We start from the raw sequence: 72,089 nt of genomic DNA on the forward strand, positions 1-72,089 counted from the left end.
TAGCATTTTCAATCTTCTTACTAAGATTGAGCTTAGTAATTACAATTTCGTTAAGCTTCCCATAGAAGGAATCAAAGGACTCATCATCTCCCATCTTAAGCTCTTCAAATTTGATGGTAAGCATCTGAAACTTTGTATCCTTCACTTTCTTTGTTCCTTCATAAGTGGTCTCTAATATCTCCCAAGCTTCCTTGGCTAATGTCATATGACAAATCCTGTGAAACTCATTTGGAGAAACACCACAAAATATTGCATTCAAACCTTTACTGTTAGCATTAGCTGCTGCAAGAGCTGCTTTATCCCAAGTGGATTTAGTGGCCTCCGGCCTAATCCAACCTATTTCTACCGCATCCCAAATAGTATCATCAATAGAACACAAGAATTCCCTCATTTGAACTTTCCAAAAAGCATAATTACTACCATCAAAATATGGTGGAACATTTAAAGATTGAGACTGGTTTATCTCAAACGGGGTCAAGGATCACACTCAGGTAGTTACACCACAACGAGTGTACCCACTTGATACCAATTGAAAGCTTGAAAATGTGTTAAAAACACAAGAGCTGTTTAGACCCTCAATTAAAAGTTACGGTTTGATTGATTTTACACTAACTTAATTCTAAGTGTGGAATAGTGTAAAAACGAGCGGATAAACAAACAAGCTACTCTAATCCATAATCAAAGCAACACAGTAGTAAAATGGAAAGTAAAAGAGTAGGGAAGAAATATGCAAACACAAGATAACACCTCGATGTGTTATCGAAGAGGAAACCGAAGAACTCGGCGAAAAACCTCTCCGCCTTCCTCCAAGCAGTAATCGATCCACTAGACAATCAGTTGGGATACATGGGTTAGCAAGAGACCCTCCAAGCCTAATCTACGCAATGTACCTAAGCCCTCTAAGCTCCTGCTCCAACAAGGCTTCTTGGAACTGTGTCTTGTCTAGCTTTCCGAATTCCGCAACAAGCTCCATGTTGCATCTGTCATCCTTGGCTTCTTCCAATACTTTCCAGTAGCACCAAAACTTCACTAGACACTCTGAAAGGGTGTGGTAAGTGTTTGGCCTATCAACCTCTCAATGGTATGGAAATGGAGAGGTAGGAGTTAAGGAAATTCCACAAGCAAGTGTGTAGAGGATTGTGGGTATAACAATCTTTAACTCTCAAGGTGTTTGGCTATGGTTTTCTCTCAGAAGCACTCCTCAACTTTTGTGGGTAATGTGGGTATAAATAGTGTAGGCACAGAAAGTGTGTATCAGAATGGATAGGCTGGCAGAACAGAATGTCTCGCGGGTGTCTCTGTCTCCATCCTGGCCTGACTCTTCGTATTCCAGCATGTGCTAGGCACATGAGTCACTTCGCGGGATGCTTAGTCGCGAGATACTTGCGAGAACACTTCAATCTTCAATTGCTTGAGTCTTCACACACTCTCTCTATCACACAACCTTTACAATCAAATTCCCCAATAAATACATGGTACAAAAGATTGAACAATAATTATAATCAAATTTGTCACGGAATAAATGTAAATAACAACTTTACACCCTTTTTGGCACGAATAGCTAAAGGTTGTCCTCCAGCTTTTGTTGAATAGCATCCAACTGTGTCTCAATGGCTGTTAGACGCATTTGAACTTGGCTGTTCGTGGAGTAGCGAACCCTTTCAAATCAAGAAATACGCTAGTACAGACCCTCAAACAAAGTGCTCAACCTATCAGATTGAGTGCTAGGTTGGGTAGGCTGAGTGCTAATCGTCTGTAATTCAAGAGTGTGAGGAGATGCAGACTCAGTATGCACATATTTAGTGTAAGTGGCTGAGCCATGGCCTGAAGAGGTAGCATGATGAAAAGATTCACTCTTAGGTGCTTTAGAGGAGTGGTTCTTACTTGCTTGAAGAGATATCATGTATATTGGTTGATGACGTGGCACTATTTTTCCATTTGTTGGTGGACGAACACCTTCAAGGACCATGATCTTCATGAGAAGACTATAGAAAGGAAGACATGTTCGTGCTGCCGATCGAGTTGTTCTTCTCCCTATTAACTGAAAGATGTGACCAAATATGTCAATTTGAACTCCAGTGATGAGATCACATAGAAATTACACTCTTCCAAGATTGATGAATGCAGTATTCGAGAGTAGATACAGGTTGAAGAATATGATCAATTTGAGAGTCGTAAGATCAGGTGCAAACTTTGCTGTTCCAATGGACGTGCCTTTGGGTGAAATCTCATGATTTGGTCCTAGAATTTGTAGAATATCTTGAACCTTAGGAAGTTTATCATCATATGGAGTGAGGTCTACATTTACTGGTTTATTGATTAGAAGAACCTTCGCAATGTAGTCTGGATTGATGTTGAACTCCTTTCCTTGTACCCAAACACTACAACTCAACTCTGGTGTATCTAGCATTTGAATAGAACTCCTTAACCAATTCCTCAATCGGGTCCTCGAAGTTCCTAAACAGGTCAGCCCAATCTTTTGCGTTAAAGATTCTAGGAATAAATGTTGTTCTCAAGGTATCAAACTTTACAACCCTTTCTAGCACAATAGGAGCATCTACAAAAAATGCTTAATTAAGTTTATGAATCAAGCAAAGTCCTAAATCTCTCAATGTTGGAAGCATGAGATGAACATCGAGTCCGTTTTGAAATAAGGGATGATGGAACATCAGTTACAGGCTCTTTTCCTTGAGAGGAACGACGAGACATCTGCAAGATAACATATAAATAGCAGAGAACTAAGTACAAAACCACAAGACACAAACATAAACTTGATTAGATTCAAGTTAGTCCATGAAATAAACACTCATTGTCATTGAGAAATAATATCACTCAATCATGGTAAATGAACCAAGTATGCAATATTTAATCATGTATTTAAGCATGAGCAACATTGATGCGTGTGGTGTGCAAATGTGATGAGTGTGCAGGCACATCAAAGCACAAAGTAATTGTCTTTTGAGACAATTTTACCATAAGCATGATTTGTGTACCACAGCACAATCATGATAAACTACTCAAAAAGGATACACAAACATGAAAACATGTATAACAAGCATCATATTATCAATGTCAACAATATCCATTCAACAAGCTCAACAAAATGAACCCAACCCATAATCGAATCATCATATGTATCAAATCTCAACAACAACTCAAAATCCAAGAAATCAAGTCTATAAACATGAAATACTTAGAGAAAGATAGAAAAACCATACCTTTTCTTGAAGATTGAAGTTGAGATGATGAAGAAAAATGGAGGCTTTTGATAAAGAAACATGGTGAGTTTAAGAGAGAGAAGAACGGATAAGACAATGAACAGTAAAAAATGTTCGAGGGAAAACTGAAAAGTTTTAAAAATTGTCCTTAAAGCGCAAAATACGCGTTTTTTACGACTGAACTGAGTCACAAACAAGTCGCCAAACACCTTAGAGACAAAAGTTTTGAAAATTTTTTCTAAGTGTTTTTCGTGACTGGAAGGTCCACCTGCGAGTAAGTCGTGACGGGAGCCGTGAAAATTTCTATATAACCTTGTGATTGGAGCTTCCACTCGCGAACAAGTCACCAAACCAAGTCGCAAGAACAGTAAAAACCCAGAATTTTGAAAAATTTTCAAAGTCGTTTCCGCAACTGGGACATTGACCCATCAGTGAGTTGTGAAAACCTTCTGTGTAAGCTTGCAACTGGGGGCATGCGACTAGATTGACCCGTGACCAAGTCACCAGTGCAAGGCAACACATTTTTTTTTTTTTTTTTTATATTTTTGCAAAAAAAAAAAAAAAAAAATTTTCAAAAACAATTAAAACACTCAATAATCATTTTTTGTTTGATCAACAAAAATTGAGTATGTGAAAAACATTTAATCAAGTACAATCACAAAAATGAATATGGCATTCATTGAACATAGACATATGTGAGTACTAAAGATGAGATAGTCCTTAGTCCAATGTGAAACTTGAATGATCAATTCAACCAAGGCATACACAATTAGCACTAGGAAAAGTGACCTATCTCAATTATAGAAATATGCATATATGACTTCCCACAAAACTTGATAACATGACATTTAAGCTCTCATTTGGCCCCATATACATCATATCATTTGATCTTTTTGAATCATTACAACTCATTTTGAAATCGATGCCTGAAATTTTTGGCATTTCAATTTGATGAGTAAGCCTTTAGCTATTTAGGCATCATACATTTTTCACAAAAGTCGCTTTGTTTTTTCCTAGTCAAATACTGTAAGGTTGAATTTAATCAACCATTCTGTTGGCTTGATTCCGTGGTAGTGTGTGAGAGAGTGTGAAGAAAAGCTCAAGAGTGTGCACTCAGTAAGGCCTCACAACTGGATCTCGCAGCTGGCAAATTGCCAAAGGAGGCACACACGTGAAGCATGTAGAGGACCTGAAGAGTCATGCTAGCTAGAGCACTACAAGACAAAACTTCCTGTCTGGCAAGCAATTAGCTCGCGACTCAAACTTACGACTCAATCAAGTCGCAAAGCCAAGTCGCCAAACCACTCTGTTTGGGAAAAACTGACCTTTCGTATTCTAAACACACCAGTATAAATACCCCTTATACCCACGTATTGTAGAGAGCTTTTAGAGAGAATTTTGAGAGAGAAACCCTAGAGAAAAAAAAGATTAACTCATCCAAAATCTTCATCCTTATTTCTCCAAATTCCTCTACTCTCACCATTTCCATTGTTACATCTTTGAAATGTACATTAGCCAAATCCTTATCTCACATACCCATATTTGTGAGAAAGTTATTTAGTGCTTGGGAAGCAGTTAGGAAGGGACCAATTGATATTGGTTGATGTTATGAGCTATAGCGGAATTTGGTAAGCTAGAGAAGACAAAGGTTTGGCGTAGCCTTGTTGGAGTAAGAAGCTTGGAGGGCTTAGGTACATTGGGTAGATTAGGGTTGGAGGGTTTTCTGCTGTTCATGTATCCCAACTTGATTCTCTAGTAGATTATTGATCACATGGAGGGCGGCGGAGAGGTTTTACGAAGAGGATTTCAGTTTCCTCTTCGATAAGACATCGCTATATTGTCTTTGTGTTTGTATTTCTCTTCCCTTAATCTTTGCTATTTAATTTCTACTATGGTTGTGATTTTATTTGGTTTAGATTGTTTTATCAATTCTGTTTTAGCTTATTTTCATATTCCTCACATACATTGTTTGATAATAAACTTGAATTGGTAATTTGTAATTTGGGGGTTGAAACGTTCATAGGTGTTTTACACACATTTTGAACATTCAATTGGTATCAGAGCAGGTGCACATGCTATGATTTAATTACCTTAGTTTGATCCTTGACCTTGTTTGAGATGGACTAGTCTCAATCTTTAAATGTTCCACCATATTTTGATGGTCTAGACTCAATCTTTAAATGTTCCACCATATTTTGATGGTAGCAACTATGCCTTTTGGAAAGTCTGGATGAGGGCATTCTTGTGTTTAATTAATGATACTCTTTAGGATGTAGTTGATGGATTAGGCCGGAGGTTGCTAAATCCACGTGGGATAAGGCGGCTCTTGCGGTAGCAAATGCAAATAGCAAAGCACTTAATGCTATTTTCTGTGGTGTTTCTCCATATGAATTTCACAGGATTTCTCACATAACAGTTGTCAAGGAGGCGTGGGAGATATTGGAGACCACCTATGAAGGCACAAAGAAGGTGAAGGATACTAAGTTGCAGATGCTAACCACTCAATTTGAAGAGCAAAAAATGAGTGAAGATGAGTCATTCGACTCATTCTATAGTAAGCTGAATGAGGTGGTTATTGGCAAGTACAACTTTGGTGAAAAGACGGAGGACTCAAAGATAATGAGGAAAATCCTTCAATCATTGCCAAAAAGTTTCCGTGCAAAAGTTACTGCAATTGAAGAGAGAAGGAATTAGATGATGTCAAAGTTCAAGAACTAATTGGCTCACTACAAACATATGAGCTGTCATGGCCATCACAAAGAAAGAGCAAATCCCTTGCTCTAAAGATAATTAATGAGAGGGTGGAAGTTCACGACTCATCGGATAAGGATAAGGTCGATAAAGATGTGGCATATCTTGTGAAGAATTTCTGAAAGTTCTTGAAGTTCAAGAAGAATGGAAAATTTGCTGAGAAGGAAAAATTCCCAAGTTTCAGAATGGAGAAAAAGGACTTCAAGAGGAAAGATGGGAAGAGTCTTAATTCTCTCAAGGAATCACGTGCTTGAATGCAACGGACATGGATATTTCAAGAAAAGTGTCCCAATTATTTGAAAGCGAAGGGCAAGGTATATGCCACCACTCATAGTGATTCTGACTCCTCTGATTCAGATTCAGATGAAAGCTATGATGGAGAGAGAAACTTCTCTGCATTCATGACCATTGCTCTAGTAGAATCTTCGGATGATTTGGGTGTGCTAGTGGAAGAGCTTGGTGAACACTCTGAATTAGAGTCGATTGGGATAGTTGAGGAACCTGATGATAGGAAGATGAAGGAACAGTGGGACTGTAAGAGACCTATAATTCCCTCCTTGAGAAGACCAGTGAATATGCAAAAGTGGCTAATGCAGCCATTAAAAAGATGAAAAGGTCAGAGGAAGATTATAGAAGTCTTCTAGTGTGATACAAGGAGACCAAATGTGAAATGGAGATGCTGAATGGAGAGCTTGGGGTGGTTCAAGATAATGCTAAAGTAGAGCAAGTCTCCTCCAAGAAGCTTGATGAAATGCTTGCTCATCAAAAACCATTCTCCGACAAAAGCGAATTGGGATACACCAGAAGAGCAGTTGGCTGCTAATATATCCAAGGAAATGAAGTTTGGAAAGCCAAAGAACCAATGGAAGCTACCCGAATGCTGAGAAAGTGAAGCAGAGAAGAAGAGAAATGTGACTGACCAACGATTTTGACTAAGCCTTCTAACCAATTAGTGGTCAAACTTATGGTAAAGGGAAATCACTCCCAAAGTAACAAAGAGGTCCTAGAACCCAACACTTCTCTATCACCATGGAATTCAAGGTCACACCAGACCAAACTATCATAAGTTTCAAGCATTGAAGAATTCAGGTGCTCAAAGGTCAAGAGGACCAAGACATGGCAAAGGGAATTGGACTGCTGAACAATCAAAAGGTCAAGAAGGTGATCCCGTAATGAGGGATGTAATGAAGATGATTGATGCTTTCACCACTTGTTTGACAAGCTTCACCAGAAGGTTCAAAATTCAGAACAATGGTACCCAATCCTCTAGGGATATCACCCCAAATGCACGTGTCGTGTGTGTGAAGAAGGGTACTCATGCATAAGCCTTACAACATATCCATACATTAATACTTCCTATGCTTTGTGACTTTGATTGGTTGTGTACCTTTTGTTTTTGTTCCAGCATGTGCTAAAAAATTGTGTTTAGTTGTTTGCATTTGTTTTAAATGTTTTTACATTTTTTTTTTGGGTCATTCTTTTCTTCTTTTATGTCAAAAATCCAAAAACACATAAAAATTAGAAAATCCAAAAAGTTTGATTGACATTATTATGTATTGTCACAAACATGTTTTGCCTTGTACTTTTGTACTACTGGCTTTGTGCATTTATCGGCGTAGCTTGTTCTCAATGCACTCATATCATTGTGGGAAAAATCTTGAAATCTATGTGACTGTTGTAAATAGATCCTCAAACTTGTCATGAATGATTAGTCAATGGTTTTGTTGATCTTGAAACTTGCATAGACTTGTGCTTATATATCGTCCCACTCTTTTATTTTTTTTTAAAGAGCTCAACAAATGTAAATCTTAAAATAAAAAGAGATAATGAGCCGTAAAAACCTTCGCACATACTAGTATTTGACTAGGAAAAAGGGAAAGCGACTTTTGTGAAAAATGTATGATGCCCAAAAAGCCAAAGGCTTACTCATCAAATTGAAATGTCAAAAATTTCAGGCATCGATCTAAAAATGAGATGTAACGATTCAAAAAGATCAAATGATATGATGTATATGGAGCCAAATGAAAAGCTTCAATGTTATGTTATCAAGTTTTGTGGGAGGTCATATATGCATATTTCTATAATTGAGATAGGTCACTTTTCCTGGTGTTAATTGTGTATGCCTTGGTTGAATTGATCATTGAAGCTTCACATTAGACTAAGGACTATCTTATCTTTGGTACTCACACACATCACACATGTCTATGTTCAATGAATGTCATATTCATTTGTGTGATTGTACTTGATTAAATGTATTTCACAGACTCAAAAATATTTTTGAGTGTTTTAATTTTTTTTTGGAAAGTCCTTTTTTTTTTTTTTTTTTTTTTTTTTTTTTTTTTTTTTTTGCAAAATTATCAAAAATTTCAAAAGCTGTGTTGCCCTGTACTGGAGACTTGGTCGCAGGTCATTCCAGTCGCATTCCCCAATCTTGAGCTTACACAAAAGGTTTTTGCGACTCACTAGCAGGTTAATGTCCCAGTCATGAAAAAGACTTAGAAAATTTTCCAAAATTCTTGGTTTCTATAGTTCACGACTTGGTTTGGCGACTTGTTCGTGAGTGGAATCTTAAGTAGGGAGGTCATACAAAAATTTTCGCGGCTCCCTTCGCGACTTACTCCAGGGTGGACCTTCCAGTCGCGAAAAATACTTAGACAAATTTTTCAAAATTTTGTCTCTAAGGTGTTTGGCAACTTGTTTGTGACTCAATCCAATCGCGAAAATTGTGTGTTTTGCACAATGAGGGTCTTTTTCAAAACTGGTTTCAAAATTTTTTCATTTTTCCCTTGCATCTCGTGACTATTCATCTTCCTGTTCTTCTTCCCCTCTTTCAAAATCACTATGTACACACACAAACTCTCCATATTTTTCCTCACTTGTTCACCAATCTTCAAGAAAAGGTATGAGTTTTGTTTCTTTCTCACTGTATTTCACATTTCTTACCTAAGATTTCTTGGATTGGGTGTTTTTGATAATCTCTGTGATTATGATGCTTAAATATGGGTATTAGATTCTTTGACAAGATTGATGTGTGGGTTGTGTTATATATGTGGTATTACACTCTATCTTTGGCCGCTCAATGTGTTATTTGTAGCATACACATATTCTGTGACATGATTGTGGCCTTAATCTTATGATTTTAGGGTTTTCCACAATATTCCTGTTTTGGGACTAACTCTGTGCTAATAGAGTTTGTTGTCTTGTGTGGTCTCTGTTGCTCTTTGGTGTAACATGATGCAGTTTGAAAATGTCTCCATTCAAAAGATCAGTTATGAAAAGAGGCAGTAGCAAAGGGAAAGAGCCCGTGATTGATGTTGATGATCTTTCTCCAAAGCCAAAGAGGACCCGATCCCCAACAGGAGTGTATAATCCTCACAAGTTCAGATCTTATGCTACTTTTCAAACCTATGTGAAATACTTTAGAGATGTCTCTTTGCTGGTTGAAAGGGCTATTGACCAACCGTCTCTCCTGGACACCAAAATCCCTATATGGTTTGCCACCAAGGATTGGAATTAACTTCTCTCCGACCTTGATGATGCATATGAGAATTTGGTGAAAAAATTCTATGCTAATGCCATTGTTGAGGGGGAGGAGCTCAAATGTTGGGTTAGAGGAAAGATTTTCTCAGTCACTCCCACTTATCTGGTAGAAATCCTACACATCAACTGGCTAATGTTTACTAATCCACCGGTATATGGATATGAGTCTGAATGAGGATTTCTTAGGGACGCTTTTGGAAGAAACTTGGAATTCTCACAAACTAGGAACTCAATTAGTGTTTCCTCCCTATCTCCAGAACTAAGGGTGCTTACAATAATCATGTTCAATAATCTGTATCCTCTATCCAGCACCGGATACATGAATCTCTAGAGAGCTTTGTTCCTCCATGATCTGATTACTGAAGAAGAGATCGACATTTGCGCTCATATCTTTCATATTTTGCACAAAACTGTTGTAAGAACTGACTCAAGTATATGTGTTCCTTTTTGCTACCTCGTTTCAAGGATCTTGAAACTTAAAGGCATTCATCCAACAGATGATGAGTCTCCCTACACGAAGCCAAGTCCAATCAACATTCATAGACTCAATGCTAGTATTGGACATAGTTGGAAGGAAATCAAAACAGAGACTTCAACATCTCATAGTGGTTCTCACTATAGCTCCTCCTCCAATGATGAGAAATTAGACAACATTATGGCATCCATCCATGAAATAAGCACTAAGATGTCCGGACTCTCCTCTCTCATGCACCATCAAACCATCTGTTGTGATACGAAGTTCACTTCTCTCCAAACCCAATTGGACTAAATTCAAAGGAAGCTAGAGGAAAATAAAGACTAGCTATTCTGAGACAAAAAGGGGGAGATGATGATGATAGGAGGAGAAAGTGCTTAATCAAAGGGGGAGCATTGATGTTGAAAAGTAGGACTATGTTGCTTTATTTTATCATATATCAGGACTTATTTTGTGTATCTTTACTTTATGCTGTCTTTGTACCCATGCTTATGTAGCTTAGTACTTGTTGTTAATGTTATGCATTTCTATAAGCACATCACTCTTGCGCCCTGTGTTGGATTTTATATCCTTAATACAATTACCTTGTGTTGTTGTATTGGTTGAGTGTTGGACATGCAAATGATACTTTGCATTGAGCTTATTAGCTTGCATGTCCGGATATTCATTCCTTATGTGAATGAGTATTGTGGTCACTATTTATAGTGATTGTTTATTTTTGGTTAAGTCATGCTTTATTGCTTTAATCTATATTGCTTGATCACATTATGCTTGCTCCATATGCATTACAAGTTTTCTGGATACAATGATCATACTATGTTGTTGTTTTTCAGGAGATACTTGTTCTTATGGTTCAAGAGCTACACAGATTCTAGAGTTAGGTGTGAGTGAGTTTTGTTCAACTGTTCTCAACTCACATGTTAAGTCTAGAGCTTTTTTTAGAGTTTTGTCATGGAATAGCCAAAGAGGGAGATTGTAAGGTTGAATTTAATCAACCATTCTGTTGGCTTGATTTCGTACCAAATTTTCTAGTAATTCATCATTTAGAAACCATGTATTTAGGTGGGAATCATGTAAGGGTAGTGTGTGAGAGAGTGTGAAGAAAAGCTCAAAAGTGTGCACTCAATAGGGCTCGCGACTGGCTCGCGGTTGGCAAGTCACCAAAGGAGGCTCACATGCGAAGCATGCAGAGGAGTTAAAGAGTCACGTCAGCTGGAGCACTACAGGATAAAACTTCCACCTCAAGCATTAGCATTAGCTCGAACCACTGATTGGTTAGAAGGCTTAGTCAAAATCCGTTGGTCAGTCACATTTCTCTTCTTCTCCGACTTCACTTTTTCAGCATTCGTGGTAGCTACCATCGGTTCTTTGGCTTTCACGAACTTCATTTCCTTGGATATATTAGTAGCCGAACTGCTTTCTATGGTGTATCCCAATCCACTTCTGTCGAAGAATGGTTTTTGATGAGCAAGCATTTCATCAAGCTTCTTGGAAGAGACTCACTCTACTTTAGCATTAGCTCGAACCGCCTTAAGCTCAAGAAAATTTATCTTTGAGTAGGCTTCGGTCAGCACTCCATTTAGCATCTCCATTTCACATTTGCTCTCCTTGTATCACACTAGAAGACTTTTATAATCTTCCTCTGCCCTCTTCATCTTTTTAATTGCTACGTTAGCCACATTTGCTTATTCACCAGTCTTCTCAAGGAGGGAATTGTAGGTCTCTTACAGTCCCACTGTTCCTTCATCTTCCTCATCATCAGATTTCTCAACTATCCCAATTGACTTAAATTTGGAGTGCTCACCAAGCTCTTCCACTAGTGCACTCAAATCATTCGAAGATTCTACTGGAGTAATGGTCATGAATGCAGAGAAGTTTCCCTCTCCATCACAGCTTTCATCTGAATCTAAATCAGAGGAGTCGAAATCACTGAAAGTGGTGGTATACACCTTGCCCTTTGCTTTCAAATAATTGGTACACTCTTTCTTCAAATGTCCATGTCCATTGCATTTGCAGCACATGATTCCTTGAGAGGATTGAGAGTCCTTCCCATCTTTCCTCTTGAAATCCCTTTTCTATTTTCTGAAATTTGGGAATTTTCCCTTCTTAGCAAACTTTCCATTCTTCTTGAACTTCAAGAAGTTTCGGAAATTCTTCATAAGATATGCCACATCTTTATCAACTTCGTCCTCATCTGATGAGTCATGAGCTTCTATCCTCTTATTAATTATCTTAAGTGCAAGGGATTGACTCTTCCTTTATGATGGCAACGACAGTTCATATGTTTGAAGTGAGTAAATTAGTTCTTGAACTTTGATATCATCTAGATCCTTACTCTCTTCAATTGCTATAACCTTTGCACGGAAGCTCTCCGGCAATGATCGAAGAATTTTCCTCACTATTTGTGAGTCCTCTGTTTTCTTTCCCAAGTTGAACTTGCCAATAACCACCTCATTCAGCTGGCTATAGAATGAGTCGAATGACTCGTCTTCACTCATTTTCAGCTCTTCAAATCAAGTAGTTAGCATTTGCAACTTAGTGTCTTTCACCTTCTTTCTTCCTTCATACGTGGTCTCCAATATTTTCCACGCTTCCTTGGCAATAGTGATGTGAGAAATCCTGTGGAATTCATTTGGAGATACACCACAAAAAATTGCATTTAGTGCTTTGTTATTTGTATTAGCTGCCGCGAGGGCTGCCTTATCCCATATGGATTTGGCAGCCTCCAGCCTAGTCCATCCAACATCAACCGCATCCTATACACTTTCATCAATTTAACACAAGAAAGCCCTCATTTGGACTTTCCAAAAGGCATAATTGCTACCATCAAAATATGTTGGAGCATTTAGAGATTGAGATCGATCCATTTCAATGGGGTCAAGGATCGCACTTAGGTAATTAAACCACAGCTAGTGTACCCGCTTTGATACCAATTGAATGTTCAAATAGTGTGTAAAACACTTTGAACGTTTAGACCCCCAAATTAAAAATTACCAATTCAAGCTTATTATTAAACAATGTATGTGCGGAATATGAAGATAAGCTACAATAGAATTGATAAAATAGTCTAAATCAAATAAAATCACAACCACAGTAGAAATTAAATAGCAAAGATTAAGGGAAGATAGATGCAAACACAAAGACAACACAGTGGTGTGTTATTGAAGAGGAAACTGAAGTCCTTGGTGTAAAACCTCTCCGCCGCCTTCCAAGCGGTTAATAATCTACTAGAGAATGAAGTTGGGATACATGAACAGCAGAAGAGGCTCCAAGCCTAATACCCAATGTACCTAAGCCCTTCAAGCTTCTTACTCCAACGAGGTTATGCTGAACCTTTGTCTTTTTTAGCTTACTGGATCCCGCTATAGCCCATAGCATCAACCAATATCAATTGGTCCCTTCCAAACAGCTTTCTAAGCACCAAATAACCTTCTCATAGATATAGGTATGGTGAGAAAAGAATTTGGCTAATGTATCTCCCAAGAATGTAATAATGGAGAGAGTAAGAGTAGAGGAATTTAGAGAAACAAAGATGAAGATTGCGGATGAGTCAATTTTATTTTTTTCTAGGGTTTCTCTCTCAAAATTCTATCTAGAAGCTCTCTACAATACGTGGGTATAAGGGGTATTTATATTGGTGTATGTTTGGAATGCGAAAGGTCAGTTATTCCCAAATAGAGCGGTTCGGTGACTTGGCCTCGTGACTTAACTGAGTCGCGAGCTAACTGCTTGGCTAGACTGGAAGTTTTGTCATGTAGTACTCCAGCTGGCGTGACTCTTCAGCTCCTTTGCATACTTCACATGTGTGCCTCTTTTGGTGAATTGCCAGCCGCGAGCTAGTTGCGAGATCCAGTCCGAGGCCTTGCTGAGTGTACTTTTGAGTTTTTCTTCACACTCTCTCACACACTACCCTTACATGATTCCCACCGAAATACAGGGTTTCTGTATACTAAATTACAAGGAAATTGGCACGGAATAAAGCCAACAAAATAGTTGATTAAATTCAACCTTACAGTATGCACTCTCTTTTCAAGCCAAACACTCTGGAAAAAAAAAAAAAGTACTCTCTTTTCTCTTTCCTTTCATTCTTCTCTCCTTTCATTTTTGAGTTCTTATAGAACTATAAATTTTGTCACAACTCAAATGTAGTAGTTTGTGAGTGACTGTCTATCACTTTCACATGAACATATTCTTTTTCTCTTAGTTCACAATTTGCCACTTTTGACTTGTAGTAAAAGTTGTGCTACTGTTAAGGACATATTTTATGTAATTGGCTAATCCTTTGACAAAACGCACTTTACTTGTAATTGGGTAGATCTATGATGAGTTTAGTACTTCAAGAAACATGTTGTTCAACTCTAGTATTAAAGTCATGAAGATTGGACCAAGAAACAAGTGAAGAGAAGCTGTTCATTAAAGCTGGACAAATAGCTTGACAACTGCTGATAGATAGCTATTTATTGAGGTTTAATGAGTCTCAACAGCTGCCGATAGATAGCTATCTATTGAGATCTCAACAACTGTTGATAGATAGCTATCTATTGAGAATTATGAAAATAAGTTTTTTAGATCTGATTTTCGGTCTATGTTTATGAATTTGTGTCGGATTTCTTTTTTCACAACCCTAAACATATATAAGGCTTATTTTAGAGGCCTTCACATATGAGAATACAATGAGAAAATATGCAAAAGGTGACCGATGACTTATTCTCTTTGAAAGAAGCTACTGCGTCTTTATGCCTTAGGGTTTTGTAATCAAGTGCTTCTTGATCTTCATTGTTGATGAAGTGAAGAACTTTGCAGCCAACAATCTTTTTCAAGTTGGTGTGTTAGTTACGTACTAGGAGTCGTGCATCTTTGGTTAGTCACATATTGGGATCCGTGCAAAAAGGGCGGTGTTCATATATTGAAGAGTTTAAAGGTTTTGAAGCAGTAGAAAGTTTTTGCTGTAAGTTCATCTACGGGAGATGTAGAGTCTAGGAACAAAAGTTTTGTATTAGATCTGAAATTTCTCTTTACTATAATAGATTGATTTTTAGGAAGGTTTCCCCCTAGATTTTTTACTGTGAAACTAGTTTGTTTTATTGGTTTTTTTGGGTCATCATATTTTGTCTTGTTTACTTTTCAGCTGTGCATGATATTGACATGATATTGATGTTAGTTTTTTTTAACAAGTTTTATTCACAATAAATCTAATTAACAACTTTGATTTAAAACTTGTTAATTCTATCAACTAGGGTCTATATTTCCCAACAAGTGGTATCAAAGCGGGTTCACTCTGATTGGATTAATTTCCTCAGTTTGATCCTTGACCCCCGTTGTCATGGATCGTGGACAATCTCTTTTGATTCCTTCTTTATTTGATGGCACTAATTATGCGTATTGGAAAGTTTATATGAACTTTTTTTGGTAGGCTCTAGGTGAACAGGTATGGCAAGCTGTTGAAGTTGGTTGGATTAAGCCAAAGGAAGTGTCGATGGATTGGGATGATGCAACAATTATAGTTGCAAATTTCAACAGTAGGGCCTTAAATGCTTTATTTTGTGGGTTGACCAATGAAAAATTCATGAAAATATCATCCACAGAAGTTGCCAAGGAAGCGTGGACCATTCTTGTGACCACCAATGAAGGTACTATAGCAGTAAAGACTGTAAAACTTCAAAGACTCACTAGTAATTTTAAATAAATTAGGATGGAGGAGGATAAAACCTTTGATGAGTTCTATGCTAAACTCAAGGATATTATGAATTCTACCTTCAACCTTGGGGAATCTATAGCAAAATCCAAAATTATTAGGAAAATCCTTTGGTCTTTACTTGAAAGATTACATGCCAAGTTCATTGTCATTAAAGAAGTAAAGGACATTGATCAAATTCTTTTGACTGAACTTGTAGGGAACCTTCAAACCTATGAGATGGGATTAGGTTTAATGGTAAAAGGTGGAAAGAGTAGAAATTTAGCTCTTAAGGGTATAGAGGAAGAGATTGAGGACTCTGAAGATGAAGATGAAAGTGACGATGAAGATGAAGACGATGATAAGGATAAGGATCTAACCTTCATAATTGATGAGATTATCAAGCTTCTTTAATTTAGGAAAAAGAATAAAGGCAAACCTCCTAGGAAATATAAATCCTCTAAGAAAGGCAAGAATGAGAAACCCCTTATTCAGTGCCATGAGTGCAAAGGTTTTGGTCATATGAGGATAAAGTGCCCAAACTACCTTATGAAAGAAAAGACCAAGAAGTCAAAAGATAAAGGGTTGGTTACTACCTAGAGTGATACTAAGGATGACTCTTCCGATGAGTATATAGATGAATGTGGTCACTTTATAGCTTTTGTTGCCATAATTGTTAAGGTGATTGTGGAGAGTGCTACTGACAGTGAGGATTCTTCTGATGATGAAGTACCTAAGAAGATGACCCTTCAGGAAGCCTATGATAAGCTATGCACTGAATTTATAAAATCTGAAAAGACTTCTTATCTTTGTAGAAAAGAGCTTAATGAGGTAAAAATTGAAAAAACTGATTTGTTAGTCAAATTAGATGAGACTACAAGGTTAGTAAAGACTCTTGTTGTGGAGAACACCTCATTAAAAGAGAAGGTCAAGAATCTTGAGGTTGAGCTTAGTCAAGTTAGAACTCAAATAGAGAGGATGTCTAGTGCAAAGCTTGATGAGGTATTGAGTGCTCAAAAGCCAAGTTTTGATATGACTGGCTTAGGATATGCTGTCTCCTTCGGCCCCTCCTTTTCCATGGCTTCTGGATCAAGGACTGTCTTTGTGCCCCAATCTAAGAAAGATAATAAAGGTATGAAATCTAAAACTAATTTGACTAATTCTAAATCCTTTGTTAGACCTCACGTTTGTCACCATTGTGGTATTTCTGGACACATTAGTCCTAATTGCTTTAAGTTGTATCCTCATAAGTAATTGTTCAAACAGTCACAGGTTTCCTCTTAAGGACCTACACCTTTGTTTGGAGAGTTATTAAAAGTCTTGAGCTTTTTAACTCAATTTCAAGAGAATTTTAATTCTTCTATGTCCTTTAGTAGACATAGTAGGACATGTGCCTTTCATCTCCACGGCCAAAGACTCGTGTTGTGTGGGTGAGAAAGGAGCCTAAGACTTAATTGTCTTTTCTGTTTGTCCTCTTCTTTAATTCTTTCTTTCTAAAGTAGGACTCTCTTTGCTTGATTTCTTATCTGCTTTTGGAATCATACTTTTATGCATTTGCATCTATCTTCACACTTTCATGTTGTTTGTCTGTTTTTGTTTGGTTATTTAGTTTTTATTTTATTTTATTTTCCAAAATAAAAATAAAAAGAAAAATTAGAAAAATACAAAAATAGTGTGTGTATGTGCACATTGATACTTGTGTACTTTGTATGGTCATTAAAACAAATTTTTCTAAACTTTGTATCTTTTGTAGCTTAGATGAGCATCTCTATGTACAACTAAGTAAGTGAGCTTTGTGGCTCGTGTTTGTGATGAGTAAGATTAAGTAATCTCTTGTACTTAATACTCATATCACTCTTTTTCGTGGGAATGACTTGAAAATTCTAAGAGAAATGTATAAATAATCATCTCAACACTATTGCCTGCTAATCATGAAATGACATTTGTATACTTCGGCATAGCAAAAGTGCAATGTCTAATGCTTAACATCATTGGGTATTTCTTTTCTTTCTCTTATATGCTCATGCATGATATGCTTATCAAAAGAAAAAATATGCAAAGAAAAATAAAGAGCAAAAAGATCAAAATGTTTTATATGATTGTAAGTGTGTATTCTAAGAAATGTGGGAGTTATAGGATGTACCTCGAAGGTGATAGTCTCCATCAAATAGTTATGATTATGTGTAAGTTAAGGTGATTTTCTCATATCCCAAATCGTCATAACATGTATACACTTATGCAATCTTGCGATTTTTTTTTACACACAACATGCAATATTCTTTGCTATTTTTTATACATCTGCAATTACAATGTGATTTGGCCATCACAAAGAATACATGTGTTAATGTATGCTCACTAAATTGTCTTAACTTGTTTTTGAAATATAAAATTGGTTAGACTTGTTTAGTGTGTGTGTGTTTTGAGATTTATGTGCTTAACATTTTTTTGTTGAGAGATGATTTTGGAAGTTTAAAATGTTGATTGGATCTTTGGTTGAGTAGCATGTTTGATTGCATTCATGTCTATGTTTTCCTCTTCTTTGAAAAACTATTTTTAAGCAATCTCGACAGCTCCTTGACACCTCTCAACACCTAGCTTTTCTATTGAGCTCTTCAGTTGCTTTTTATTGCAATCTCGACACCTCTCGATAGCTAGGTCGATTGATTGAGAAACTTTCTATCCCCTCGATAGCTCCTCGACAGATCCTCGATCCATCAAGCTTCTTTTTGCCTTGGACACTTGCTCGATAGTTGTTCAATCTATCGAGATACTCTTGCATGCATTGTTTTTCACATGTTTTGCATCTTTCTTTTATCTTGTCATCTATAGCATCTTGTTTCATCACATTCATGCATTTATATGGATTCTTTGTACCCCCTTAATCATCTTTATATTTTTTGGGTGAAGCTTTCTAGTTTCTTGTACCCTTTGTCAATCATGATAAAAAGGGGGAGAATTTGTGGTTTCTTCTTTTAAGATTCTACATGTTAGGGGTAGAAATATATGCCTCTGTAAGGGGGAGATGTGTTTCATCTTGTTAGGGGAGTGCTTACCTCCTTCTTCTTGTACATGGGTCTTCTTGTAACCATTTTGACATACATTGTACTTATATTCTTTATATATTGGTGTATGTTTTTCACCTACCCCTACATGTGTTGTTTCTTTTCTCTCTTTATACACATGTTTCTAATATCTTATATGCAATCTATTATTTCTGTTTTACACAAAGATGCCTTGATGAGTTTTGTTTAAAGTGTTTCAGAAATACAGGTTGTCAAATGTTGAGATTAGTGCCCTTAAATCCTATTGTATGATGCTATGTATGATATTATGTATAACTTAATATTGTAATTAATAAAGTTGTTTTATTATTACCTAAAATAATGGTAACATGAATATTCGAACATTATCATTTAGTCCATGAGATGCATAGTATGTGATTTATGTGATTTAGTCACAGAAGATATAAGTCACAAGTACTTTGTAAACTCAGAATTTTAGTTCATAGTTGGTGATGAAATTGGGCATTTCATCTGCGAAAACTATAACATATCAACTAAGATGATTTGTCTTGATCATGGAAGTGGAGACTTCTAATTGATGTATTAATATGTTTTAAGAGTTAAGACATATTGAACTGGACTGCTGTGAGATTTATTATTCTCCTAATGACTGTCAATTGAATAATAAATCTCACAACTTATATTTGCATGAACTCTTAATCCTGAGAGAATAATGGACCTGATCATGAAGTGTAGGTTGCTTTGATATATCAGGAGTGACATCTAAAGTAACGGTCAAAACCTCAGTATGTTGAGCAGCCACATTTAGTATTGATGGAACAAATATTTTCAAGATGGAATTCATAGTCTCTTAAAGAAGATATAAAATATTCCCTTGAGATAAGTTTAATGGGTTCAGTTATTCAGAGAGTTAGGCCTAACCACTTTGGTAAGAAATTATTAAGTATATATTTATGAAATTAGATTTCATAGATATATAATGAATAACTTAAAATGATTAAACCGGGTACTCAAGGATTAAGATGTAGTAATTTACAGTGGCAGTCTACATTCATGACTTTGTATTACTACGAATATTTTATGAAGGGGTTGCATGTATAATAAAGTCTTGGGATATAATTAATTAATAAGGCCTAGAGTGCAATTATATTTATATAGTGGTATTAAATATAATTAATGGTAACTTTGGACTTGTCAAAAGTTGACAGAAAAGCCCAAGGCCCATTAGAGCTAGTGTCTTATTGGTCCCTTTTGGTCCCACTCCAAGCCACACACTAAAGCCCAATTGGAAATGCCCAATAAGGCAGCCCAATTAGATAATCAGTTAGTTATAAAAGGGAGAAACATATAGAATTTATATATATATATATATTAGAGAAAAAAGTGAGACACCATTGTGAAGTGGTGTGTAAGTGCGAGTGAAACCACTCAATTATTCTCCCTTGGAAACTGATTGAGATACCACACTTCTTGGGCATAAAGTGGAATTGGAGTGAAGATTAAAAGTGTTCTCAAGTACTTATAATCTTTTGTTTTGAATTTCACCGCACCAAGGTACGCTATCTTGTTCTTAAATTCTGAAATTTATATAGTGCAAGTTATCGATCATGAATGAAATAGATCTTTGTTTGTTGCTTCCGCTATGTGTTTTGTATGAGATACAAAACCAGATTTACCAACAATTGGTATCAGAGCCAGGTTTTCATATCATGATTGTATAGCATGTAATTGGATTTTAGAATAAAAGAAAAATGGTTTCTTGATGTTCAATGTTGTTTCAAGTATAGTCATTGAAAGTTATTGAGATAACCGTTCATGATGATGACAATTGTATTGCATTGATTTGTTCGAAGTGGCTTTTAACAATTAAGTATTGGTGCCGTGTCTTGTCAATTGCCTGGATATGGTTATATGAATCTAATTGTAATAGCCATCATGTGTGTGAAGCAGTTATTGTCAATGGTAGTTATTGAAATGAAGGGTAGTTATTCTAATGCTCTGACCGATATATCCAAACCATCTTGAAGTTTATGTTTTGGATATAGTTATTCAAATAACTATCATTTGCATGTATCTATTGATTGTACAACTTGGATTCTTCATTGCATGGCTTGGATGTTAATGCACCGGTTGGATTTGGATGTATATATTGGCTTGATTTGTTGCATGATTTCGTGGACCCATGTGGCAAATTCCATCTGCCATTAACATGCTTTCATTTATATATTGCATCAAATGCCGTGTCATGCTATTATATGTATCAAGAATTCGCATGCATTAAGGATTCAAGTTCTTCATTTCATATTGAATCCGTATATTATATATAATGTAATAATCATATATTACTTGTAATAATCCATATATTATATTATATATAATGCAATATGGGTTTATAGTGTAATATGGGTTTATTTTACATTATATATATTTATATATATATATATATATTAATGCTAGGATTAAAGTATTCATTTAATGAAATTTATTCCTAATGAGATTAGGATTATGTTTTCAAGGGTTTCTAGCAATAATATGGTTCTTGATCATAAAAACCTTTAATTAAAAATATCTAGTGGGAGAGAGATACAAGAGTTGCATTATTAGTTTATAGTAGTGTGGGTAAGCACCTTGTCTTGGCGTATATGCCTTGCGATCCCAAAGGAGGGTGTTTACTTCATAGTACTACAAGATTGAACTAACCTGTTTAAAGTAGTGTGGACAAGCACCTCGTTTTGGCGTATATGCCTCACGATCCCAAAGGAGGGTATTTTGTTCCATGGTACTACAAGTTTAAACATTATAAGAAAGATGAAATGTGGCTACACATGATTCTAGATAATGGTGTACACTAGACTAAGTGTAATGTTAACCTCCCAAAGGAGCTATGTCATTATTACTTAGAGGCTAAAGCTAATACGACATATTATTAGTGTATGATAAGAGTTATCATGATAGCACTAATAATGAGAATAGTTCTCAATCAATTAATGTGTTTATAATAAACTTGCTACCAAGGAATTATAGACATGGATTGATTTGTCGTTGCATATATTATTTTATGGTTTTATAAGATTCCATATTATATGATTATATGCTAAATTGATAGTGTCTAGTTTACTTATTATATTCATGTTTGTTATTTTCAAATTTAAAATCATGGCTTCATTTAGCCCACTTGTTGCTATACTTAATCAAAACAAATTGATTGGATCCAACTATGTTGACTGGAAAAGAAACTTGGACATTGTTCTTACTGCTGAAGAGCACAAATATGTGCTTACTCAACCATGTCCTAGCTTTCCATCATTAGATGCTCCTCTTGAGGAAAAATAGCGATATGATCGTTGGCAGAAATCTAATAAGATGGCTAAGTGCTATATCCTAGTATCTATTTCAAATGTTCTACAGCATCAAATGCAGGATATAGAACTAGTTTCGGACATAATGTTAAGTCTGAATGAGATGTTTGGTGAGCAAGGCTGTTCTGTAAGGCAAGAATCTATGAGGCAGATTTATAATACCAAAATAGCTGAAGATACTTCAGTGAGGGAGCATTGTCATAGAATGATCTCTAATCTGAATACATTGGAAGTTTTAGGTGCCGATATTGATGGAGAATCCCAAGTGGATATGATACTCCAGTCACTACCAGAATCATTCAAGGAATTCAGACTTAACTATAATATGAACAAAAAGATTTATACATTGTCTGAATTGATAAATGAGTTGGTAACGGCAAAAGGCATCCTTGGTACTTCTAGTGTTGAAGCCAATGTTGGTGAAGCTTCTACTTCTCAACCTAAGTCGAAAGGGAAGGGTAAGAAGAAGAAGAAGAAGAAGAAGAAGAAGAACTTCACTAAGCAAGATGGTAAACAAGTTGCCTTAGGAGTTGCCAACAAAGGAAAGAAAACCAAAGGAAAGTGTTTCTGTTAGGTTCTAAGGTCTTAGGATTTTATGTATTTAGAACTCTAATTTGTAATGTTGGCAAACCATGATCAAAACATTGTATGGTGTCTTCTTTAGATTTGCTCAAAGTTGGTTTAATATTGTAAAGTTGGAATCGAGTGGCTGCAGAAGTACTTGGGACTCTCGGCCTGGCTCGATCGATCGAATAATAGACTCGATCGATCGAAAATCGCACAGGTTGAATTTTCTGCAGAATTTCCAACTCAGCCCTACTTCATTAAACGTTTAGGGTTTTATATTTTTACCCTAGGTATATAAATAAAACCCTAGCCACGTTTTTGAAGGTTGTCCATATTGTATTGTTGCTCATACATTGCTGTTTTGTGTGAATCTCGTGTGAGATCTTTGAGGAGCTTTCCTTTACACAAAACTTAGGGTTTTCATGGTGGAGATGATTTCAACATCTTGAAGATCATTACTGTTGCAACCATTGGAACTTAAAAGAAAAGCAAGCGGGGAGCTTGTAGCTGATTGAAGAATTCAAGAAAGAAGTAGTCCGTGGATTCGGAGCCTGCGCGTGGTCGTGTCAGGAAGTTCTACTGGTGGGTAGCATTAGGAAGTCGAGCGGGGAGCTTGTAGTCCTTTTGTACGAACTTCAATTCTTTCATAGTGAATTCAGGTTAGCCTTGAGGATCGGTGGGTCAAATCCTCCCCAGGTTTTTACCGTGTGGTTTCCTGGGTGATCATATCTTGTGTTATTTATTTTCCGCTGCATTATTATTCTTGATATGATTGTTTGATTGTTTTAACCTAGAATTGATTAATTTGACTAAGTAACAACTTGGCTAATTAATCTAGGCTACGCAATCTGTGTGTTTTAAGGGGTCTAAAACCGTTCAGTTTCCATTGTGGTGAGAAAGGACATTGGAAGAGGAATTGTCCAATATTTAAGGCTGCCAAGAATAGAGGTATGAAAAGTACATTCCTTCTTGAAACATGTTTGGTACAGAATCCCACAGATTCCTGGTGTATGGATTCAGGTTGTACTAATCATATCTACAAATCCTTGCAGGGGTTTCAGGAGACCAGAAAGCTGAATGAAGGGGAAATGTTTCTTACCTTGGCTGATAGGAGCAGGATTCTAGTTGTAGCTATTAGAGTGTTTAATTTATGTTTTGAATCTAGAGTTTTAATATTAGAAGATTGTTTGTATGTACCTAATGTTCGTAGGAATATAATTTCTGCAACTTATTTAGGTAAACATGGATATTATGTTATTCTAAAAGACAATGTTGTAATAAAGAAGGATAAAGTGTTTATCTGTTCTGGCAATATTGTGGATGGTCTTTATATTTTAACTCCTGATAAGCATGAATTATATAATTTTGAATTAGATCATAACTCTCATGTAAAATCATTAAAGAGAAAGTTTCCTTCTACTAATGAAGCATATCTTTGGCACTTGCGTTTGGGTCATATTAATCCAAACAGAATTCAAAGATTGATCAAAGATGGACTTTTAGAGCCATTGGACTTTGACGAATTTCCAATTTGTGAATCTTGTTTGGAAGGCAAAATGACCAAACGACCTTTTAATGCAAACAGTATGTTAGGACATATGTGATTCACTTGTTAGGAACATATATCACTATTTTATGTAGTTGGCTAATCCTTTGACAAAACGTACTTTATTTGTATTTGAGTAGATCTAGGATGTGTTTAATACTTTAAGAAACTCTGTTTCAAGTTCAAGTGTTAAAGTCATGCAAGTCTGTCCAAGAATCAAGTGAGAAAGTGCTGAATTTTAAAGCTCGATAGCTTCTTGACACCTCCTCAACACCTGGCTATTTGTCGAGCTCTTCAGCTGAGTCTTATCGCAATTTCGATAGCTGGTCGATCGATCTAGAAAGTTTCTGTCCCCTCGACACCTTCTCGATAGCTGTATTTGTTGAGATTCATTAAACCTCGATACCTTCTCGACACCTCCTCGATAGCTGCTATTTGTCTAGGTTACGGGAATTCAGATTTCTATTTTTGGGCCAGGCTTATGTATTTGAGTAGGATTTCTTTTCTCACAACCCTAGACCTATATAAGGCTTATTTTAGAGGCCGTCACTTAAGAGAATACAAGGAGAAAAAAAATTCAAAAGGTGACCAATGACTTATTCTCTCTAAAAGAAGCTACTGCGTCTTTTGCGCCTTAGGGTTTTGTAACCAAGTGCTTCTTGATCTTCATTGTTAATGAAGTGAAGAACTTTGCAGCCAACATTCTTCTTCCTCAAGTTGGTGAGTGAGTCACGTACTAAGATTCGTGCAAAAGGAGTTAGTCACGTATTGGGATCCGTGCAACAAAAAGGGTGGCGTTCATATATTGAAGAGTTCAGAGGTTCTGAAGCGGTAGAAGGTTTCTGCTGTGAGTTCATCTACGGGGATTGTAGAGTCTAGGGACAAAGGTTTTGTACTAGATCTGAAACTTCTCTTTACTATAGTAAATTGCTTTTCGGGAAGGTTTTCCCCCAGGTTTTTTACTGTGAAACTGGTTAGTTTCATTAGTTTTCCTGGGTCATCATATCTTGTCTTATTTATTTTTCCGCTGCATGATTTTGACATGATATTGATATTTTTTTGTTTTAACAAGTTTTATTCGTAATAAATCTAATTAACAACTTGGATTTAAAACTTGTTAATTCTATCAACCGGGGTCTAAATTTCCCAACAAGTGGTATTAGAGCGGGTTCACTCTGATTGGATTAATTTCCTGAGTGTGATCCTTGAACCCCGTTGTCATGGATCGTGGACAATCTCTTTTGATTCCTCCTTTATTTGATGGAACTAATTATGCGTACTAGAAAGTTCGTATGAAAGTGTTTTTGCAGGCTTTAGGTGAACAGGTATGGCAAGCCGTTGAAGTTGGTTGGATTAAGCCAAAGGAATCCCTGGTGGATTGGGATGATGCAACAATCATTGCGGCAAATTTCAACAGTGGGGCTTTGAATGCTTTGTTCTGTGGGGTGACCAATGAGGAATTCAAGAAAATATCATCCACGGAAGTTGCTAAGGAAACATGGACCATTCTTGAGACCACCTATAAAGGTACCAAGGCAGTAAAGACTGTGAAGTTTCAACAACCCACTAGTAGTTTTGAAGAAATAAGGATGGAAGAGGATGAGACATTTGATGAGTTTTATGCGAAACTCAAGGATATTGTGAATTATACTTTTAACCTTGGAGAATTTATAGCAGAATCCAAAATTGTTAGAAAAATCCTTAGGTCCTTACCTGAAAGATTTCATGCCAAGATTACTGCCATTGAAGAAGCAAAGGACATTGATGAAATTCCTTTAACTGAGCTTGTAGGGAACCTTTAAACCTATGAGATGGGATTAGGCTCAATGGGAAAATGTGGAAAGAATAAAAAGTTGGCTTTTAAAGGTATAGAGGAAGAGACTGAGGACTCTGAAGATAAAGATCAAAGTGAAGATGAGGATGAGGATGAGGATCTAACCTTCATAACTGATGAGATTATCAAGCTTCTTCAGTTTAGGAAAAAGGATAAGGGTAAATCTCCTAGGAAACCTAAATTCTCTAGGAAGGACAAGAATGAGGAACCGCTCATCAAATGCCATGAATGTAAAGGTTTTGGTCATATGAGGATAGAGTGTCCAAGCTACCTCATGAAGGAAAAGACCAAGAAGTTAGAAGATAAAGGGTTGGTTGCTACTTGGAGTGACACTGAGGATAACTCTTCTGATGAGTTTGTGGATGAATGTCGTCACGTTATGGCCTTTGCTGCCACAACCGATAAGGTGATTGTGGAGAGTGCTAGTGATAATGAGGATTCTTCTGATGATGAAGTACCTAAGAAGATGACCATTCAGGAAGCCTATGATAAGCTATGCACTGAATTTATAAAATCTGAGAAGACTTCTCATCTTGGTAGAAAAGAGCTTAATGAGGTAAAAATTGAAAAAACTGATCTGTTAGTCAAACTGGATGAGACTACAAGGTTAGTTGAGACTCTTGTTGTGGAGAACGCCTTATTAGAAGAGAAGGTCAAGAATCTTAAGGTTGAACTTAGTCAAGCTAGAACTCAAATAGAAAGGATGTCTAGTGCAAAGCTTGATAAAGTATTGAGTGCTCAAAAGTCTAGTTCTGATAAGACTGGCTTAGGATATGCTGTTTCCTCCAGCCCCTCCTCTTTCACGGCTTCTGGATCAAGGACTGTCTTTGTGCCACAATCTGAGAAAGGTAATAAAGGTATGAAATCCAAAACTGATTTGGCTAATTCTAAATCCTTTGTTAAACCTAATGTTTGTCACCAATGTGGTGTTGCTGGACACATTCGTCCTAATTGCTTTAAGTTGTATCCTCATAAGCAATTGTCCAAACGGTCACAGGTTTCCTTTCAAGGACCTACACTTTTGTTTGGAGAGTTATTAAAAGTCTTGAACTTTTTAACTCAATTTCAGGAGAATTCTAATTCTTCTATGTCCTTTAGTAGACATACTAGGACACGTGCCTTTTCATCTTCATGACCAAAGACTCATGTTGTGTGGGTGAGAAAGGAGCCTAAGACTTAATTGTCTTTTCTGTTTGTCCTCTGCTTTAATTCTTTCTATCTAAAGTAGTACTCTCTTTGCTTGATTTCTTATCTGATTTGGAATTATGTTTTCATGCATCTGCACATTTCTATCATACCTTCATGCATATGCATTTTTCTTTCATGCATTCATGTTGTTTATCTGTTTTTGTTTGGTTGTTTAGTTTTTATTTTTTTTTTTGTTTTCAAAATAAAAATATAAAGGAAACATTAGAAAAATACAAAAACAGTGTGTGTTTTGTGTACTTTGGTACTTGTGTACCTTGGATGGCCATTGAAACAAAGTTTCTAAACTTTGTATCACTTGTAGCTTAGATGAGCATCTTTATGCACAACAAAGCAAGTGAGCTTTGTGGCTCTTGATTGTGATGAGTAAGATTAAGTTATCTCTTAAACTTAACACTCATATCACTCTTTTTGATGGATAGGACTAGAAAATCCTAAGAGAAAGGCATAAATAACCATCTCACCACTGTTGCCCGCCAATCACAAAAGTGCAGTGTCAAAGACATTCGTATGCTTCGGCATAGCAAAAGTGTGATGTCAAATGCTTAACATTTTAGGTATTTCTTTCTTTCTTTTATATGCCCATGTATGGTATGCTAAAATAAAAGAAAATATGCAAAGAAAGTAAAAAGCAAAAAGATTAAAAATGATTTAAATATGGTTGCAAGCGTGTATTCTAGGAGATGTGGGAGTTACAGGATGTACCTCGAAGGTGATAGTCCCTATCAAACAGTTATGATTGTGTGTGAGTTAAAGTTATTTTCTCATATCTCAAATCGTCATAACATGTATACACATATGCAATCTTGCGATATTTTCCACACACAACACGCAATATTCTTTGCTACTTTTGATACATGTGCAGGTACAATGTGATTTGGCCATCACAAAGGTTTTACATGTGCTAATGTATGCTCACTAAACTGTCTTGACTTATTTTTGAAACATAAAATTGGTTAGACTTGTTTAGTGTGTGTGTGTGTGTTTTGGAATCTATATGTTTAACATTTTTCTTGTTAAGAGGTGTTTTTTTAAAATGTTTTGCATCCTTCTTTTATCTTGTCATTCATAGCATCTTGTTTCATTACATTCATGCATTTATATGGATTCCTTGTACCCCCTTGATCATCCTTGATCATCTTTATGTCTCTTGGGTGAAGTTTTCTAACTTCTTGTACCTTTTGTCAATCATAACAAAAAGGGGGAGATAATTTGTGGAGATATGTGGTTTCTTTTTAAAAATTCTACATGTTAGGGGGAGAAATACATTCCTTTGTTAGGGGGAGATGTGTTCATCTTGTTAGGGGGAGTGCTTACTTCCTTCTTCTTGTACCTTGGGTCTTGTGACCATTGTTTACATACATTGTGCTTATCTTCTTTATATGCTTATGTATGTTTCTTTCACCTACCTTTACATGTGTTGTTTCTTTTCTATCTTCATACACATGTTTCTTATACTTGTATGCAATCTATTATTTTTGTTTTACACAAAGATGCCTTGATGAGTTTTGTTTAAGTGTTTCAAAAATATAGGTTGTCAAAGTCTTCCACGCTATGAACTCTCTTCTTGCAAAGTTTTTCAAGAGTTTGTGTTAGGATAGATTTTATTGTATTCAACAAGTGAATATGAGTTGAGTGTTTTATGACTTCTCTCATATGTTCATTTGTTTGTTGTGATTTTGTCTCGGATTGCCAAAGGGGGAGATTGTTAGGACATATATGATTCACTTGTTAAGAACGTATGTCACTATTTTATGTAGTTGGCTAATCTTTTGACAAAACGCACTTTACTTGTATTTGGATAGATCTAGGATGTGTTTAATACTTCAAGAAACCTTGTTTCAAGTTCAAGTGTTAAAGTCATGCAAGTTTGTCCAAGAATCAAGTGTGAAAGTGCTGAATTTTAGAGCTCGATAGCTTCTCGACACCTCCTCAACACCTGGCTATCTGTCGAGGTTACGGGAATTCAGATTTCTGTTTTTAGGCCAGGCTTATGTATTTGAGTAGGGTTTCTTTTCTCATAACCCTAGACCTATATAAAGCTTATTTTAGAGGCCGTCACATAAGAGAATACAAGGAGAAAAAAAATTCAAAAGGTGACCAATGCCTTATTCTCTCTAAAAGAAGCTACTACGTCTTTTGCGCCTTAGGGTTTTGTAACCAAGTGCTTCTTGATCTTCATTGTTGATGAAGTGAAGAACTTTGCAGCCAACATTCTTCTTCCTCAAGTTGGTGAGTGAGTCACGTACTAGGATTCGTGCAAAAGGAGTTAGTCACGTATTGGGATCCGTGCAACAAAAAGGGTGGCGTTCATATATTGAAGAGTTCAGAGATTCTAAAGTGGTAGAAGGTTTCTGCTGTGAGTTCATCTACGGGGATTGTAGAGTCTAGGGACAAAGGTTTTGTACTAGATCTAAAACTTCTCTTTACTATAGTGAATTGCTTTTCGGGAAGGTTTCCCCCCAGGTTTTTTACTGTGAAACTGGTTAGTTTCATTGGTTTTCCTGGATCATCATATCTTGTCTTATTTATTTTTCCGTTGCATGATTTTCACATGATATTGATATTTGTTTGTTTTAACAAGTTTTATTCGTAATAAATCTAATTAACAACTTGGATTTAAAACTTGTTAATTCTATCAACCGGGGTCTAAATTTCCCAACAAGGTAGAAGAGCCTAAGAGTTGCTTAAATTAATTCATACAGATGTATGTGGTCCTATGTCAACCCAAGCAAAAGGAGGTTATGAGTACTTCATCACTTTTACCGATGATTACTCAAGATATGGTTATATGTACCTAATAAGACGGAAGTTCGAAACATTTGAAAAGTTTAAAAAGTTTAGGGCTGAAGTTGAGAATCAATTAGGTAAACGCATAAAAGCTATTCAATCTGATCGTGGTGGCAAATACCTTTTTGGGGATTTCAAGGATTATTTAACTCAAAATGGGATTATATCCCAGTTGACTGCACCTAGAACTCCCTAACAGAATGGTGTAGCAAAAAGAAGGAATAGGACTCTTTTGGAAATGGTTAGGTCCATGATGAGTTACTCAACTTTACCAGTTTCTTTTTGGGGATATGCACTAAAAACTGCAATGCATATTTTGAATTTACTTCCATCAAAATCTGTTCCCAACACACCTATGGAATTGTGGAGTGGGCGTAAGCCTAGTATGAAATATCTCCACATTTGGGGATGTCCAGCACATGTGTTGAAAAGGAAGTCTGATAAGTTGGAATCTAAAACCGAAGAATGCATATTTTTAGAGTATTCAAAAGAAACAAAGGGTTATTTATTCTATAATCATAAAGATAACAAAGTGTTTGTTAGCACACATGCCAAATTTTTGGAAGATGATTATATGAATAATTTTGATCCTAGAAATAAAGTTGTTTTGGCTGAAATGAATGAACTTTTAGTTGAACAACCAATAGATGAAACTAGGAATGATGTGGTTGTATTGGATACACCACAAGATACTACTCATAAGATGTCTAGTACACAGGTGCCTCATCGTAGTTGGAGAATTGTTCGGCCTCTTATAAGATACATAGGTTTGGGAGAAACTTATGAAGCTATCTCAGAAGAGGCTGAATCAGATCTATACTTATGAAGAGGCAATGAATGATATATATGCACATCATTGGATCAAAGCTATGAAATCTGAACTAGATTCCATGTATTCCAATCAAGTTTGGGATCTTATAAAGGTGCCTAATGGCATTATACCTGTTAGTTGCAAATGGGTTTAAAAGAGGAAGAGAGGGGTAGATGGAAAGGTTGAAACCTTTAAAGCAAGACTAGTGGCGAAAGGGTATACACAAAAAGAAGGTATTGACTATGATGAAACCTTTTTGCCAATAGCCATGCTTAAATCTATCAGAATTCTCTTATCCATTGCTGCTCATTATGATTATAAGATTTGGTAAATGGATGTCAAGATTGCATTTCTTAATGGCAATCTTGAAGAAGAAATCTATATGGTTTCATAGCAAAGAACTAAGAGCATAAGGTATGCAAGTTAAAAAGGTCCATTTATGAACTTAAACAAGCATCTAGGTCATGGAACATTAGATTTGATCAAGCAATCAAGTCATTTGGTTTTGAACAAAATCTTGATGAACCATGTGTGTACAAAAGACATCGAGATACAGTAGTAATGTTCCTAGTGCTTTATGTTGATGACATTCTACTCATTGGAAATGATGTAGGGGTAATGTTATCGGTAAAGGTTTGGTTGTCAAACCAATTTGATATGAAGGACTTGGGTGAGGCTAACTTTATTCTGGGGATCAAGCTTTGGCGAGATCGCAAGAATAAGATGTTAGGCTTATCACAAGCTGGATATATAGATAAGGTTCTAGAACAGTTTAGCATGCAAAACTCCAAGAAGTGATTACTTCCTTTCAGACATGGAATTCCTCTGTCTGATGACCAAAGGCCTAAGAATTAAGAGGAAGAAGATATGATGAGACAAGTTCCTTATGCTTCTGCAGTAGGAAGTCTCATGTATGCCATGCTTTGTACTAGACCAGATATTTGTTATTCAGTTGGCATGGTCAGCTGATATCAATCAAATCTAGGACCAAAACATTGGCAAGCAGTAAAGCATATTCTCAAGTATCTACAGAGAACGAGAGATTATATGCTTGTTTATCGATGTGAGGATTTGATACCCATTGGCTATACAGATTCAAATTTTCAGTCGGATCTAGATTTCAGAAAGTCCACATTAGGATGTGTAGTCACCTTGGGAGGTAGAGCCATAACATAGAGGAGTGTCAAACAATCTTGTATTGCGGACTCCACCATGGAAGCAGAATATGTTGCTGCTTGTGAAGCAGCAAAAGAAGCTGTATGGCTCAAGAAATTCCTTTCTGACCTTGTTGTAATAAGAATGGAACAAGTTCCCATCACATTATTTTGCGACAATAGTGGTGCAGTTGCACAATCAAAAGATCCAAGGAATCACAAGAAAGGAAAGCACATTGAGAGAAAGTATCACATCATTAGAGATATTATAACTCGTGGAGATGTGATGGTAGCAAAGATTGAAAGTGCAAATAATCTACCAGATCCCTTTACCAAAGCCTTGCCTCAAAGGACCTTCGAGTCGCATTTGGAGGGAATGGGAGTGAAATTAGTGCACAATAGTCTTTAGGGCAAGTGGGAGATATGTTGGGATTAGTGTCCTTAAATCCTATTGTATGGTGCTATGTATAATATTATGTATGACATTATGTATGATTTAATATTGTAATTAATAAAGTTGTTTTATTATTACCTAAAATTATGGTAACATGAATATTCGGACATTATCATTTAGTCCATGAGATGCATAGCATGTGATTTATGTGATTTAGTCACAGAAGATATAAGTCACGAGTTCTTTGTAAACTCAAAATTCTAGTTCATAGTCGGTGATGAAATTGGGCATTTCATCTACGAAGAGTATAACATATCAACTAAGATGATTTGTCTTAATCATGGAAGTGGAGACTTCTAGTTGATGTGTTAATATGTTTTAAGAGTTAAGACATATTGAACTAGACCGCTGTGAGATTTATTATTCTCCTAACGACTGTCAATTGAATAACAAATCTCACGACTTATATTTTCATGAACTCTTAATCCTGAGAGAATAATGGACCTAATCATGAAGTATAAGTTGCTTTGATATATCAGGAGTGAGATCTAAAGTAACGGTCAAAACCTCAGTATGTTGAGCAGCCACATTTAGTATTGATGGAACAAATATTTTCAAGATGGAATTCATAGTCTCTTAAAGAAGATATAAAATATTCGCTTGAGATAAGTTTAATGGGTTCAGTTATTTAGAGAGTTAGGCCTAACCACTTTGGTAAGAAATTACTAAAGTATATATTTATGAAATTGGATTTCATAGATATATAATGAATAACTTAAAAGGATTAAACCGAGTACTCAAGGATTAAGATGTAGTAATTTACAAAGTGGCAGTCTACATTTATGATTTTGTATTACTACGAATATTTTATGAAGGGGTTGCATGTATAATAAAGTCTTGGGATACAATTAATTAATAAGGCCTAGAGTGCAATTATATTTATATAGTAGTATTAAATATAATTAACGGTAACTTTGGACTTGTCAAAAGTTGACAGAAAAGGCCAAGGCCCATTGGAGCTAGTGTCTTATTGGTCCCTTTTGGTCCCACTCCAAGCCACACACTAAAGCCCAATTGGGAAGGCCCAATAAGCCAGCCCAAATAGATAATCAGTTAGTTATAAAAGGGAGAAACATACAGAATTTATATATATATATATATATATTAGAGGAAAAAGTGAGACACCATTGTGAAGTGGTCTGTATGTGCGAGTGAAACCACTCAATTATTCTCCCTTGGAAACTGATTGAGAGACCACACTTCTTGGGCGTAAAGTGGAATTGGAGTGAAGACTAAAAGTGTTCTCAAGTACTTATAATCTTTTGTTTTGAATTTCACCGCGCCAAGGTACGCTATCTTGTTCTTAAATTTTGAAATTTATATAGTGTAAGTTATCAATCATGAATGAAATAGATCTTTGTTTGTTTCTTCCGCTATGTGTTTTGTATGAGATATAAAACCAGATTTACCAACAGTCAAAGTCTTCCTTGCCATGAATTCTCTTCTTACAACGTTTTTCAAGAGTTTGTGCTAGGATATATTTTATTGTATTCAACAAGTGAATATGAGTTGAGTAGTTTATGACTTCTCTCATATCTCATTTGTTTGTTGTGGTTTTGTCACGGATTGCCGAAAAGGGAGACTATTAAGGACATATTTTATATAATTGGCTAATTCTTTGAAAAAATGCACTTTACTTGTTATTGGGTAGATCTAGGATGGATTTAGTACTTCAAGAAACATGTTGTTCAAGTCTATTATTAAAGCCATGAAGATTGGACCAAGAAACAAGTGAAGAGAAGCTATTCATTAAAGCTGGACAAATAGCTCGACAACTGCAGACAGATACCTATCTATTGAGATCTCGACAGTTGTTGACAGATAGCTATCTATCGAGAATTACAAAAATCAATTTTTCAAATATGATTTTCGGCCCATGCTTATGTATTTGTGTATGGCTTCTTTTCTCACAACCCTAGACATATTTAAGGCTTATTTTAGAGGTCGTCACATATAAGAATACAAGGAGAAAATATGCAAAAGGTGATCAATGCCTTATTCTCTTTGAAAGAAGCTACTGCATCTTTGCACCTTAGGGTTTTGTAACTAAGTGCTTCTTGATCTTCATTGTTAATGAAGTGAAGAACTTTGTAGCCAACAATCTTCTTCAAGTTGGTATGTTAGTCACGTATTGGGAGCCATGCATATTTGGTTAGTCATGTACTGAGATCCGTGCAAAAAGTGTAGTGTTCATATATTGAAGAGTTCAGAGGTTTTGAAGCGGTGAAGGTATCTGTTGTAAGTTCATCTACGGGGATTATAGAGTCTAGGGACAAAGGTTTTGTACTAGATCTGAAACTCCTCTTTACTATAGTGGATTGCTTTTTAGGAAGGTTTCCCCCCAAGTTTTTTACTGTGAAACTAGTTTGTTTCATTGATTTTCTTAGGTCATTATATCTTGTCTTGTTTACTTTTCTGCTGTGCATGATATTGATGTTAGTTTGTTTTAACAAGTTTTATTCATAATAAATCTAATTAACAACTTGGGTTTAAAACTTGTTACTCTATCAATCAGAGTCTATATTTCCCAATAGGTACAAAATTTTTGTCCACCAATTTTCTCTGCCTCCTTCATTTTGTTAAACACAATGTAAATTCAATAAAGACCTAGTGCAAAAGTGCTTGCTTACACTCTCCAATAATATTATCCCATGTTAGATTTTTGAAAATAAAGGTTAGGGACTAAAATACTAAATCAAACTCTCATTAAAATGTTATTTTATAAATATTAAAATCTAAGCCACTAAAACACACTCTCATTCTCATACACTCGAAGACACCACTAGAGTCTGGAAAAAGATGAAGGAGATGTCACTAAGCTGAGAAGCCACCAGAGCTGCTATTTGTGTGGTGGTGTAGGTCGAATCATCAACCTTTGGCATTAATTTATTTGTCCTGTTTTTAAGCCGCCATCGCAACCTTAAGCTTGAATAAATGTAAAAGATTAGAGTCCTAAATTTTCTTGAAATTTTTGGTCTAATCTTCATATTACCATATAGTTTCTTCATGTTATTCTCTTAAATTGCTATGAATTTTGTTGTATTTTGGTTTTGATTTTTTATTATTAAAGTCCTCAGTTTTGGGAAAATTGATATTTCTTTGTTACTGTTAGGGCTATCCAACATCTGATTGGACTTGATAAACTTGTTTGACTCAAAGCCACTAGACTCTAAATTTTTTTGATCCAAGTGATGGTTTAGTTGACGATGGGTGTTGATTTTCAAGAACCAATATTATCGGTTTGAGTGGTAGGTTATCCAACCAAAGAATCAATTTCTTCTTATTCTTCTTATGCAACCATCACAAGTCATTCATAGTTGTCTTCCATAGTCCTCATCTACTTTGTTGCTCTTCTCTGTTCAAGTTCTCACCAAATATGTGGATGATATCACCATATTTGTGAACAATATCATCAAAAGTTGCAGAAAACTACTAGATCTGACGAGATCTCCACCAAATCAGGTAAGATCTTCGTTGGATCTAGCAAGATCTTCACCAATCTAGTGAGATCTCCATTAAGTCTTGTAAGATCTCATTATGATCTAACGAAGATACAAACAATTCTACAACAAGCCACTATCATTCAAGGAGATAATGAATTCGACCAATCTGATCTCCCCAAATAGGTTTTCTTGTTAGTTGGCCACTTGTATTCCGTCAATTGACAACGAATGATTGTCTATCAAACTTTGAAACAATTTGGTTGAATGCGAGTTTATGGGGTATCCAATCAAACTTGATCTGTTGACAACCCTAATTGCTATTGTTAGGTTTCAATTTCATATGCTGGAGCAAGAATTAGTCTATACATGATAAAAAACAAAAGGAAAAGAAAAAGGTGCAAGCAAGAGCCAAGGGATTCAATCAAAGTGAGAAGCTAAATTTGAAATTATGAACAAATATAGAACCAACACATGTAAGGGGTTTCATTTCACATATTACTAATTTAATCTTGAGGTTATGATTGTAGCTAGGGGTGTTTACCGAACCACACAAATTGCAAAAAAGGCACCAAAATCACCTGCAAAATGGCATAAATGTACAACATCACATCGCACTGCACCACATGGTGCAATGTAATTTGCGGTTTTATAATAAGAAAACCGCACAAACCACACCGAAGCCTCTCTATATATTAATATATTTATTTTTTTTAATATTAAATATATTATTGATGGTTTAATAACCATAGTTTTCAAAAAACAAAAGTTTAATAACCATAGCAAGTGTTGATTAGAAAAGGCAGCTCAAAATAAAGAAAAACTAGTTTAATAATTTAAAACTTTGCCCAACATAAAGGGAAAAAATAGTTTTGGGCTGGGCAGGAAAAGCCCAAAATTTGAAAAATATACTGACTTCAAACCACATCTTTTACACTACACCGCACATATGACTACAAAAATGAGGTGCGATGCGGTTATGGTTTTGGCTAAACTCTAAATCGCATTGCACTGCACATATGACCACAAAAATGAGACGTGGTACAATTATGATTTTGGCTAAACTGCACCATAAAGTGCAGTGCTAAAAATGGCCCAAAACCTCATCACACCGAACTGCAAACACCCTTAATTGTAGCTCAAGGATGCTCTAGTGACGACTTAGGAAAAATCAATCAAGTAATACCAACTAGGTCACAATGCAAACGGTGGATTAGATGTCTTCTTCTAGACTTTGACAACATCTCAAGGTTTATGGCATGAGAGCACGTTGTAGTGGTTTTGTTCTTAATAATTTACTTGTTGTGGCCTTGCGTGTTGCTCATGATAATTTTTTTTAGAGTGGTCTTATTATTATTAATATTTGTCATGTTATTGTGACTCAAGCTGTGTTATATATGTATCACCAATATGTAGTAGGATTCATGCTAACAGGAGTTTTTGCTTCTGGAACTATATATTTTTTTATTAGAAATTATTATTTGGAACAAAATGTGCACAATTTATAGTAAAATTGATTTATTGTTTTTTGAAATATTAATTCTACCATACTCAATTGACTAATTTATACATTTTCAAGTCAGTTGAACACATTTTGCATGTTACATGTAATTCCTTGTTTCTATAAGGGTAAGGACATTTACAATCCCAATGATCTACTCCAATATTTTTGCATGGTTGATTTTTTGGGATGCAAAATTTGTTTGTTTAGAAAGTTATATGTCAAAGGATTTGTTGATAGTTTTGATGCATTTGTTTTCCATCTGGTTGATTTAGAATTGATAATAGTAGTTGTATTTCCTCGTCATTTGATTTACATAACAGCGCAATTGTTAATCCATATTTTGCATTTTTTTCCCCTTCTATGTTGGCTTGAAGAAGGATTTATTTTCCCCTTATAGTTTGATCTTGTACAAAATATTTTGTGATCATATTTTATGCTCATTTTGTGATTGTGTAGTTGTATGATGTTTTTAGTTTGTAATTTTTAAGTTTTTTAGGATTGTAATTTGAGTAATGCTAGAGATACAAATGTGTTTACAAATTTTTTTATAAATTGCTAATGTGGTAAATGGTTATTGGTAAATGAAAAAACAATGTTAATGGTGGGCTTAGGTGAAAACCAATAAGAATGTTGTAAAATAGTTTGTGATTGTAGCATTACTCTTGTAATTTATAGTGTTGTGTGTGTTTTATGGATTAGTGATTACTCTAGTTATTAGCAATAATTTTTCATTGTTGATTAAGTGAATAAAAGCTTTTCATATACCCTCCACTATAAAGCCAAGTCTTATGGTAATTAATATATATTTCATTATAGCTAACGTTAAATGTTCTCTTCAATTAAGCCCAAGCCAAATGGTCTTTCAAGCTACAATATCTGTTCCACTACCACTTTCCTTAAAAAATCAAAAGACAATATATATAAACTATCAAAAGTCTCTTGTAATTAAATTATTAATAATTTTGAAACAATTGAAACAATCATTAATATCTAGTTATTCGACTCTTCCTCTCTTTATTCAACCGAATTACTTTTTCATACCTATTCAATTACCACTTTCCTTAAATTTTAAAAAAAAAAAAATCAGAAAATAGTATATCTAAACTATCAAAACTCCTATATAAATTAATTATTTATAATTTTGAAGTAGCTGAAAAGTTTTTGATATCCACAACAGTTGTTTTGCCTTTACATAGTAAAAGGTGAAATGAAATGTTGGAAAATAAGATTTTTATATTGGGTAAATTTATATTTTATGTAATTTATATTATTATCGGATGACATATCCTTGGAAGCTATGTCGTTTTTTTCTTTTTTTTTTTTAATGCACTGTAACATTTCATGAGAACACTTTATGTTGTTTTGTTTTTTATATATATATTTGAATTGAAGTGCTGCCAACAATTGTGCAAATTTCAAGCAGTAATTCAAAAAATAATTGATGTTGTATGTTTATGCTTTGATTTTGTGGTTCTATTATGGATTTGGTTGTAACTTATAAGTTGTTTAAAAACTCTACATATTCTACTTCCTTAGATGATTAAAAACATATATTGTTACCATAAATCTCTCTCTCTCTCTCTCTCTCTCTAAGTTAAATTTTTTTAGAGAGAATATATATATATATATATATAATTTAATAGAGTTGGAGGATGCAGTTGAATATAACTATTGAATAAAATGAGCCGAGATTATATTTTGATTGTTAAATAATGAAGTTTTTACTTCTGCTTAAATGAGTAAATTTCATGGAATAGTAGTAGCCATAGTTTTCAGCTGGTATCGATGTGATTCATTATTTTTCTATATTTTATAGTTTATTTTTATCAGTGCTAGTGTTTAATTGGATACCCTTGATTCATGTACCTCATAATCAAAGTAGGTAGAAATTAAGAATGTAGGTAGTATAACTTGTATAAGTTTTAATTTTCCAAAAATGTTTTGTTATTAATGGAGCAAAAACTTTATCCAAAAACTTTTATTTGATTCCTATATCTAAATTCCCTTCCCTCCTTTCAGTTATAATTGTGAAGTTTTAGTTGAAACAAAAATGTTTTTCTAATGAGCTTTTCTATTTTCATTTAATAAATTGAAATTTGTATTCATCTAATAAAGTATTGAATATAATTTAGCATATGCTTGTCAAAGTAAATGAAAGATCATATGTGCTAATTGTATGCTCTTATAGTTGCACATTTTTTAGATAGCTCACTCGTTGTTGTTTGAAGTAATTTTACAGCTTCCTTATCAAAAAAAAAAAAAAAAAAAATACAACACACTCTATTCAATCATCAACATTGACTTGAATTCTATACCTGCATGTATAAATATCTAATTTGATTTTTTTTTTTATAAAAATATTTCCTTTTATGTTTACATATTGTAAAGTTGTGATTTACAACTATGTTTTATATTGGCTTTATTCCATGACAAAATGTGTTGTAATTGCTTTAATTTTGTTCTTTGTAATTTGTGGAATTTTATTGTATTGGGTTTAGTATTAAGTTGGTGAAGACTCAAGCTAAAGTGAAGAATCAGCGGATTTCGCGAGAAGCTCGCGAGAAGCTAACCCGCAAAAGAGCCCTGTGAGGAGAACATGACTGGAAGCTGAAGAGTCGTGCTAGATTGTCATTTTTGCGAGTGTCTTGCGGGTAAGGCCTTCCCGTGAGGTAGTTGCGAAACATTCTACCTGGTGGTTTTTAGCACGTGACTTTCTTATCCTTCACCCATACTATATATGCCCTCATTACCCACAAATGTAAGAAAGGCCATTCTCCAACACATACACCTATCTTTTTGAGAGAGAGCTACTCATCTTTAGTGAGAAATTATTGTAGCCTCTTTTCCATCCCTCTTCCATTGTCTTACCTTAAGAAGATATTTGTACCGAAATACAACCCACACATATTCAGAGTGTAGAGAGTGTTTTGAAGCTTGGGAAGCTTTGGGGATTTGTCAAAAGAAGCCGGTGAGACTTGGTGGGTGCAATTGGGTATATTGCGGGATTTGGAAATCTAGACAAGACACGGTTCTGAGAAGCCTTGTTAGAGTAGAAGCTTGGAAGGCTTAGGTACATCGGGTAGATTAGGCTTGAAGGGTCTCTTACTAACCCATGTATCCCAACTGATTGTCTAGTGGATTGATTACTGCTTGGAGGGCAGCGGAGAGGTTTTTCGTCGAGTTCTTCAGTTTCCTCTTCGATAACACATCAATGTGTTATCTTGTGTTTGCATTCTCTCTTCCCTTACTCTTATACTTTACTTTTATTGTTTTCTATTCATGTTTATGCATTAGAGTAGTATCGGTTGTTTGCATTTCATTTACTCTTGGTTCCGCACTTAGATAAGTTAGAGTAAAAGCAATCTAGTTGTAACTTATTAGGGGTCTAAACAAGCTCTTGTATTTTCAACACATTTTCGAGCTTTCACATAAATTGTATGATTGTAAAATTGAACATTTATTTTTTACCTTGAAATTGGAAAATCAGAGTTACATTTGCAATGGTTGCACCAAAATTCATTTTCAAATTTAACTTTTTTGTTGCACTTTGCGCATCCAGTATAGTACCATCCAAAGTTTATTTCAATATTTTATGTTGTTGCAAGGCATGTGAATACAGTTTCCTACAATATAAAAGGAAAAAAAAAAAAAAAACTTTTTGTAGAGTATCTAATTATCTGATTCTCATTCCAAGGATATTATTTGCTTGATTTTCCTACTATTTTTGTGATCTTTTTTCAAACGGTGTTTCGTCCTTCAATTGTAGAGGAATTCCTTCAATTCGAGTATTTTCCACATTTCTTTCAGGATAGAAGATTAAAATTAAAACATAGTTAACAATTATTGTACTAAATTAATGTATTAGGCAAAGATGCAAGAAAAATAAAAAAAATCAACCACAAAATTAAGGGAGAGAAAGAGAGAGAGAGAGAGAGAGAGAGAGAGATGTATAGTAAAAGGGTGTGAATAAGAAGAGACAAAAACATAGAGGGTAGTAGGGAGATGAAAAGATAAGGGAGAGAGAAATGTATAGTAAAAGGGTGTGAATAAAAAGAGACAAAAAAAGAAAAAAGAAAAAGGGAAATATGAAAAGTGGTATTAAAGTAAAGGGTAGTGGGGAGATGAAAAAGTAAGGGAGGGAGAAATGTTGGAAAAAATTGTAAATATTAAAAAAAAAAATGAGTAAATCTTTAAAAAAATTATAAAAAAATTGGGAAGAAATAGGATAATGATGTGAAAGCTAACGTGACTCTACTAAAGCGTAGTAACAATAAATGTTACGCTTCAGCTTTTTAATATACATAGTTTTGTAAAAACCTGATGTGGCATAACATTTATTTATTTATCTTCGTTAAAAAAAAGGGCTTTTAGAAAAAATAATTATTGAATTTAAAATCTATTGATATTCAAGGCCATTAATCATTGTATAGATTATATACAATATAATGTGGCTACATATTTTCTACATCAACTTTGGGAAAAAATTAATCTAAAATTTTTAGCTTTTCCTCCATTGGTCCTTTTCCTTTTCTGCATTTCAAAATGAATGAAGGTCATTTGCTATAACATTATCTACCATAATTGTTCATGATGTATGTATTGGCTTTTAGGTCTAATTGGATTGAGAGGGATAGAGGGAGAGTAGAGGTGAGTAAATTAGATGTTAGAAATACTAAATAAGTGTATTGTAATTCTCTAAAATAATAGAATATACATGAGGGCCTTTATATATGAGACATATGTGTGCAGTACAAGTAAGAGTGTAGTACAAAAATGTATGCTATACAAGTAATCTAGTTGGGCCTAAAGCCCACAACACTATATACGTTAACAGTAGAGTTTACTAGAAGTTAACTTAATTTTTTTGTCAATTTTACTCTACTTTCCTCCTATTGCTCCCCTTCCCTCCCCTCAGTTGAACTCCTTTTAGGTGTGTGGAAGAATCTTCTTAATGAACTCGAATTAGGCATATGTGATTCCAATCTACTTTACGTACGCGGTTTGCATTTCATTAATTGGACTACTATTCCTATACCATAAGCAAGTGGATATCATTCCCATAATAATGTGTACTTAGGATATGCGATAAAATTATAATAGCAATAAAATTATGCGATAAAATCTCAAAAAAAAAAAAAGAAAAGAGGATATGCGATAAAATTATTATTATTATTGAGAGAGAGAGAGAGAGCGAGAGAGCTAGTAGTTGTAGTCGCAATAATTGTGGTTCTAGAGAAAAGCTTCCATGTTCTGTTCATTTGTACCAAAAACCGCACTGCACAACTTGTCAACTACTACAATAGAGAGCTTCCGCTAAAGCTACACTATTAAAACTAAAACAAAAATAAATAAATAAAACTCAAAATCTGTAGCTGTCGTTATGTTGCCCTCTTTCTCTCTCCCTTATCTTTATATATATATATATATATATTTATATATCCCTTCCTAGACATGGATTGTAACATCAACGTTATAATTGTGGAAAATTGACAGCGTGCTTAAGGTGGAGATGACTCAAAGATACGCTATTGTTTATTTTTTCTCCGTGACTATTCTGTCTCTCTGTCCCACCTATTTTATGTTTTATGCAATGTCCCATTGATACAGGAACTAATACTTTATTTCAGTGTTACCAATTATATAAAAGCCTATTTTGGCTTTAATTATTTATTTAGTTTTTTAAGTAATGATTTAATGCCTCAAATATGAGATGTGGTCGACAATTATTTTTAATGATTTCAGATAGATTCCTGTTCCACTATAATTCGCAAATCCCAAAAGTACCCTCAAACTTTTTCTCATTTGTTAAATTTTTATTTATTGATGTGGGCAAACATAACAATAAGTGAATAATTAAATTGACATCCAACAATCTCTAAAGGTTCAAACATCACTGCATATTTATTTAATTTGGTTTATGGGAAGTATTAGTATTATTTTAGAATTTTTCCATGGTTTTCAGATCCTGACAATTCAAAGATTCGGTAAAGGAAGAGATTCAAGATTTTTAAGGTTCGATCGAGATCGAACCGTGATGATGTCATAATTAATTTTTGTAATTAATTAAAATAAAGTAAAATAAAGGCATTAAATTTGTAAATATTAGCAAAATTGACTAAAATATCTAAAAAATTGAAAAAAAAATTCAAATAATTTTTCATGATAAGGTTAACATAAAATAGTACATTATAAGGTTAATAGAAAATAGTATAGCATAAATAAGCATTAATAAATATTGTATAATAATCCCTCAAGTAGAAATTATTTTGATTAAATAAAAATCGCTTTTAAAATAAATTCATAAATAGTAAATTCCTATGCAAAGGTATTATTCTTAAATCACAAGTTAATTTAGTAATGAAAACAAATTTAGTAATATTTAATACATTGAGATAGAGGTGATATGAAAGTTTAGTAAATATAAATCTTGTAAATCTAATATAAATTTGATAATACTTCATATTGGCTCATAAGGAGCTTACGTGGTCTGTTGTTCATGGTGTTAGCCATGGAACTTAATAAGGGAGAGGTCTCAGGTTCAACACCCAGTAACACGCCATTTCTCTAATTTTTTTGAAATAAATACAATAACTTGACCCAGTTGAACTGACTTATGGTTCTATTGGTATTCTTGGTTGAACCTCGGTTCACATGGTTCTTTCAGATCTCTTAAATGCCCGGTTCTTACGTACAAAAAATCAGTTTATACAATAACTTGACCTTGCTGAACCAACTTATGGTTCTACCAATTTTCAAGGTTGAACCTTGGTTCACACGTTTCTTTCAGATCTCTTAAATGCCTGATTCATGCATATAAAAAATCGGTTTCATGATCGGTTCATGGTTAACCTGGTCGAACCGGCCAGTCTGGTCCAGGTTGAAAATCATGACTTTTCCTTGGGTTTTTTAGAAACAAACATACGCAGAAGGGCTAATGAGTTTTTAACACAATAAAAAGTTTGTAATGTTTAATTAGGCAATATTACCAATAAGGGGTAAAAAGGGGGGTTGTATTGGTGGTTGTACATCTTAACAAAATCTCCCATTACCCAACTAGTAGAAGTTTGTAATGATTAATTAGGAATGTAAGGGTCATATTTGTAAATTGGAATATCTTGAGACAAAATGCACTTTATATATATTTGAGTCCTAATTTCTAGTGTGTTCAAGAAGACCTTAATGTGACTATACAATTAATATTATTGACTACACAAGAAAAATTAAAGAACTACTGCAGAAAAGTTGAAACTGCATATGCTGATACCTCCTTGATAGTTGTTAATCTATCGAGTTTCAGGCAATTTGAATTCTAAGATCAGTTCTATTGTAGGTAGATGCTTTGAGATAGGCTAGTGGAGTGTGGACACAAGGGGAGTTGCCACCTAGTTTTTGTAATGGTCTAGGAACCATATATAGAGCGCCCTCTTGAAGGACCTATGATCTTACTACTAGAGATATAGGTTCAGAGTTTAGGTACATTCTTAGGAAGGTGTTAGGCACCTTATTGATGCCTGGCCTCGATCTCGGAACGGCAGTGAAAAGACCACTGTCGCTGTGGGCCTTCATTCGACCACTTGCCGTGGCAATAGCTCTTGCATGAGCGGGGCCCGTTGGAGGCCCCTCTCGATGAATGTGTATGGTTCACATGGAGCTTCGGGTGCTCTCTCTCTTGGTGGAGGAAGGTAGGGCTACCTTTGGCATTATGGCAGGAATCTAGGCCAAATTTTAGGTTATTACAAAGGTGAGTAAAGTCACCACCAATCATTGGGCTTTTCTAAGGTGTGATTGGTCACCTTTTTCTAGTTGATTTTATTACCAATCTTAGGTTAAGAAAAATATTTATTTTTCCTAATCTAATGTGGATGGAAAAAAAATCTTGATTCTTAGGACTAGAAGTTTGGTTACATGTGGGGAAGGTGTTAGGCACCCCACAACGCCTGTCCTAAGGATAGTCCTTTACGTAAGGTTGAATTTAATCAACCATTCTATTGGCTTTATTTCGTGTCAAATTTGCTTGTATTTTAGCAATTAGTAGCCCTGTATTTAGGTGGGAATAATGTAAAGGTAGTGAGTGAGAGAGTGTGAAGAAATGCTCAAAATTGTGCAAGGATGCAGAGACTCGTGGCTGGGACTCGTAGGTGACTCGCGACTGGCAAGCCGCCAACAACAGCACACAAGTGAAGCATGCAAAGAAGATAAACAATCACGCCAGCTAGAGCATTACAGGACAAAAATTCCAACCTGGTCGTTTTGTTAGCTCACGACTTGAACTCGCGACTTAGTCAAGTCACGGGGCTAAACCGCCAGCCAGCCCTGTTTTGAAAAACCTGACTCTTCGCATTCCACTCTCACCCCAGTATAAATACCCCTTATACCCACGAAATGTAGAAAGCTTCTAGAGAGAATTTTGAGAGAGAAACCTTAGAGAAAAACAAGATTGATTCATCCACAATCTTCACATAGAGACTTTTCAAATTCCTCTACTCTTATCCTCTCCATTGTTACATCCTTGAGAGGCTCTTACCCAAATACTTTTCTCACCATACCCACATCTATGAGAAGGCTATTTGGTGCTTTGGGAAGCAATTAGGAAGGGACCAATGGTTATTGGTTGATGCTACGGGCTATAGCAGAATCCGGTAAGCTAAAGAAGACAAAGGTTTAGCACAACCTTGTTGGAGCAAGAAGCTTAGAGGGCTTAGGTACACTGGGTAGATTAGGTTTGGAGGGTCTTCTGTTATTCATGTATCCCAACTTTATTCTTTAGTGGATTATTGTCCACTTGAGGACGGCGGAGAGGTTTTACGCCGAGGGTTTCGGTTTCCTCTTCGATAACACATCATTGTGTTGTCCTTGTGTTTGCATCTCTCTTCCCTTAATCTTTGCCATTTAATTTCTGCTGTGGATATGATTTTATTTAGTTTAGATTGTTTATTAATTATGATATAAGCTTATATTCTTTTTCCACATATACATTGTTTGATATTAAGCTTGAATTGGTAATTTGTATATTGGGGGTCTAAATGTTCATAGTGTTTTATACACTGATTGAACATTCACTTTGTTTTGATAAAACCTTAATTTTTGGAGATTGGCAGTAAAAATGATTTCAACATTGGCTTTCGGGGCTTTGCATGCATAGGGGCTTTAAGGTTTGGCTTTTAAAAGGGTGTGGTCCCAATCTATGCTTTCCTACGGCATTCGAGTCGAGTACCACATTTCTGTGGCAAAAATTCGGCGACATGTCACCTTACTTTCACGGCAAAAACTAGGCATCGCTTGCCTTAGGTGACATGGATTGTGACAATCACATCGGAGGGGGGCGAGCAGGTATATATATATACATACATCATACACAATGCAAGCACACAGAGTAGGAAAGTAAATGCCTACATCCCTAGAGCATGGCCCAAAATATAGGTGTAGGAAAGTAAACAGGGGTCGCCATACTCTAGAGATGAGGACGAATGGTACAAGACATGATATACCTAATCCATATCATCCAAGGGAGAAAGGGAGAAGGAAGGAGGGGCTTTAAATAGCAAGATAGATATGGCAAGCATAACAACTAGGATGCAAGCAAACACACAAGCAGGCAAACAAGCTAGAAAATAAACAAACAAGCAAAAGGGGCACATAAACAAGAGAACAAACGGTGTCTGTGAAGGACAAATGTAGGTTTGGATAGAATGTCCATGACTTCATTGTGTTGAAGCATGGACGATACACCAACAAGCAAGACTCATGCATGGACATGTAAGTAAGCGTGGGGGCATAAACAAGCATGGTAAGCATATCATCGCATGGAGAGGAAAAGGGGAAAGGTATGCATGAAGCAGCTAGTATCATGGCGATGCACCCCAAGTGGTTACATCCAAACAAGGCCTCATGGGCGTCGGATGTAATCACAACACCATGACTTGCTACTTAACTGGTAGGTTGTTCCTATCCTAAGGGGACTCAATCACCATACCCCTCCCTTCATGGAAGTTATGGGGCAAGAAGGATCGAGGGGGCCTTTCTGCTACTCCAATCCACAAATGGACCCAAAAGTGCTTACAAAGTCAGCCCTAGATCTAACAATGGATAACACTGCCGATGTTTGTGTCTGGGCACCTACAGATGGGGTGATGAAATCCCCAAAGAGATGTGACTACGCTAGCAGTGCAGAGCCCGAGTTCGGCTTAAAAAGGGTGTATATGTCATGCAATTCTTAATGAAGGGGAAAGACTTTTTAAAAGCATAGCAAAGACATATATGAAAGCAGATAAAGGTGCAACGGAAATTAAGTTTTGCTACCCTATGTTTGCATGTGAAGGAAAGCTGTAAAGCATGTGAGGAAAGCGGTAAAGCATGTTGAAGAAAGCGGTAAAGCATGTGAGGAAAGCTGTAAAGCCCCATGAAAATACCCCACACCCCTTTTTGGAAAACCTTTTTTGCTCTTTTGAAAATAGTCTACTAGGATAGTAAAAGCCTTTTTCAAAAAGGAAAGCCTCAGAGGCTAATGCCTATTTCCGTGTTTTTGAAAGCCAATGTCCAAAGATTATGGACGACACAATAGCAAGCAAGATTCATGCATGAACATGTAAGCAAGCATGTAAAGATGTATAGAAAGCCAGTAGGTGGCACAAAGAAACATGGTAAGCATAGTGTCGTGCTGAGCGAAAAAGGGGAAAGGTATGCACGAAGCAATCGACATCATGGCAATGCCTCCCACATGGTTACATCCAAACGAGGCCTCACAGGCATTGTATATAACCACAAAACCACAAACCCGCTAAGGGCGTCAAGCATGGCAAAGCCTAGAACTAGAGAGGCTAACACAAGCATAAAGCGTAGAAGCAAGCAAGCATAGACATGCAAAATATGAATGATCCAAACCTTTTGATATGAGCCTTCGAGTATGGACGATGAAAAAATCATAGGGTTTAGATCGAGTCTGAACCAATAGGCCAAAACACAAGAAACAAAGGCAAAACGACAAAAGGACTACAATAGCACATGGCATGACAAACATAGCCTAGGTCTAGGCACACAAACATGGCATGGAGTGCACAAACACATAGACGATGGCATAAAACATGTAGAGAACATGGATCTAAGCATGTAAAGGCACCGATCTACGTATATAAGCATGGAAATATACATATAGGCATGTGAATGCCTAGCACATAAACATGGAAGAACATGGACCCAAGCATATAAGCATGTGAAGACAAGGATCTAACCATGTAGCATGGAAATAAACACATAAACACATAGATCCAAGCAAGGCATAGCCAACAGCGTCATACAAGCATGTGAGCATGTAACCCTAACATGAATCAGAACAAAAAGAGGAACAAAGCATAGGAAAACATGGCATAAAGCATAAAGCATGTAGATCTAAACATATAAGCATGTAAAGATGTAGATATAAGCATGAAACATGGCATAAGGCATAAAAAGCAAGGAGATTTATGCTAGAAGCACAAATAAAGCAAGAAACATGCTAAAGAAAGCAATAAATCATGTTATTCAAGCAAAAAGAACAATGTAAATGCTAGAAAAATATTTAGAAAGTTAGGGGTGTGGATAGTAGTGAAAAAGCTACATCCACACCCCTAAACCCCAAATTCCAAAGTGTAGAACCAAGGAAAAGAAGATTGGGTGTAAGGACAATACCTTGTGTTTTTGGTGAAGAAAAGAATCAAGAGGTTTTTGATGTGTTTTTTTTTTTTTTTTTTTGAAGAGAGAAGAAATGTGTAGAAGACTTCCAGGTAGAGAGCAGGCAGCCAAGAAGTCCCTTTTTTTTTTCTTTTTTTTTTTTTTGGTTTGAAGGTGCCTGGGGCCTTCTATGGCCCCGACACTCTTTTCGAGGCAACGGCCCTTCAAGCGCTGCCACCTTCAACTTCATCAAATCGGGTTGATCTGAACACCCCTGGAAAGATATTGACTTCCTATTTCTAAAAAGGTATGGAACTTGAAAATCCAACGGTCGGATCAAAATTTATGACTCTCGGAAGTTAGTGGTGCATCAATCAGTGCGTTATCCCGATTTTTGTGATACATGCCGTTCTAACTCTAATTTTGACCCATGAATAGTCGTTGGAATGGAAATTTGATAATCTTTGCAATGACGTTAGTTTCAACCCATTCCGATAGCCCGAACAAAATTAGAGTTTTCGGTGCCTGTTGAGGTTATCTCTGGGTCAAACTTGGTCAAAGCTGCCAAAAATCTCCGAAAAGCTCTGGATTGATGTAAAACTTTGAAAAGGTTTTTTTTTTGTAAGGATTTTGACCTTGTTTGACCTTCGGTCAACCTGAAGTTGATCAGTGGCATTTTGGTCATTTTAGTTGGAAAAGGCACTTTGGCTGCTCTGGTGTCTAAACGGGTTGCGTCACGTCATTCTAGATATTCTCGCGGCCCCATGGAGAGAAAATAATGTTTTTGGATTTTTCAGGGTCCTGCACGCAAATCGAGGGTGGACAAAATACGGTATCAACAACCCTAACTACGTTTTGAAGACTTTTGGAAGACTTGTGACTTACTCTTGTGAGATTTGAGAGGTTCTGTAACCTTCTAACTCCATAAGTGTCTGTCGGAACAAGATTTACGATCAAGTGCTAGTGGAATCTAGTTGCTACTGCAAGATCAACATCTGATGATCTAAAACCTTTAGGTGAGATCTCAAAGTCATAAACGTGGAAGCTTGTGTGCTACAAATCCAAGAGAGAAGAGTCCATGGAGTCGGAGCTTGCACGTGGTCGTTTCAATAAGTTACTACTGGAGGTAGCCATAGATTTAGGGTTAAATCTTTTGTAAAAACTTCAATTCTCTATTAATGGATTTGTTTACCTTGAGGATAGCTAGGTCAAATCCTCCCCAAGTTTTTTCCTTGAAACAATTTGTTTCATTGGTTTTCCTAGGTGATCATATCTTTGTGTTATTTACTTTTCTACTGTGCATGATATGATCTATTACTGTTTAACCTAGATCTCATAATTAACCTAAGTAAACACTTGCTAATTCATTAGGTTAAACAATATGTTTTAAGGGGTCTAAACAAACAAACATATATATGTGTGTGTGTGTATGTATTTATTTCAACCTTCATTTGTTATTGCATTTTGAGTTTTTCGTAGTATGTCGAAGATTTGGTAGACTTTTGGAGTTCCCTCGTCATGAATTCTGAAATGTTTGGTTTTAAGATGGTAGAAGTTGAGAAGTTTTTAAGAGATATTTTTACTATTTGATGAGGGTCCAAGTCAGTTACAGAAATTTTCACACATCAATAATAGGGGTGGGGGATGTCTTCATTGAAAACACTAGGGGGTACTAGTTGATCTACACTACTCTTGGTGGTTCACTGACTTAAATTTGCTTTAGAATGTATGCAAACGTGGTTTATGCTCTTTTTCCATTTCCCTAGTTAAATTAGGAGTTTATATTGTTTTCTTTTCTTAGTTAAGTTGCTTTCCATTCTCTAATAGAATTAGGACTTTGTAATTTCTTTTTCTTAAAGGAGTATGAGAAAGTCTCTTCCTATAAATGCTCTTTAAAGGATGTAATTAAGAAGTTGTTACTAAGAAGTTTCTTTTGAGAGGTTTGTGAACATATGAAAATTAATTAAATCTTACTAAATAAATCTTAATCTAGTTTAATAAAAAATTGATTGTTAAATTGGTTGTTTTGAAATTAAATAAACTAATCAAGAATTAATCTAAGCAAAGATATAATATAGATACTATCAAATTAAAACCTACTACATAATAATTTAGAGATTAATTTTGTTATCATGGAAGATATTATCATTAAAACCTATATTTAAAAAATTTAAAGCATGCTCTTCTTTGCTTCCTAAGTATAAAATCAAATCATCAATTGTATTCGTTACCAAACAAATCACAAAAACAATTGTGAGAAAAAAATAAATGAACTCATATGTAGAATCCTATCTTAGTCAATTGTGATAAAACAAGAACAATTTAAATCATTAAAGAACAACTATTGTGGGAAAACTTAAATCTTATAAATAATGTAGAATAATTTTATCTTCAGCCTTAATTATAAATTTAGTTGCTCATAGTAATTGGAATAAAATTTAGAAATAAAATACTGAACATTACAATGCTAGCATAAAGAAAAGGTGCAAAAAAAGCTCCATGCTGCTGCCTCATTACTTTCAACCCCTAGCCTATATTTTTTCTTCCTTTTCCCACAAACTCCGGCCAAAATGGCCAAATACCATCATTGACAATAATATCTAGTGTTGTACTATTGTTTGCAAAATATTTAATAAAATACCACTGTTTTGAAACTCAAGTAATGGAAACTCGAGTTTCATTTATATCTCAAGCTCATCAAGCTTGAGTTCTTTAAAAAGATTGTTATTAAAAGATCATTTAATTGGTTCTTTTGTAAATAACACTAACATTTTGGGTATTTCTTAAGTTACATCTAATCACTTTTTCCCCAATTCCTATATGTACCCACGTGAAAGCACTCATAAGTCACATCTTCAGCTACTTTTGATCAATTCCCTATACTCTTTCTTTTAGTTCCAATTCCAGAGTTTTTCTTCCTCAGTTTCTTAGTGTCGGGGACGTTTTTGCGACAAGGGCCGAAAATGCGAGAACAGCCCAAATCTCCCCTTAGGTTCTTTAGAAGTGTTTATTGTGGAGAATCAAACCCAAAATTCCAAATGTATAATAAACAAAAGGCTAATGGTGATTTAACAAGAGAAAATCAAAGTGCTTATAACAAAAGTGCAGATAACCATAAAAAACATAACAGGTCTGAAATTCCGACCCGCAGTCACACAAAAGAGGGAATTGAGAGAGGCTATAAGGAAGAGAGAGAAGGTTCCCCTGTACTTATATTTCCACCCCCAAGCTTTGGAATTGTGAGATTGTTGACTGGCTGAATGGGGTTTTGCTCTGAAGTTTCAGGTATATGAATAGAATGTTTCTCAACAACTCTGAAACTTTGACCCGCAGTCACACAGAAGAGGAAATTGAGGAAGGTCGTGAGGAAGAGGGGGAAGATTCCCCTATACCTATATTTCCACCCCCAAGCTTCGGAATTGTGAGATTATTAACTGGCTAAATGAGTTTTTTCTCTGAAGTTTCAGCTCTCTAGGTAGAACGTGGCTGGCTGTTTTTTTAGTTGAAGAAAGACTCTTGTCTTGAGCTTGGGGTGTTGCTCCCAGAGTAAAACATCCTTCTCTTGTTTTGAATCTAATTGTGGAATTTATATTGAGTTTGGGGTGCTCTAAGTGACTGGTTTTTGGTCAATTGAAAAGGATTTGGACCTTATGGTGTTAAGCAAGTAGTAATTTTCAGGTTTGGTTTTGTTTGGATAAAAGGAATGATTACTTTTATCATCATTAAGGGAAATGCTTGACTAAACCCTCATTGGCTCCTCATTTTCAGTTATTTCAGACCATTGGGAGGCTCAACTAGATGAGAGCTAGCAGCTGAGGTTGGCCAATGAGAGCCAACCATTTTTAAAGGAAAAAGAAGGTTCGGACAGAAACTTTGGGCCACAGTCACACAGAGCATAAAAGCTGTTTTCGGGTGGAAATTTTGGATACAAAACCTCTTCCATGAGCCTGAGGTGCTACCAGTGTCCCTTTCCCACTTGGTAGCACGCATGGGCTGGGCTCATGCAAAAGGTCCAAAAGGAACCGACCCATACCCTCCAAACCACACTTTCTCAATTTCCCCCATATGTCGCATGGGCTTGGGCCATGCTTAAAAGAATAAATAAAATATAATACATGAATTGAGTCCATAAGGAAGTCGAGCTTGGTTGAATCGGGCTTGTACGAAATGTGTCGCGAAAATGAGTATCAACATTAGCCCTTGGAGCATGCATGACGCTTGCGCCATGTATGTAAGTAGTTGATGTTTTTCATTACTTGTAGATGTCGCGGATTTGGGAATTAATCATTCCAAATGCTTCATTTTTTTGTTGAGAAGATATAAGTCGATGAAGCCTGTTTGTAGATATATTGTGGCTTGTGGAGACCACTTGTAGAAAACTCTCAATTCAAAGGAGCCCGTTTGTAAAAGTTTTGTGATCACAAACATGGGCACTTGATGGTTATTGGTTCCGCTAAAGAACATCAATTGGTTGACACATGTAGCACCTTATGTGTAATATGATTCAAAACACCTCAAGAAAAGGCATAAGGCTTGACTTTCATGCTCACATGTAAGTTTAGAATTTTTTCCTTGATGACTTTCATGACCATCATGGTGATTTTAGCATCTCTTTCAATTGGATGGTATGTGGCTTTAAGCCCACCACGTCACTTAAGCTTTGCCATCTAAAGCTTGGTTTTTTGTCTTGTCTTTAAAATGCTCACTTTTCATTTCCTTGGTCTTCTCCAGATGACTCCATCCTTTTGGCTTTTCCATTTCATGCCATATGCGTAGGAATCTATTAAATCCATTTGCTTTTCATTTCTCTTTTTTTTTTTTTTTTTGCTGTCACCTTCAGATGCATCCCACGCCTTTTCCACTTGTGATGTAATCACTATGACTTTGCCTCTTTCTTTGGCTTCTTGGCGTAAATCACTTCTTCAAGAGCTTCAGAACTCCTTTTTCACCCAACTCTTGAAATCATGTTCTTGTAAATATTTTATTTTTTTTAAATCCCTCAAGCTCTTCAAATCTTTCGAAGCCTTGTTGTACCCATCTTCAATCTTGCACCTATGTGGCCAAAACCCAAGGAGGACGATGAGATGGTGGTTGCAAAATGAAGGAGATCAGAGCGACGACACTTCACCACAATAATCAAAGAAGTATAAAGATGCTTGTTGTAGGATCTAGACATGACAAAGCGTTGCCACCAAAGAAGAGAGAGAACCCATCAGCAAGGAGCGAAGTTGTTTTGTAGGTAGCGTTGAAGGCATTTTGCGACAGCTCAACACCTATGGTTGTGGGATTCGTTTGCACCAATCTTGGCTAAGCAATGTCGACAGTGAAGAGAAAGGTACCCTCGTCAGTGAGGAACAAATTTTTGTTGTTGGAGGATGATGCCAAACATCGCGACAAAAATGTCAGGGACGTTTTTGCGACAAGGTGTTGAATTCATTCTTATGCCCACCTTGGCGAGCTGATTTTTTTTTGTTCGCTATGCCTTGGTTGTGCTTGTTGATATGTTGAATGTGCTGTTCAATTCAATTTGTAGGGTGGCTTTTCCTTGGATGATAGTCTCATTGTGTCGATTCATGAGGTTGAGCCATTGTTCTCATTGAAGCCGAAGCTCATGTCGAATCTGATTCCCATTGATTTCGATAGTCATGGAAATTAGTTTTCAATGCGGCTATGCTTGACTTCGTGTTGGAAGTAAATTTTCCCCATTGTTTGTTGTAAATTTGAATGAGTGAATTGGGTCCATATGAGGAGATGATGATGAAACAACACATTGAGGATGATTCAATTTTTTAGTAGCTTTATTGTTGGCCAATTTGGTGAGATCGTGTTTGCCAAGATTAATTTCGATGAAGTCGTAGCCATGAGCGATACTATTGGCTGTCTTGGGACAACTTATTTGAGATAGAATGGAGTGAAGATATCACTTGGCGATGTAGTATAGGGGTGTGCCATAACTACTACATTGGTTGGCAGCCCCCTATATCGTATTCTTGCGATGAACACAAGTGAGAGTGATAGTCACCAAGTGGTAGTCGCTTCTCGATTCAGCAAGCTTGAAATGAAAGTGTAGGAATGAAACTTGAATTTCTAGTGCAAGGGCGCATAGCGGTTGAGTAAGCCTTTAGCTCCTAGCAATTCCATTGAGAGTAAGCCATGTGTTGCATAGCTTGATTATGAGCATGAATTGGTGGAGCCGAAGTTGATGATTCCATGTTGCCATCACTATTCCTTCAATGTAATTGTTGACAGCCTCGACACCTTGCACAGACAGCAGCTCCGTTTGTTTGAAAATGAAGCTGAAATTTCTCTGGCAAGTTAAAATTTGTTGTGGCAAGTTAAAACTCGCTGCGAACCCTTTTTCATTCCAATATGGATTGTTGAGTGCGCTGCATTGCCGTCTTGCATAGAATAAGCGTACTTTGGGAAATACGCCATTATTGAGCGGGAACTTTAGAACTCACTTGGTAAGTCACACATCTTCTTCATTTTTTTTTATTGCATATATTAGTATATTGAGTGAGTTGTACCATGGATTCTTGTAGAAGGACTTCGGCTTAGAAAATTTTGATGTCGTCGGTGGGAATTTCATTCCCAAGGCCACTCCCATTGCTAATGCACCATTTTCTGAGGTTGAAGCTGCCACGAATAGTAACATGGAGCTGCAATTGACGGTACCATGGCTGACGTTAGTAACTTTGAATCCTTTTAGTCCGTCTCTCTCTTGCGGCTTTAAAGTAAAGGAGAGTGATTGCAAGCCAACGTCTGAAAAATGGTGATGTTGGGCAGGGACTACAACATTGCTTCAACTTTTTCCTTCGCCTCCTTTCTTGCTTTCCCTTCTTTTTTTTCTTTTTTTTTTATCCGATTGTCTTGTATTGAGCCCGAAGCTTTGAGATTTTGAACTAGTTGAAGTGTGTAATATGGGCTGCTACCTTGGAAACATTTTCTCTTGTATTTCAACCTTGTGGACAGCCCACTTATGTATAGAGCAGCTCCTGTCTAGTTATATTGGTGCCACTTTGAGTTTGTACTGTCATGGTTAGTAGGCACAATTTGTATTTTGTACAAAGAAACACATATACGATGTCTCAACATGTAATTTGAATTTTGGAATGAAAAGAATGATTTGTACCTCAAGGATGTGAATAGTTTGTATTTTGTACCTTGAGAACGAGTTTCTACCTTTCTTTAATAGGCTATGATCATGTTTTTGTTGCGAAAACAACTCTTGTATGGCTGTGACCATTTGAATATGTTGAGAAAAGCTTGCTTGGAAGGGTCAGGTGCACCTTGCGATGAAGTAGCATAATTTCGATAGATTATATGCACTTAGTCTCTTGAGAATGACTTGTGATTGATTGGATAATTTATGAATATGGCTTTGCCTTTGCAAGGGCAAGTCAGTAGACATGTTGCTTGGTTGCCATGTCTTTGCGAACAGGCTTTGGCTAAGTGCACGTCTCGCTGTCTGTGCACCATTTATTAGTGCTCTATTGACGGGCAGATTTGGTTTCACATATAGCAACACATATATATTGAAGCTTGGCTCGCCACTTGGTAGTCGACTTATTCTCGACATGTATTAGGTTGCTATTTCGTTAGTTTCAAGATGCCCCCACATATGGGCTACATTTTCACGCATTATGGCTCATGGTGCATTTATTCGTCACCATTTCATAGGGCGATTGCGTTCTCACATACAATGCATAGGCTTGCTAATTTCTTGAAGGAGAATTTTATCCTCGCGTATAGCAAACTACCATGTGGCAATGAGGTAGTGATATGTTGCATCGACTTTCCCATATTTTCAAGGGATGGTTGTGTCCTCACATGTAGTGGATCATCGCGCTTGAATTATAAGATATTATGTTGGCTTTCCTATCGCTTTGTAAGGCTTGCCGTTAAGAAAATGTTGGCTTTCCCTACTTTGTCGAGGGCATTGCATCTTCGCAAGAGGGGTTTTGCCACATATGAATGATATGACATCTCGCCAGCTTCCTAATCATTCGGTAGGGATTTTCTTTGAGGACACATTGGCTTCCCTACCTTGGTGAGGGCTAGTCGTGCCCTCACAAGTAGGGGTATCGCCATAATAAAATGTCTCACTGGCTTTCTAGCCATTTGATAGGGCTTACCATTGAGAGAGTATGTGTTTGGCTTTCCTTACCCTATTGAAAGTATTTTTTTTACCCTCGCATGTAAAGGCTTTGCCGTAAGAGTAATTTGTTGGTTTTCTTGCCATTTTGCAAGGTTTCTCATTAGAAGAAAGTGTTGGCTTTCCCCACCTTATTGAAGGCATTGCACCTTCGCATGTAGGGATCTCACCATGCTTTGATAACATGATAGTTCATTGGCTTCCTAGTATTTCATAGGGCTTGCCTTTAAAAATGGGTCTAAGCAAGACATATTGTTGTTGCTTATGAACGAGACGTCAAAGCAACAAATGATATGCTTCTTGATGAGTTTGGCTACAACCATTCCCCTCACTTTTCTTGAGTCAATTACTTTCACCCACTTAGTGAACTATTTAGTAGCGGCAAAGACCCAAATGTACTAATTCAAGGGCGAATGGATAGGTCCGATGAGTTCAAGCCCCTGAGTATAAAAGGCGATGGAGCACTCACATCTTGAAGGCTTATATGGTGTATGTGTATAAGCTTGGAATGCACTTGGAAGTGTGGTGACTTTAGCGAATTTGGTTATGCCAAACCAATGGTATCCCATTGCCAAGAGTTGTTGGTAGGATTTATTCCTCCCTTAGTACTCACCATATTTCTTCAAGATGAATTCCAAAAATGGGGTTCTTCATTTGCTATATAGAGGGCAGAATATAATTCCTCTTTGTCGAAGATTTGTTATGCCACAAACAGCGTCTCCATACTCAGCTAACTTGGCTTCTAATTTTGGGACAATGATAGGCTAAGCGTCGGAGATGTCGATATAGCGTTGTTTCATTCCCAGCACCACAATTTTTCTCCCACACTTCGGTTAGCATCTTTGTCGAAGATACATGGTACCGCAAACAGCGGCTCCATACTTTGCTTGCTTGGCTTCTAACTTTCGAACAATAATGGGCTAAGTATTAGAGATGTTGGTATAGGATTGTTGCATCCCTAGTACAACAATTTTTCTCATTGGCCTCTATGTCGCTTATGCCAAGCTTTCACATCAATACTAAGACTCCACTCGAAAATTTTTGGAATGGATTTCCAGCAACCAACTTGTGATTTTTGAGTTGTTTGACATCATTGTTTAGAGCGAGCTCTAGTGAAGCATTCTTCAAAGGTGCGCGCAAACTTTCCTTATTAGTTGGCTTGGCCGCGGATTTCAATTGCAAGAATTGAGTGACAAGAACAATTTTCTTGATGATGGCAATGTTTGAACTTCACTCTTCATGTATAATCTCAAATTCAAGAAGGATTAAGGCGTTGTCATGGCTTAGAATGCATGCGCTTGTCATGACTTGAGATATATGAACATGCCATGGCTTAGCGTGCGTGGATCAACCAAGATTTTGGATGCGTGAGCTCGTCATAGCTTAGTGTTCATGAGCGTGTCACAGCTTCAGTGAGAGGGAATTGAGTTCGGATTTTCTTTGTCGTTGGGTGCTCCGAGAAGGTTTCCGTTTCACCCTAAGTGCAAATGTGATTTATATTAGTAAGAAATAGTCATGGCCAAGCGAAGTAGCATAAACGACTTATAAAAAATATTTTGATTAAAATTTTGAAAGATTAAAATGGCTTAAATGATATGTATAAAAAAATGAATTAGCGATAAAAGTGCTCAAGAGTCTTAGCTTAAACATGCTTTAAACGATAGTATGTCGCTCGTATGACTTCAAAACTTGGCTTATGAAATGTCGCTTCTTAAAGACTTGATGTATGGTGTGTCGCAACCTCAAGGCTTGGTGCATGGAACGTCTAGCGCCTTATGGTGGGCCATTTAGCTATGGCCTTTAGCTCTTTGGTGAAGACTTCATTTAGCGATGACGCCAAAAATGTTTAACTGCGAAAGGTCGCACACAGCAGCAATTATTGTTGTGTCAAAATGAGTTAATCACCCGTAGCAGCCCCCATATGCTCAGCATTGGCTCAGCAACAATACAACTTGATGTATGGTATGTCACTACCTCAAGGCTTGGTGTATGGAATATCTAGCTCCTTGCGGTGGGCCATTTAGCTACGACCTTTAGCTATTTGGTGGAGCTTCATTTAGCGATGACGCCAAAAATGTTTAGTTGCAAAGGGTCACACACAATAGCGATTATTGTTGTGCCAAAATGAGTTAATCACCCACGGCAGCCCCCATATGCTTAGCACTAACTTAGCAACAATACAACTTGATGTATGGTATGTCACTACCTCAAGGCTTGGTATATGTAATATCTAGCGCCTTGCGGTGGACCATTTAGCTATGGCCTTTAGCTATTTGGTGAAGACTTCATTCAGCAGTGACGCCAAAAATATTTAGCTGCGAAGGGTCGCACACAGCAGCGATTGTTGTTGCGCCAAAATGAGTCAATCACCTGCGGCTCCATATGCTCAACGCGTGAGGGGTTCTTGGTTTTGAAATTGATGTTTAGAGCTTTGCATTGTTGATTATTGGTTGGAACCGTCATTCCCTTCGCGGTTGGATTTGTGGCTCGCCATTTTTGCATTTTCAAGCTATAACAAAAATTTTCACAAATATCATGTAAAGCAAGAGATATATGATGATTCATCCATAAGAATGATAGCCAAAAAATAATAGCATAGATGAGTGGAAGAATTTTTTTTCCTTGAATAAGAAGTTGATTCTCCCTCTATCCTTCACTTCTTGGGTGGTTTCTGGAGGTTGGAGCGATTTCGTCACATGATTTGGAGCATCTCCAGCAGCTCAATGAGCTAAGGATAAAACTTATTTCAGCTCAACTTCACCATGCTCTTCTTGCGCAATAAAGCATGATACAGTTTCCCTTGGAACGACAAGTTGGTGTGAGAAACACCATCTCTTTGCCAGTTCCACACCTTTGGAGGCACCATTTCTCTTCTGTCAGCTGCTTGACTCCCCAGCAGAGTCGCCAAAATGTCAGGGACGTTTTTGTGACAAGGGCCGAAAATGCGAGAACGGCCCAAATCTCCCCTTAGGTTCTTTAGAAGTGTTTATTGTGGAGAATCAAGCCCAAAATTCCAAATGTATAATGAACAAAAGGCTAATGGTGCTTTGACAAGAGAAAATCAAAGTGCTTATAACAAAAGTGCAGAAAACCATAAAAAACATAACAGGTCCTGAAATTTCGACCTGCAGTCACACAGAAGAGGGAATTGAGAGAGGTTGTGAGGAAGAGAGGGAAGGTTCCCCTGTACTCATATTTCCACCCCCAAGCTTCGGAATTGTGAGATTGTTGACTAGCTGAATGGGGTTTTGCTCTGAAGTTTCAGGTATATGAATAGAACGTTTCTCAACAAGTCTGAAACTTTCTCCCGTAGTCACACAGAAGAGGAAATTGAGGGAGGTTGTGAGGAAGAGGGGGAAGGTTCCCCTATACCCATATTTCCACCCCCAAGCTTCAGAATTGTGAGATTATTGACTGGCTGAATGGGTTTTTGCTCTGAAGTTTCAGCTCTCTAGGTAGAACGTGGCTGGCTATTTTTTTAGTTGAAGAAAGACTCTTGTCTTGAGCTTGGGGTGTTGCTCCTAGAGTAAAACATTCTCCTCTTGTTTTGAATCTGATTGTGAAATTTATATTGAGTTTGGAGTGCTCTAAGTGACTGGTTTTTGGTCAATAGAAAAGGCTTTGGACCTCAAGGTGTTAAGCAAGTAGTAATTTTCAGGTTTGCTTTTGTTTGGATAAGAGGAAGGATTACTTTTATCATCATTAAGGGAAATGCTTGACTAAACCCTCATTAGCTCCTCATTTCTAGTTATTTCAGACCATTGGGAGGCTCAACTAGATGAGAGCTAGCAGCTGAAGTTGGCCAATGAGAGCCAACCATTTTTAAAGGAAAAAGAAGGTTCGGACAGAAACTTTAGGCCACAGTCACACAGAGCATAAAAGCTGTTTTGGGGTGGAAATTTTGGATACAAGACCTCTTCCATGAGCCTGAGATGCTACCAGTGTCCCTTGCCCACTTGGTAGCATGCATGGGCTGGGCTCATGCAAAAGGTCCAAAAGAAACCGACCCATACCCTCCAAACCACACTTTCTCAATTTCCCCTATATGTCGCATGGGCTTGGGCCATGCTTAAAAGAATAAATAAAATATAATACATGAATCGAGTTCATAAGGAAGTCGAGCTTGGTTGAATCAGGCTTGTACGAAATGTGTCGCGAAAATTAGTATCAACACTTAGCAATAGCTGTGTGGGTCTCTCTTGCTTTTTCTCCTCTTCTTCCTCTTTTTCTTACTTTTTTTTTTCCCTTTCACATGGAAAACAACCCCTGGGTCATCTTTTTTTTTCTTTTTCTTGATCCAGATCAAAAAATGGACCAAAAAAAAACTTTAAATGGTGTCCCAAAATTAGAAAATTTCATCATCAGTTGATGATACTGAAAAAATCACCAGTGAGCCACATGGTCCTCATGTGCTCCTGACAAGAACCTGTACAATACAAAAGCTGAAGACCTTAAGAGGAGTATCGGTATGATACCGGCCAAATACCCTCTAACGGTCAAGTTAGAGGAATCTCTTGTTCACAACTCTAGAGTACCAGAGCTGGGATGAATTATGCGTACCTTGGCTAGTGAGGGTATTGAGGCTTTTATAGTAGTAGAGGGTTGACATCTTTTTCTTGCTATAGAAGTCTTTTCCTTATAGGAGTCTCTTTGAGCGTATTTGGCGGGATCCTTTCCTTATAGGAATCCCTTTGAGTAGCACCAAATGTGGAGGGCAAGACTTTTCCTTATATATGCAATCATAGGCACCAAGCAAACTGCTATAAGGACCATCAGCTTATTCAGGACCGTCAGCTTATCGTGCTCCCTTAAGTTTTACAGGTTTCAGCTTATTGATGCCATCAACCATTTAGTACTTCCTGCCAACTACCCCTTTCAGGTCTCTTCTTGCCTTCAGCTTGCAATGGAAGTTGAAAGTTTTCCCTGCTCACGCCTTAAGCACTACTTTTGTCCATATCACAAGATATCTTATTACACACGCATGTGTGGAGCTCAAGTAAAGCCACATCAGAATCGTTGGGGTCTTGCATACCCCCTTCAGCTTATAGTCATCAGCTTTCCATCGATGCTCAAGGTGCTCTCGTCAGCTTTGAGGTGGACTCGTAGACTTCCTCATGTCGTCACTTGTCAATAGACTGTCGCTTCATCCCTTTTCATTGGTGATTCTAATATTGTAAATTTATCCTTATCACTCATTAATACATATATCTCGTGGGATCCTTTCCTGCCTTCATCTTTCTCCCCGTCATCTTTTCATTCCATCTAGGCATAGAAGCCAATAGGTCGTAAGATGAAGTCGTCAGCGTAATGGCTTCATCTTGCGTGAAGTCTTCAGCTTAGAGACTGACAGCTTCATCTTGCATGAAGTCTTTAGCTTAGAGACTAATGGCTTCATCTTGCGTGAAGTCGTCAGTATGCATAATAGAGCTGACGGGTCTTTGGAGATCATCAACAACTTTTATTTTGCCAATTAAAAACTCCCCTTATCATCAGTGAACATGAAATTTATACAAAAGGTTGCCTAACAAAATGAAAGAGAAAACCGAGAAAGAGAGGCTACTATGATTGAGAGTTATTTATACAAAAGGTTGCCTACACTGCTACACTTCTAACAAGGAACTTGATTTCAGTAAAATCGAGTTTCACATTATACTATATAATTTATGGAACTCGATTTTGTAAAACTCAGGTTTTAAAAAGTGGTAAATTACTAAAAATTTGACAAATAGTGGTAGAACACTATATATTTTAGCCCGGTATTGGGCCATTTTGGCCCACAAACTCCTATATAATAGAAGCCACTCTAAAACAAGTCGGATTAGCCTCTTTTGCTATTGCTTTGTATTGCTCCTTTATAATCCATAACACATGCGGTTGACCTAATGCTTTTCTTTACAAGACCAAAACCAAAGTGGCCCACAATAAACATGCAATTATTAATAAGGACTCTCAAGCCCACCTTCAAAGCATAGTTCTCAAAACCAGACCAGACCGGAAGGTCGGACCGTGAAAACCATGAACCAGGATGAAAACCGGTTTTTTAAGCATAAAGAACCGGGCATATGTGGTAATTCCGTGAACCCCTAAAATCGGGGTTGGGCCGTACGAACCGGTGTCAAGAACTGTGAGGTCCAACCCCTAAGCAATTTTTTTTTTATTTATTTATAAAAACAACTTAACACAATTTTATTTTACTTAATTAAATTATCCATCTCTTACAAGGAATAAAAAAATTATAATTAAAATCCTTCAAAGATATTCAACTTTACTTCAAAAATTAATCATAAATTTTAATGTTTTCATGGTTATTATTTTATTTTATTAACTTTCTTATTTAATTATTAAACATATGCTTGAAAATCATTAAATTTCCCTCACATATATAGATATATTAGTCAATTTTGCTAGTTTTATAAATTTAATATCTATATTTAGACTTTAATTAATTATTAAATTATTTATAACGTCATCATGGTTCGACTCCGGTTCGACCTCAAAAACCTTGAACCTCTCCCTTTTACGGTTCAATAAATGGTCCGGGTCTGAAAACCTTGCTTCAGAGCTCACCCCACGAAAGCAAAATTCCTTCCATTTGTTTTTTTGTTTTTTTCTTTACTTTTCTTTGCTACACTCTTCTCTTCTTCTTTGTTTTTAGTGTTCCTTATGACTCACGCCTGGGTTGGATCTCTTGAGTTGGCTTCATGGCTTGACAATATTGGCCCTAGTTGCATTCAACTTCCTTGTGGATGTCACGTGCACATGAAGGGTGAAGACTTGATCACATTTTTTTCATCTTTTTCTTCCGCCAATTCTCATTAGCATGTAATCCTTTATTACCTATAAAACAAAGATAATCTATAATCAGTCACAAAATAGCATAAAAGTAAGACTAAATATGCAAATATATATGAGCATTTTATTGTATATATTTCATGCACATCAAATACCCCCAAGTCTACATTTTGCTAGTCCTTAAACAAAATAGATAAAGAGATGAAACATACAAAATAAATTAAAGCAAAGAAAAAGAAAATCCTAAGTATTCCACTTTTGCAGGAAATTTTGATTTCATTTAGCGTATGCAACAAGCCTTAAAACCCCTAGTTTACACTAGTGGATAAGTTATAGCGAAGAAACATACAAAACAAATTAAAGTGAAGAAAAGAAAATCCTAATTAATCCACTTTCGCTGGATATTTTGATTGCATTTAGCATATGCAAGAAGCCTTTAAACCCCTAGTTTACACTAATGGATGAGTTATAGCCTTGTGAGGATTTGCAGTGAATATACCCACAAAATTCATAGAAAGAATACTAAAACAAGCAAAACGAAGAAAACCAAACAAAAGTAAACTTTTTTTTCATTAGCCTTTTGCAAAAAGGATTAGTTCAGGTTCAAAACCACTACAATTGCCAAGAAATTTCACATGCCATCAAAACTCAATATGAGTGAAAAGTGACAGCCAACCCAAATACACTCTTAGTTTTAGAATAAATTTTACTCAAATCTTTAGGGTGTCAAGGTATCCCACTTTTTGACATACACGAATGGGGCCAATCAGGAAGAAGTCCACAGGAGACTGACTTTGGAGGGTAGTATAAAACCCCCTCCCTTTTCTTAATAGATCAACCTTTGATTTTGGCAATGGGGATCAACTTCTAGTAAAGGAAGGGGCGATCTAGTATCGTTGATACTATTTTCCATAAGGAAGCCCCACACTCAATTATTTATTTAGTTAAAAAAAAATTTGGGGTTTTGGTTTTAGACCCCGTATCATATTCTTTTACCTGCTAGCTTAGAGTTCTAATTGAACTTAGATTTTGTGGAAGCGTTGTATTTATTGTATGTTATAGATTCCATTTCTACACGCCTACATTACATCAATTGGTATCAGAGTCATGCTGCACTGCATTAAAGTTCCATTTGGTTGGAGGGGTGGAAAAGTGGAAGGATAGAAAATGTTAAAGGATAGATAAGTGGGAGGATAGAAGAGATTTAATTTTCTCTTATGCAGGGACGAAGCCAGAACTTTGAGTTAGGGAGGGCGGTTTTACTGTTGGCTGTATGTAGCAGTTTCAACCACTAATTCTGCTACTTAGCTGCTGAGATTTTTTATTTATTTATGTGGGTAAGAACAAAATTATTTTTGTTTAGAATTTTTTAAATGGTAGGGTTATTTATTTTTGATAAAATTATTTAATTGAGCTTAATTTTGTTTTTAGTTTTACTGGCAATTTTCACTGTTGAGCTTTTTTTGGGTCTGTATATTTTGTTTTAGATTTTAGATCTATAAATTTTTTTATGGTCACTAAAATGAGGAAAATGCTAGAGCTACAAGGTTTTTTTTTAAAATTTATTTTTTATTTTTATAAATTACTGATGTGATAAGTGGTTACTGATAAGTAAAAAATGATGTAAGTGGTGTACCCATATGCGAACCAATAAGAATTTGTTACCAAAATGGTTTGCAAAAATGTTAAAAAAAAGTTTGTGAGTATAGCATTACTCTTAAAAGAATCAATAATATCGTTAAAGGGAAATAAAATGTAATTATTACACATATATATAATAATATTTTTTTTTTTTTAAATTTAGGGGAGGCCATTGCCCCCCAGTCCAAGGGTAGTTCCATCCCTACCCTTATGTGTGTTTGGTTGAGAGAATAGAAAAGTGGAGAGCCAAGAGGAAAAGACAAAACGTTCAATTTTTTTAACGTGGCTGGGTGAATAGCCAAGGAGTTTGTGAACGTGGCTTGTTCAATTTTTTGTTCATAATTGTTAAAACATTAGCATTTATGTATTCTATGTTGTATATAAGGGTTACGTGGTTTACCCTTAACGGCCTACGTCCATAGAGGAAACCCTTAAGGATTACATTTTTATTAAATAAAAGTGTAATAAATAACTTGTGTTACAATGAACCATAACATGTATATATATCAAACTAAACCTTAGACTTCTAGTACAAGTAGGAGACTTATTTTGCACACAATGTACATGGGCTTGGGTCTATTACATTGGGCCAATATGTCTATATCTCAAACACCTTTCCTTAAACTTAAGGTGCAAGTTCGATGAAAGCTTGAGGTTGGATAAGCATGAGAAGATGCCTTGAAGAAACCGTGATGATAAATTGGCCAATAGAACAATTTTGGAGCTTAAAATGAAGAAATAGAGTCCAAAGTCGAAATCTATGCGAAAAACTGATCAGCAAGATAGGCCTTTTTGAAAATTTTGATGTCTAGTCAAAAGTCAACGCAAAAGTCAAAGTCAACACATGAAGTCAACAATCTAAGTACAAGTCAATGGGCAGTAGTCAAAGCAGTGCAATCACAAGTCATATCTAGGATATCTGGTCGAGTCAGTTCAGTTAGGGTGTGCAATCAACCCATTAACCTACCAAAATCGAACATGCCAAGTTATGTCAGTTTTTACGGATTGGTGGGTTGGGTTGGGTTGGGTTGTGAAATATTTTTTTATAGTGGGTTGGGTTGGGTTTGGATCATAAGATTTACAAATCCGTCTAACACAACTTAACCCATCTATATTTAATATATATATATATATATAACTATATTTAAAAATAATTATGCAATTTTTTTATTTGCTTTTTTTGCCCCTCTTTCTAAATAGTAAAACTCAAACCCTAAGTTCTCCTCATATAGTTTATATTGGTTTGGTGTTGTACTCAGAATTATTTGGTAATAAATTTGCTCTTATTTGTGGTGGTGTTGTTCTAATGCTCAATTTATTAATAATAATAATAATAATAATAATAATTGATGGGGAAATACTAAGTGTAGCTCGTCCTTGTGTAGTCGTCCATAGAATGTAAGCTCATCCTTGATGTTAGGACATATGTGATTCACTTGTTAGGAACATATATCACTATTTTATGTAATTGACTAATCCTTTGACAAAACGCACTTTACTTGTATTTGGGTAGATCTATGATGTGCTCAATAATTCAAGAAACTGTGTTTCAAGATCAAGTGTTGAAGACACACAAGTCTGTCCAAGAAATAAGCTAAAGAAGTGCCTGTCATTAAAGCTCGACAGCTAGCCATCTATCGAGCTTAAGAAGTTGTTCCAGCCCCGTGGCTCGACAGCAGCTCTGTTTTGACTCTAATCCATGAAAAACAGAATTCCAGTTCTATTTTGACTCTAATCCGTGATTATGTGTTTAGGCTTTCTTTTCTCACAACCCTAGACATATAAAAGGATTATTTTTAAGGGCTGTCAAAGAATTCACAAGTTGCACAAGTGTTGAGCAAAGTTTGTTCAAGCAATTTGTGACTGGAGACACATTTTTGCCCTAGTTCATCATTCTTGTGAAGAAGTTGCTGTGTTTGTGCCCGTAGGTTTTGTGACCAAGCATCTTCTTGATCTTCATCGTTGGGATGAACTGAAAAATTTTGCAGCCAACAACCTTCTCTAGTTGGTGATTGAAGTCGCATACTGGGATCCGCGCAATTGGTTAGTCACGTACTGGGAGCCGTGCATCGAAAGGAGAAATTGTCACTACAGAACAAGTCTAATTGGGTATTGGGGTAAGGGTTCAACTGTAGATTGGTATAAGGTACTGAGATTCCTTTACTTGTAACCGCTTGTTGTGATAATAGTGGAATTTCGAGAGTGGTGACATTAAAATCACCCGGTGGGGTTTTTGCCATGTAGGTTTTCCCCATTTCTAAACAAATCACCGTATCCATTTATTTTCCACTGCATACTTAGTTTAATTGGTGATTTGTTTGTGCTACCACGCTTTGCATGTTAATTAATTTAATTAATTCACTTGGCTAAATTAATTGGTTAATTTATCACAATAGGTCAATTCGTTTTTTGGTCTATCACTTGAGGAGCCATCCATAAGATGTAAAACATCATGATAACTAAACCTATTATCATCGTCCAAACCTTGCAAGGTTTGGACATGGACGACCCTCAACGCAAGGTTCGTCTACATAAGTTCGTGAACCGAACCACGTGGTGAGATCCTAATGCATCATTGTAACTTCCTGTCAAACACTTAACTTTCAATAGCATTTACGGAAGATGAGAGCAAATATCTTAACTTCTATAGCAGTTATAAGAAGTGAGTGTAAAGCTTCTGACCTCCAAAAATGTGAGGGAAGTTACGTGACAAGTAACCGCTTCCATAGCACTATATAAACACTCATTCCTAATAAATAAAGGCAATTTGTTTCCTTTACTCAATCCCCAGAGATTTGGAGTTCTAGATTTTGAAGATAGAAACTAACTTTATCATCGGAGGGTTATTGGCCGGCCTACCTTAGCCCCCTTTGATTGTTTCTTTCTCCTTTTCAAGCCATTTAGATCATCGAAGCCCAAAGCATTTAGCTTACTGATTTCTTGAGCATTATCAATAATAATAATAATAATAATAGTCCAAGTTAGTTGAGTCAAATGATGTGTTGCTAACGTGGCAAGGCTTGTGTGGTAGTGACGTGGCGGTTGGCGTGGGCTAAGGTTGACATGGCGAAACTTGCGTGGTTGTTGACGTGGCATGTGTGATGTCATTGGATGATGTCATAATGACATCAGCAAGGTTCTTCGGTTTGTGGAGGCGCGTGCATTCTAGCTAGTGTGTGGAGGCGAGTGTAGAAATCCTAGAGGCACGTGAAAGCGTATGTGAAGACGAACGAGAGATAGATTCTTAGGTTTTGTAGATCGGTGGACGACAAGGCCTTCATGGCAGCGTGTGTGCCCAAAAGCTGAACTGGGAGTCAAGAATTTGAAACAGCGCATGGAAGATTCGCCTGAGCTAGTGACTATGCGTGGCAACGCATGGTGGCTGTTGATGAATACTGGATTTCAAGGTTTTTCTCGTGGGAAGCTGGAGAGAACGACCATGTGACTTGGACAGACACGACTTGCTTGGGTTTGTGGATCTTGGATATGGCAACGAGGCAGTGACAATGGGTCCATAAGAGCAAACTGTATGATGTCGTGGGGTTCAGATCTGGAGGTAAATAGTGGTATTGTGGTGGATCTGTGATGTGCATGTGGGAATCTTCTTTGCTGTGTTAGAGATATTTTGCTTGATGCCAAGAATGAAGTTTGGCTTTGACACCATGTTAAATATTAGCATGATGTGTATACCATGTTGAATATGCTAGAGTAGATGCAAAAGAGGAAGCATAAAATAAGAATATGAGAACACAAGGATTACATGGTTCAGCCTTGTCAGCCTATGTTCATGGAGAAAACCCTTAAGAGATACATCTTTATTGTATAAGAGTGTAGTACAAAGCTTGTGTTACAATAAATCAGAACATGTGTATATATAGTATAGACTAAACCCTAGACTTCCAGTACAAGTAGGAAACTTGTCTTGCACACAAAGTATGTGAGTTTGGCTCTATTACATTGGGCTAATATGTCTAATATATCTCTAACACTCCTCTCAAATCAAGGTGGAAGCTTGATGAAAGCTTGAGTTTGATAAGCACGAGAAGATCCCCCTTATAGATGCCTTGAAAAAATTATAATGATAAAAATGTAGCCCTTATGGGTTTGTTCCGTGGATGTAGGCCGTTAAGGCTAAACCACATAACCCTCATATACAACATGGTATACATAAATAGTCCATATTTGGTAAGGATGAGGTGTAAAACTCATGTTTTACACTATTCAATAAGATATTACCACATCGGTTTTTTACTTAAAACTCAATACATCCTACCACACTTAATAACATCTTAATAAACTCCTAGTTTGATTGGATTTTTAGATGAATATTAAAATTGATTAGATGTGATTGTATTTATTCTTTAATATGTGGCATGTACCACCACACGTGCTTGGTGTGATAGTCATTCCACAACAGGGGCGGAGCTAGGAATTTTTGTTTGTGGGGGCCAAATTTTGGTACAAATATATTAGTCTTAAGTCAAAATAAACCATCACACACATGCGTAAATGCACATACACAAATATAGACATTAATATTTTGACACTAAAATAGGTCATAATTTATAAATATATTGTATATAAAATTAACAACTTTCACATATGTATATTTGCAAGATAATTTTTTAAGGGAATTTATCATCTTTTTAAACTCCAACGAGTATACAAAAGTTGTCTAGTTTGATATTAAACATGTACAAAAAACGAATTAGAGAAAACAAAAACTATCTTGTCTCTATAACTACTAGACCAATTGACAAATTCTATTGGTTTTTAAGAGCATCATTGGACTAACTCAAACATTTTTGGGGGGGGGGGCAACTTCTATTTTTGTAGCTAAATATTTAAAGTTTTAATACATATACATAATACGAAATAATTTTTTATTTTTATTTTTGGGGGGCTATGCTATAGCTTCGCCCCTAATCTCATATATACAGTATTTTTTGTTATATTATGTTCCAAAAAATTAAACTATTAAAATATTGTAAATTAAATAATTTATCTACTTAATTTTAACATTTTACATAGTTTTACAAACAAGAAAAAAAAAAAAAAATGAACACTTCTCTGGAATAAGAAAAAACAAGAAGAAATAAGTGCGCACCGAGAACGAGCATGGCATCAGGAAGAGCACCGAGAATAGGAAGGACGAGACCGGCAACAATACCAGGGCCTAGAATTTCCAACAAGAGCTCGCACCCATCGGTCAATGACTTGGCAGCGAAGAACATGAGGTACCCGTACACCACCATGAGGAAGAGGTTTCCTATTACCGAGGTGGTGCATGGCAAGAACCCGTAGGTCTGGTCGCACGTTGAAGTTGAAGACTCGGCGGAGAGTCGGTTTATTGAGAAACAGAGAGAAAAATGAATTGTGGAATCAATTCCTTTTACTGAATTGGAAAAATGAAACTTAATACATTATGAATACTATATCCTACTATTTATATACATGAAACAGAGCATAATAGGCCTAATAGGGAGTAACGGTTTTTCCCTCCAATAATAACAGAATTTTAACTAATTAACCGTTTCACAAGGAACCAATTGTAATGTGACATCTGTCACCTTCGTTTGGCTCTTCTTCTGCATTTGTCACGTGCAATTCTTTTCCTTCTTTCTTCTTTGTTCTGTCTAATTCACCATGTTCCATTTGTTGACTTTCATCAATTCTAATACTCCCCCTCAAGTCCTGAGTTGGAGAATCATGGACTTGAAGATGAGTTTCAGTTGGTGAGTGTGTCAACAAGTGCTGTGATGTGAAAATGTCTTGTAGACCCAACTTTTGTGTTAATCTCGTGAAAGAATTGAAGCCTAAAGCTTTGGTGAATACATCAGCTATCTGAGCATTTGAACTCACATGAAAAGTCTTTATCATACCTTCCAAAATTTTGTCTCGGACCAGGTGACAGTCTACCTCAATATGTTTGGTCCTCTCATGAAATACTGGGTTAGCAGCTATATACAAGGCTGCTTGATTGTCACAAAAAAGCATAGCTGGTTTAGGATGTTCAATTCTTAGATCCTTAAGGAGCTGAAGTACCCAAGTTATTTCACATGCTACACTGGCCATTGCCCTGTACTCAGCCTCTGCCGATGATCTTGAAACAACCCCTTGTTTCTTTGATCTCCATGCTATCAAACACTCTCCCAAATACACTGCATAGCCTGTTAGGGACCTCCTTGTATCAGGGCAGCCAGCCCAATCAGCATCACAGAATGCTTTGATATGCAAATCAGATTTGCTTGAAAAGAAGAGACCCTTCCCTGGTGATCCTTTTATGTACTGAAGAATCCTGTGAGCAGCAAGAAGATGAGGCTCTCTAGGCTTTGAGACAAACTGACTCAACCTATGCACAGCATAAGTTATGTCAGGCCGTGTCAAGGTCAAGTAGAGTAGTCTCCCAATCAACCTTCTATACATTGCAGGATCTGTCAAAAGCTTCCCTTCATGTTTTGAAAGCCTTAAGTTCTGCTCCATAGGAAATTTCACTGGTTTTGATCCAA

Source organism: Quercus suber, unplaced genomic scaffold, assembly GCF_002906115.3.
Source record: "Quercus suber isolate HL8 unplaced genomic scaffold, Cork oak 2.0 scaffold_27, whole genome shotgun sequence".
NCBI classification, from domain to species: domain Eukaryota; kingdom Viridiplantae; phylum Streptophyta; class Magnoliopsida; order Fagales; family Fagaceae; genus Quercus; species Quercus suber.